The sequence below is a fragment of the Palaemon carinicauda genome, chromosome 33 (assembly GCF_036898095.1).
Source record: "Palaemon carinicauda isolate YSFRI2023 chromosome 33, ASM3689809v2, whole genome shotgun sequence".
Taxonomy (NCBI): domain Eukaryota; kingdom Metazoa; phylum Arthropoda; class Malacostraca; order Decapoda; family Palaemonidae; genus Palaemon; species Palaemon carinicauda.
In genome coordinates, this window is record NC_090757.1 from 81,559,056 (window position 1) to 81,631,144 (window position 72,089).

The 72,089-nt window shown below is 36.6% G+C and overlaps 1 protein-coding gene across 1 annotated transcript; it reads left to right on the forward strand.

Moving 5' to 3' along the window:
- Positions 1-11,502: 11,502 nt before the first annotated feature.
- Positions 11,503-38,165, forward strand: LOC137626285 (uncharacterized). The gene is made up of 5 exons (XM_068357359.1): positions 11,503-11,527; positions 12,214-12,274; positions 18,897-18,943; positions 19,317-19,494; positions 36,905-38,165. The coding sequence occupies exons 1-5, from the start codon at positions 11,503-11,505 to the stop codon at positions 37,728-37,730; spliced, it is 1,137 nt and encodes a 378-aa protein (XP_068213460.1). The 3' UTR covers positions 37,731-38,165.
- Positions 38,166-72,089: the final 33,924 nt, after the last annotated feature.

The following is a 72,089-nucleotide window of genomic DNA, read 5'->3' on the forward strand; positions in this document are numbered from 1 at the left end:
CTCTCTCTCTCTCTCTCTCTCTCTCTCTCTCTCTCTCGTTAAAAATCGTGTATTTGGACGCCAGAAATGTAAATGACAAGCGGAGAAAGGTCAGGTAAATATGCTTTAGAAGTCGGCTACTAAACTAAATACAAGATAGGATTTTTTTTTCTTCCAAGACACAAACTTTCCTACTTCTGCATCCTTGAGATATTGTGGACTCATGTCTCTAAGACAAACTCCTTTAGCCATCCCATGGTGTGTCAAGGAAAACAAAAACAGCCAGTCGGTAAACGTCTCAAAAAGGGAGAGGGTCTCGTTCTAGCTTTTCTGCTTCAATGTCATCGTTTGGCGATGTAATGGTTATGGGTTGTATACTGTACTTGGTTTTCAATGTATTTTTAACGCGGTTTTTAGTTTTCATGCAGTGCTTTAATTTTAAGATTTTATTTGTATGTTGACTTTTTATTGCATTATTACAAAGTCGAAAAGGTATGAATAGATAATCTGTTTGGTAGCAATTTTGCAGATTCCAGAAAATTATACTTTTTTTTTTTATTTTAGATCTATAATCGTTATAAAAATTTATGTTCGCAACTTTGCATTTGTGTTGTTTGTGTTGATTGTGTTGTTTGTGCAATTACTCACAGACGCTTAAGTTAACCATTGAAAGTAAAAATTTATTGAAGACATTTCATATCGCCGGTTTTTATTCACGTTTCTAAAGGTAAATCGTGGTGTGTTTGTGAAACGATGGAATTGTTAAATGTAATTGCAATGGCAATAATGTAATGCTGAATGTACATAGATAGATTTGAACCCGTTAACTCATGCACGGCATTTCTTCAGTTGCTCTTTCCTCTTGGTAAGGGTAGAAGAAACTCTTTAGGTATGGTAAACAGCTCTTCTAGGAGAAGAACACTCCAAAATCAAACCATTGATCTCTAGGCCTTGGTAGTACCATAGCCTCTGTGCGATGGTCTTTCTCTGTCTAGGTGGTAAAGTTTCTTGCTTGAGGATACACTCGGGCACAGTTTCATCTTATTCTCTTTTTATAGTTTACATATGAAAGATTTATTTTAATCTTGTCACTGTTCTTAAATTATTTTATTTAAATGTTTATTGCTTCTCATTTAGTTTATTTATTTTCTTATTTCCTTTAGTCACTGGGCTATGTTTCCGTCTTGGAGCCCTTGGGTTTATAGCATCCTGCTTTTCCAACTAGGGTTGTAGCTTAGCTTGTAATAATGATAATGATAATAATGATCATAGTGTTCGCTTCGTTTTCGTCTTTCTAGGACACAGGATTACCTACTTTTATTAATATGGCTTTATATCTCGTGGAAAGTTTAAGATGTTTTTTTTTTTTTTTTCATTATACTATCATCTTTCTTATTTTGCTCATCATATTAATTTTGAAAAGCTTGCATACGGGAAAATATTTACATAGCATTCTTATTAGGATTAATAACGTTGTTAAATTTGCTATTGTTGTGTTATCTTTCTCTTCTTGCTTGAAATATTGATTGCACCTTAATCGGTATATTTTTTTTCTTCATAACTTGGTATCATTGTTTTTTATTTTTCGCAAATAGGAACAATTCTTCTTCCTGATATAGGTTTTTCACTGCATCGGATGAACTTCTTACTTGACTCTACATAGTTTTCCCGTAACCCATTTCACAAGGAAAGAATACCTTCTATACTGTAGTCTCTGAAGTGAAGTTTATACTGTTAGTGCCCTTCTTGTGATACACTGTTTGCAGTTACTTAGGATTTTTGCAGAAGGATTGACTTAACAGCGTATAATATGCTCAATATAATCATACACTGTAGTTGTGTGTTTATGTAAAATATTTTTTTTTCTTTTCCTTTAATCTCTTAGCTGCACCCCTTTTTAGTCATCTAATAATTTGCCTCAGTTTCTCATACCTCCTCCCTTTTTTCCATAATAGTGATCAGTTTCTCGTTATGCTCCAGTTGTACCTCAGCACATGCTTAGTGGCTCCTGCAGCCTCAGTTCCAGACCGTATCTCCCATGACACTATATTCTGATACTATAGAATCATGAATTATTCAGAATCAATGTACAGTGTATTTCCCGTACGCAGACAATTGCCACTGGGAAAAATTGCCCATCTAGGAAAACTGCCTCTGGAAAAACTAATTAGCTCTGGTTCTGAATCTACTGTTTATCGTTCAACATTTTCTCGTTAATTATCATTTTGTTAAATGTCTTCAAATCATTATTATTATTAACGAAATTATTAATTAGGCCTACCCATTGAATGAGTTTGTAACAACTGACATTCCTACCTTTACTGCCTCTTTATCCTTCAAAATGGTGCGTCGGTTTAATCGACATACAATTTTTCACAAATTTCTTACAACTATTCGGTATTACTGCCCGAGTGAACATGGCAACGATATACACGTTAATGATCAAGAGTTTGTGTGTCATGAACATGATAAATAATGACAATACAGACACTTACTGGGTGTGTAACCAACAAAAACAAATAAACAAAAAACTGAAAGACGAGACGATGACATTGAAGTTTTGAAACGTGGACGAACTTATGTAATTGCCGACGAACCAGAATGAATTATCTTACAGAAGACTTTATATAACAAAATAATTGAACTTGTAAGTTGTGAAAAGGCTTTTCTCAACTGGTTATTGGTAATTTCCCCTATGTCTCTCGTAATATGTGTTTCTGCCTTTATTTACAATAGCTCGTTTTTGGTTGATCTGGTTTTAAATTAAACAAGAATACCACCGCAACATCAAATTCCCTTTGAAACTGCGACATTTGTCTGTACTTGCCTTTGTGTCAAGCCAATATGTTATTAGGTGTTATATGTTTTCTTCAGATGATACGATGCCACAGGAATTTCTCGCTTATTTTGAAACTACGTATATTGCAATTGAGAGAGGAACATAGAATAAGAGGCGAAGTGTTACACCATATCCGATTTGTTTCTGGGGCGTCTATAGCCTCGTTGCAAATTCCTTACCACTCTCATATAATGTTCTTGTTAAATCAGTAGTTAACGCCCACCCAAAAACCTGGACACTAATTAGAGCACTCAAGGATGAGGACGCCTAGCAACAGTTAAGCGAATTCATTTTGAATGAGGCGATTCACCTCTTGATAAAGAAAAGTACAGATATGTGAATACCAGAATAGAGAATATAAATTAGTCCTATACAGTACTTATGTGATGATAGGACGTGGTATTTACGTCATTTTTAATAAAGAAGCCATTTTTAAAATATAACTAATCATGGTGTTATCTTATAAATTGCTCATTCCGTTTTTATGTTGTTTTTTTTTTTTCATTGTTTTTATGTCATCCTTTTTAAATTGAATATGAAAATCGATGGTAGTATTCATGGTCGTAATATTTCTTAATAGGAAATTTTCCTTGTGGCAATATTCATTGCGCCATATTTTCTTCTTACATTTAAGAAATTTTCATCTTTTTAATACTTGATGCCATTGTCGTACCCAAATCTTTATTGTTGTTGCTATAACGTGTTTACTGCGTTTTTAAATAGGAGGTCAAACCATTTGCAATGTGTAGATAGCACAGTACCTTGTTCGTTTAAACGAAGAGGGAGCGGATTTTGTGGTAAACAAAGTGAAAAATATTTGACAAAAGAACTGCGAACGTAATTGAAAACTTGAACGGAATGTGGATATTATTTGTAACTTGGAACGGTGTCATTTATCAAAAGGGCAGAAAATTTGATTTACAATTTTAAACGAGGTGACTTGATTGTAAATACTGAAATTTGATTAATAATTAAAATCTGGAACTCAATTATTGGTTTAACCGTGATGAAAATGAATTTATAATTAAACAGAAATTCTTGTTAGTGACTCGGAAGCCTGTGTGTTTGATTAGAGTTTAATGGCAGCGGACGTAGAATCATAGACCACTCTCGTTGATTATATCTGTTGCATACAGATGCTGCGCCCGATGACAGAACTCCTTTGTTGCACTGTTTATGATGTCTGATTGTGTCTGCCTATACCAATCTAATCTTTTGCTATTATTTGGGGTTTTAATGATAATGTCTAATTAAGCACTGCTTCCCAAACCCTCGTCGAAGGACGTTTATGTCCGTTTAGAGTTGCACTTAACCACTACGATAGTGCTGGTATGCGTTTGCTGATCTTGGTTAGGCCATGGCTCTAATGGTAACATGGGTCCTTATCTGTCTTTATCTAAGGGGAGGAAAGGGAAGAATTTTTTTTTTTTTTTTTTTTTTTGCTTACCTATGTTTTCTAGCGACGGGGAAAATGGAAGGGAGGCTATCACCACCTTATTGTTCGTTCACATGGTAACGTAACTTTTTTCTTCCAAAAGGTCAGAGAAAAGTTTGAACAACTGTACTTGATTATTCTTTTGTTTAGGTTTATAATAGGTTTTATGTCGTGATTTTGTGTTGCCTTAGGATTGGAGTTGCATAGTTATAACCGAACAATACATTATTTTTATAAATAGATGTAAAGTGTTCATATATCAAGAGTGTTGTGTGTGTGTTTTTACAGTCAGCCCCCACTTCGCAAAGGTTAGGTAACAGAAACAGACAGGCGCAAAAAGCTTGATTTCCCGTATATTTGTTGCCCTAAGGTGGGATAATTCCTAACCTAACCTAACAACTCACTGCAACTTGCATACACTCGGATAATTAACACACTGTATAATATTGTTTTTACCTGTTTTCTATCACAACACAAGTAGTTTGTAATCAAATCAGTAAGTGTACATTACATGTGCACACGTGCACACTACTGGACACGTCAAGGCTACAGTACAGTACAACAGTAGTCGTTGCCCTGAGCAGAACTATACTATTATCCAGTAATCATCATACACTTAAATTATAACAATAAAACACTGTTTATTCCTATCTAGTAATACTCGCTGGTACTGTAGTGTGTATTACTGTAATATATGTATAGTACTATTACTACAGTAAAGATTACCTATAGTCTTAAGTCTTCATTGTTTTCGTTCGAACGACTTGACTCACCGAACACACGTTGCCTGCATATACGATAAACAATACTGTACATTACTGTAATCCTGTATTGTACAATTTGGATACTATTTAACAGTAGCTAAGTGTACAGTTTTTATTCAACGATCATTAACCATTTTCATACGAAGTCCTACGTAGTCTGGAACCATGACGCACGCAAATTCTATGTATCAGCGTTGTCTTGCGCAATACTGCAGTAAGTCATATTTCTACAGTATAGAGAGGTCACTAGTGTAATTTCGTTGGATTTTTTTTTTTTTGGGGGGGGGGGGTTTTGTAAACTATACATTTTTCGAATGCTTACAAATCAAGGAATCTCGTAAACAATGTTGCCAAAATTAATTAGGTCACCTTGGCGGTCATCTTGGATGTTGAAAATGGCCGACTTCTAAAATGCAATTTCCACTTGTGAGACTTCAGCACAGCTAAGTTTGGCTATTTTTTTCCTTAATTTGCTTAGTCATTATATAAATGTAGTCTTTAGATATGATTTAAAACATGAAGTAAGAGAAATTACCATTTTGGGGCATTTTATTAAGGAACCTTATGGTAATAAAAGTGTTACAAAACCAAAAACTACTTGTTCAATGTTGGCATTATTTTTCATAACCTACATACAATGTCAAACTAGAAACACATCTGCACCATACATTCAACAAATGCAATTTTCCCATGCAATTACTACACGCAACAATTGCAATTTCAAGTAGCAGCAGAAGTATGCATGGTAATACATTTAAGCATTGAGTGATCAGAGAAAGAATTAAAGAAAAGCAGCTAAAACTTCCACAATTCATCTGTATTATTGTCTTTAGCCAATATCATATATCATGGTCTCTCAATCATCATCTGTATCATCATCATTGTCACTCTCCGAGTCAATGAGATTTGATGAAACATCCCATGAATCTTGGTCATTTTGGCAGTCACTTGTGCACTGACACATTTCAGTGCAAGGAAGGTTCACTGCGGAACAAGAGCACCTTTTAGTTGAGCAGTTTGTCTTGCAAAGACATCTTACCATTTCCAGAATGGCTTCTAGCGCCGGCAGAAGTTCTGTTGCAAGCGGTTGCAGTTTTCCATCCTTGGTCCTAAAATATCTGTTACCCAAAGGCTCTGGTAGGCTCTATTGGGCAACAGAAGCTCAACCCCACACTCTGGCTTGTATCTTTGCTCGCAGTATATGTTGTTTAAATATACCAATAGTAGGTGGCAGCTTTTCACTGTCTGCCATATTCTTACAGAAAAGGTACCACCGAAGATCTGGGATGTTCGTGATGTCTGACTTCTTCGGCTTGTAAGCATGACAGACAAATTTCTCCAGTTAGAAATCTGTTCCTCTGTGACTTCATCTGGTTCAGAGAGCTGTTATAGAGCTTTCCAGATCTCCTCCGGTTCCTCAAGGAAAATGTTCAGCCATGTCTCTTTACCGATTCCAGAAAACCTGCTGGTGTTATCAGTACCAGTAAATGCATGAAATGCTGGAAGAGCTTTAGCACCGGATGCACCCAAAAATATCCACATAGAACCAATCTGGTTTACTCCAGATTTCATGGTAATTGATGTGCTTTTCAGGAGAATATCATAATGTACTATCAGAGGGACAAGAACATCTGTGTCAGGTGAAAAAACCCTGAGGTCCATGTTGGGTGAGCTGCGGCGTGACGCAAGGACTGCTTGATGGATGAGCAGTGTGTGTGCTTCTTCATGATTGTTGTCTTCACACTCCATCCTTATGTTGGCTTTAGTCCTTCTTATAAAGAAATGCAAACACAATAAACTGTAAGTGTTTTGTGGAAAATTGTTAAATATATTAGATATTGTATGCTAAAAATAACAAGCTTTATTATAAGTTCATTTACCTGCTGCGAACACAATTACCATCTTCAGGGAGCTCTCAGCATATTCGTTGATCTTGTCAGCTAGGTACTCCGTAAGGTGTTTCTTCGTCATGACGTATTAAAGGAACTTGTTCATTGTAATGATCTTGATATTTGTTTCATCTTTGTTCTGGTACTCAACAGGAACTTGACCCAGGTTTTTTCTTTCTCTGGTTCGTTGTTTCAGAGACTCAGACTTGTAGGTGTCAAATACTATGATTATTTCATCGTAGTCGCATGTAAGACCCATCACTCTGTCATAGTACCACCACTCTATCGTAGGAGCACCTGGTAAGATCTACGGTTTCCATAGTTGGTGGTTTCTTTGTAAGGTTATGGAGAAGCACCATGCCATCCACAAGAGCAATCCTGTGATGATGCTTCTGGCCAGTGCCTGCTCCTGTTCCGCTTTTGCTGCTTTTAGGTTCTCTGTTTCAGTATTCTCCTCTACAAGATTCTCAAGTCGGTGTATTAGCTTTGATTTTTCAGTATATGGAAGAATTTCTCCATCGCGGGCAAAAAGTGCTCTTGGCACCTGAGTGAACTCATAGGTACCAATTGCTTTCTTTTGACCAATGTCTCGTGATCTTGACAGGACAAGCAGGTGTCCGTACAGGTCTTTGGTTTCTTTGACCTCTATACTTGTGTTTTGAAGTTTGATGATTGACTTTTTGTTATTCGAGGTGAAGATCTTTAACTTCCCTTTCTTCATAATGGCCCACAGACGGACATCACCATTTATTCTATCTGCAATGAAGTCCTCGTACAGCTTCTGCCCAATTGAGTCTGCATATAGGATGTCATGAACATGTTCCTGTGATACACATCCAACAGTAGTTATGTTGTATAGTTGATTGCCTTCACCTCTGACTTGGTTCCCATGACTCAGTATTGTAGCCTTGATGCTATCAACAGTTTCGTGGTCCCTTTGTATGCTGCTTTGGGTTACCCCAGGATGTTCAGTTCTGATGGTGTCTGTTGTGTTGAACTGGTGTTTGAGCTCGATTGAGAAGCAAGACAGTTCTGCAGCAGCCATGAAGAATCTCTGCCTTGCATTAGCATTGTTTGAGATTCCAGTCAACCCAGAGTGAACCTTCATTTGTTTGTTGATGTGGTCACAGGTATGGTCAGCACCTACAGAGACAAATGGAATTGCACTCCTGGTGACAGACACATTGCCACTGGCAAGTTCTGACCGGATGTTGGGGTGGTTTGTCTTGAGATTTTTCATGTCCGCAATATAGCGTGGCCAAAGTCTCTTGTACTTGTTGCAGTCAAAGGCAAAGAATAACTTGCTCAGTGACTCTGCAGCTTCCAGGTGCAACCCCCGATCAGCATTTCGAGAAGCCGCAATGAAGTGAAGGATGGCCTCTACTCTGCAGAGGTAATTGACGATGAAGGCGAACATGCCATTTTTCCACTTGATTTTCTTCCATGTCTCGAAAGCTTGTTCAAAGGATTCTTTGGCCATGATATCCTGCAGTGAACTATTTGCTTGTTTGACAGATTCTTCTTTGACTGATTTGTCCTTCTGGCAACATGCTGATGTGACCTGTTCTGTTGCCTGGTCAAACGTAGCCTTGAGCTATGGGTATTCGTTGAAGAATTCCTCAAGGATTAATTCATAGAAGGCAATGTAGGTGTAGATATGAGCTGTCAGGCAGCGTTTGTAGTGTGAGCAACTCGGAATCTGCCTTGTTGTTTCAGTACCATATAGGCCAGGCTCGATCCAAGCATCATCAATCCCTGAATTTTCAATTGAAGATCCCAAAGCTCTCAAAGCAGCCATGAAAGCATGAAGCTCTCCCAATCTTGGTACTGTTGATTTCTTCAGATCTAGTCAAGCATCCAACAGTTGTGCCACTTTTTCATAGAGGGCCATGTTAAAGGTGATGACAGTCCGGTGATCATCTCCTACTGTATATTTCCTGATTGCATTTGCTTGTTTCAGTAGAGTGACGAGCGTGGGCCTTTCATTAGCCACTTCAGGCATGAAGGGTTAGAGCTCCAATTTGCATCACTGGCAGGCTGTTTGATGTCAGAGAATTGTATTTGGCCCAACAAGGAATTTTACAAGGTCCTCCTGCTAACCTTGATAATACACAGGCAATGATCCAGGACATCTGCTTCCTTTGCTGTACAGTGTTGATTCCTTCCTGGTTTACCACAAACTCTTTCTCTCTCTTGTTTTGCACTGGCTTGGTCTTTTCGCAGTGTTCAATTTGTACATGGTATGGCTGAACTGTTTGACTACTAGTATGCTTAATACTGAGGGATGGAGCAACTGCCTCTCCAAGTGCATCATGTTTTTGATACACCGCCACTATGGCACCATGTATAGTTCACATGCCCTCTGGGGTGGCCTCAGAGAAGTCAGTGTTGTCTGCTGCTAAGAACACAAATGAACCTTTCTTGAGGAAGGAATGTCCATGACAGCATTGGCCATGGCAGTCTCCAGTTGTAGTGTGCGTCCATGAGACACGCACAATCCTTGCCTGTTGAGCAGCTCCAACAACTCCTTACTCCTGGTGTTACTGTGAAGTGAAAGCTCTAGTCCGACCACTTGGGGATTCTATTTTGTTTGGTGCTGCCTAAAGGTGCCTGATCTTGAAGGCTTGTCTGGAGCTGCCTGTATGTCTTCAACCCAAACATCATGTTTTGCCTCATAGTTAGTGCTAACCAGTCTGTGATCCCTGTTCTTGCTTCAGTTGCTAGGTGTTCCACAGGCCCAGTCAGAACCCATCTCATCAGGCTGTACAATTCAGCTGGGACACATGTTGTATCACTTGATACCGGGATGTCATCATTATCTGTGACACTTTGTTGAAGTAGACAATAATACTCTGGCAAATTATCTCTGCTGCCTTGAAGACTGTTTTCATATTGTCCATGTTGCCAGCGTCTATTATCATTGAATTAACATTGTCTTCTTGACAGGCTGTTGGGTTGTATAGCGCTGCTGATTTCCTACAATCTTTTATTGCAGTACTGATGTCACAGCTGGGAATTCAGTCAGAATATATTCTTTTAACCATTTTCGACTGAAGGTGGGGCAATGCTGTGCCATGACATCCCCAAGCATGTTCTTGTAGGCTGTCTCTACGCCTCCCTTTGAGAGTACAGCCTTTTGTCGTGTCTTCACTTCAACCAAGTTTGTTATTTTAACCATGCTTGCTGCTTGAAGTGGGTGGACGTATGGACCACTTCGGTTTGACACTTCTCTTAAGGAATGAATCACGTTGCTTCTCCAGCATCCTTTGTGGTATTGAACATCAATTGCATGTGCATCTGTAGGAGAGATAGAATATTCAGTCTTGTTAACAGGGTTGGATTCTCAGACTTCTCAGTAGACCTTTGTTGTTTCCCTGTCTCTGACGTACAAACGCTGAAGAGCTGCTCTCCTGTGTCTTCTTGGCAGAAAAGGCACAAATTTCTCTAGTGGAGCTGTCTTGGATCTTGTGAACTTGGCCGGCCACTCAGATGGCTGTTCAATCTCTTCACTCTTTTTCTCCAACGCTGCTTGGTGGCTGAAGCTGCACTCAGCTTGTTCATTGCGTTCCCTGTCCCTCTCGATCCGAATCCTGTTTGTTGCCTCCTAATAACATCTTCGGTGCCATATTGCACCCTGCTCACACACTGTATCTCTGGTAACTTCTTTGAGTCTTCGGTGTATTTCGACACACATCATCATTGCGAGTGTCTCTTTCTCTGACTGCTTTCAAGAATGTCACATAAGACCTAGTTGTGGTTTTAGTACCAAATGCCCACTTTTTTTTTTTTTTTTTTTTTTTTGTCACCACGTTGACAAAGAATACACAGTCTCCAGTTGATTAGATCCCCCATCCTTTACTTCTTCACATGGCTTGCTCAGAAGAGGCCAAGTGCTCATTGTAACTCAAGTTATACCTGTAAAGAAAAACAAAATCAAACTTGTATTTTTGGTCATATTTCATCATAATCAGTACAGTTAAAACAAAACTAACAAGTAAATATGAGAAAAATAAGATTTTGAAGTCGCCATTTTGGAAATCCTAAATGACCTCGAAATTTCTGGCAACATTGGTTTTTGCATTCTTTGTAATGTTAGCTTTCTAAAAATGTATATTTTATAAAATCCCCCCAAAAATCCAACGAACCTATATCTCAGAACATATCAAACCTCACTAGTATATTACCCCGTAAATATAAAAAATTCCAGGAGCGCAGTTTGTACTACTGTTTGCAAATAAATCACATTTTTACATGAAAACATGATTATGATAAAAAAAACTACTCAAGTGGGAGATACACACGCCAGGAGAGACGATGCAAGACTGACGAGCAACGTGGCCATTTCTGATGTTGAATAAGCATTACATGATCTTCCGAAAAGTACTTAATCATTTATTAACATATAACAATTATTAAGCGGAAATTTTCAATAAGTCAAGTTGAGAAGACTATGGAAAGAAACCATTTTTTCATATATACTATCAACTGGAAAAACACTATATTTTGTGATGGCGTAGAATAGCTAAACTGTGTCAGATTGTAAAAATGCGCTAAATTTTCTAGAAATGCACCCGATTTAGCAAGAAAAGCATTAAAATGGCAACTCTGGTGACGAGTCAGAGTGAGATGGGAGCAGAGAGGAAAGTGGCATGAAGCTATATTATAGCAGCGCAAGCGAGTGCCGGCTGTTTGAAATCGTTCCGCCACGAGAATATTTCTCTCAGTCATATGATAGTTATTTAATAGGTTATATGGTTCTCTGCGTCGCAATCTTGCGAAATCGCAAGGCAGAAACTCGCGTAATGACGAGGCTGACTGTAAATACCGCTCACACACTCACACATGAGCATATATATATATATATATATATATATATATATATATATATATATATATATATATATATATATATATATATATATATGTGTGTGTGTGTGTGTGTGTGTGTGTGTGTGTGTGTGTGTTTGTGTGTGATCTATGCAAATACTGCTTATATCTTTATATATACGTCTTTTACTGCAAGCTTTTATTTTTGACTGGCATTAAACAGAATACTTCAGGCAAACCATATAGTTGGTTGATTGAGGAACAAAACATTTGATAATATCACATCTTTCACCCCATAGATGTAAAATTATTGGCGAAAAAAATGTATTTGAATTTGCATTGTATTGTTTTTCATTATGAAGAATGGGGGACATTCCATTTCGGTGACTACTGCTGCCCATGAAAGCAAAATGTTTTCGTCTGGAATGAGATTCCTTTTTTTTTTTACCTTTGTAAATAATATTTGTTCTTTCTTTTCAGAGAAGTTGATCGGCGTCCATTGTACCCATGGATTAAACCGCTCTGGTTATTTAGTTTGCAGGTAAGTGACATTTTTGTATTGAATGAAAACTAGAGGAAGGAAAATTGCCGTTGGTTATAACCGAGATCTTTAATACATGTCTCTCTTCCGATATACAGCACTGATATATGAATATATATATATATATATATATATATATATATATATATATATATATATATATATATATATATATATATATATATATATATTTATATATATATATATATATATATATATATATATATATATATATATATATATATATATATATATATATATATATATATATATATATATATATATATATATATATATACTGTATATATTCGAAGATAGTACGTAACTTTATGCAATTTCGTTAGATGGATCACTTTATCACTACATCATAAATGACACTAAAATTTACGACTATAATTGTACAAATAACTTTTGTCATCAATTTAGTAAAAAAGAAAAAAAGGTGTGACCCAATTGAATCTATATAGATATCAACTTATTTGTCCACTGTAGGCCTCGTTAGGTTTGAACATACCATATTATATGGGTGGCTTTCTAAGCCCCATTAATCTCAGTAAATCAATTTCATTGAAGTGATCGGGAGGGTTGGGTGAAATTATGGTAAGTCTTTGGAATGTAAGATTTAGGAACTTAATTGTTGTATCTGTATTCTGTGGCATATAGAAACTGTTTTGATTAGGGAAACTTAGTTGGGTCTTTGGTTTATCAAATTGTATTGTCCCATTTACTATTTTTATATCGTAGTTGAATGTTATATTGAATGGGGAAAGGAATGACACTTAGAGATAGGAAACCCACACATTATTCGATGTTATTATAGGAAGTACAAAATTCCCATAAAAGCACTTTTTTTTTTTTTTTTTTTTTTTTTTTTTTTTTTTTTTTTTTTTTAAGGATCTTGTCCTTGGTACCACAGTCACAAACGCTTTTGTTTTTTGTGAGTACTATCGTTTGTCGCTCGACGAATGTTATGGCGTTGTGGCCATGTTTATTTTGCCTGCATACTGCTTTCTGCTGACCTAGTCCCTCTTTGTTATGAATTGGCGATATCACCAATCGCCGCTGTTGGTATTTTCGTTCGGGAACGAGCGTTACAATTTACCGGGTATTCCCTTTGGCCCCCCCCCCCCTTATTGTGTAATGTTTTGGGTGGGTGTGGAGGATTTCCACCCCTCACATTCCATGCCTTTTTCTTGTTTTTTTTTTTTTTTTTTTTTTTTTTTTCTCTAACCTTTGTGTTTTGTGAGCACCAGTTTTATTACTGCTCTTTCCCTCTTGTCCTAATACTCGCAATGTGCCTCAGCCACAATGTTGCTTGAAGGGCTTATTATTGTTTTTTTTTTTTTCTTCTTCTTAGACTGTATGTACACTCTACGGTTTGTCTTTGAAGATTTTATTTTTTTACTTAGAAATATGTTACACTAGGATGTTGCTATTTAACATTCCACTCTTAATTCGTCTTTCTTACGACTTTGTTCGTACGCCTTGGATGCGCGAAATGTTTACATTCGAATACAACGAATACATCCGTACCTGTTGGAAAGTTTGAACACTAACGTGTCAAGTACGATGAGTTTAAGGAGACTACTCAGAACTGAAACCTGAAACCTGTTACTGGTTCTGGCTGTGAGAATTCTGCAAAAAGTCATGTATTATGAGATGATAAAAGTAATCAGAGGCTACGAGGAACACTAAAGAACGACTTTGGTTTGACTCCAATCAGACATGCATCACAGGAAATAAACTGGTTTCAATTATTATTTAATTTATCCATTTTTATACGATGAGTAACGTTCACAGAATGCTTGTATCTGTAATGTATTTCCATTTCCAATTTCATTATAAGAAAGTACTGAACCCCGTTAGGTGGTAGTGCAGTCAGTGGACTTTACTAGGTGAACTGTAGGCGTTACTGAAAGAGCTTTGAAGTGTTTTGTTTTTTAATTCACATTATTTTGCTACTGCAAGGTATTTCCCCGCCTATGCCCTGACACTGATTGGCCACCTGGCCCAGGTGTTATTAGGGCTAAATTCCATAATTAAAGCATTTGCGGATTATTATTATTATTTTTATTATCCTCATAAATAATTGTCTTATTATTATTATTATTATTATTATTATTATTATTATTATTATTATTATTATGAATGAGAGAGAAGATGTTATTAAGAAAAGGAAAATGAGGTAGAACAAGGACCTTGAAGAGATCTAAAGAGAGAAAGGGCACTAGATATAAAGATAGCTAAACACCGACCTGATCCGAGACGCAAGACGCTCTGACATTTTGCTTGGTTTGATTGACAAATGTTAAGTAGAGAATAAGAATAGTACTACCTTAGAAGCTGCAGAGTATTTTACGATTGAGGTGGTTCTATTTGTTCTTGATCTCTAAGGTAAAATTGATTTCAGTTGTCCCTGTATTGCTGTTGCGTATGTTTTTTGTAGTTTGATATTGTCATAAAATTCTTTACTGGAATTTAAAATGTCCAATAACCCAAGGTCTAAATATGTTTATGATCTTGCTGTTGCCGTTAATTGGAAAGCGACTATTATCTTTGATTAGTAATCTAAAAATATGACGTCGAACTTCACTTGGTTTGCTAGGGAATGTTTCTATCGCTCTGACTTTGAAGCTTACATTTCCTGGGGAGGTTCGACCGTCCTTGTGAAGACAATAATTTCAATTATTATTGTATACATTTCATAGGGTTCATTTACTCATCAATTATTAGTTTTTCTCTTTTTTTTTTTTCAAAAGTTTGTAATTGATGTAGACATTTCCTCCAATTTTATCACACATAGTTTGACGCCCAGTAATCAAGTTTCTGGTTTTATAAGATATATTTTGAGATTACGTAATTGATACGCTACACTTTTCCCGAAAAATATTTATCTTTCACCATTCATTTAAAGAGTAAGTGCATATATATATATATATATATATATATATATATATATATATATATATATATATATATATATATATATATATATATATATATATATATATTACAATTTATGTGTAAAGGACTATTTTCGTTAAAGTCATGTACAGTAGTTCTTAAAACACACTCATCTGTCATTTTTTCTTGTTCCTCTGTCGAGCATCAAATAAAAGAAGATCACTTTTCCACTTTTGTTATATTTAATGTTCATTTGATTCGAAATTTATTAAACCTTTTAGTATATGTCTTTGATTAGCTGTGCAAATCCCTAACTACCAGAATTTTAATATTGGTCGTCCTATCTTAGGGTAACGACTTGCTTCGCACTATAACGGATGCAGAGAGAGAGAGAGAGAGAGAGAGAGAGAGAGAGAGAGAGAGAGTGTGTACTTAGTATGATATGTTTTCGTTTCATTTATAACACTTTCATGCCTATTTTTTTGCGTCGCAAAAGATCGGAGCTGTGTTGTAAATATTGAATCGTTCACATGTCAGATCGACTCGTGTCATATTTTTATGCATATTTTGAGATGGGAGGCGAACGAAAATATCAAATATACTTTCATTTCCATCAAAGATTTAGCTTAGCTAAGGTTTACTATGCTGTTAATGTTGTTGTTGTTGTTGGTTTTTTTTTTTTTTTCGATTGGAAGACATATTGTACGGGAATATTTTTGATAGCGTAAGTTAATGACTGTGGAATTTTCATCTTCGTGAATGCCAATGTCAATCTTAGCAGAGCTCATTCTTGCTTATCAGGAATGAAATTTTATTTTATTTCAATCTTGGAAATTTGTAAAGGTGATAAGAATCATAAATGTAAGACATTTTTGCAACCCATAGAAATTTTTAAGAGGTTAACCTTCCCTGCAAATCATCCAGAAAAGTGAGTGTAAAGTATGAAAATAATAGAAAAATAGGATTTTCAAATAGCCTACAGATCGTTTGATAGCTGATTACGTAAGTAAATGGTGAAACCTATATTTCGTTGCGATGAAATTTCCATTGAAGTGTAATGAGTATCCTTATGAGTTATGAGCAGGTCAGGTTAAAGCTCTATTTTTCATTGCACTCAACGAACAATTCTTGTTTCGAAGTTTTAATTGTGCAAAGACTTCTGGGCCATTATATCTCCCCCATTCTCATGAATTTTCTTGACATCATTGGTGGTGCCACCCATTATACTGAAATTTTTATTTTGCTAAGGCTCTATGATGACGTAAACCATCTTTAAGTTCAAGATAAATGCTTGCAGATCTTCAGTGATATATTGCATAACATATGACGAATTGCATGTATTTTTTTAATGACGTCTAGATAGTTATCGAGTTCTTACGCATGGATATTGTACGAAATGCATATGTAGAAGAGGCGGAAATCTAGTAATCAAATTGTCTAATGGGTTGGGTGGCTTTTGGTGTTTCGGTGGGAAAGGGGTTGATATCATCGCTGCTGATAGGAATTGTAACATCTTATCCTCCCATATCACGCCACCTGGCATATTATTATACCTTTGAATTCCTTTACCTCGTGTTTTGGGGGATACAGGGACGATAAGAATTGGTTGGGGGACTGTGACTGTACTGTCTGGTTAAATGTCCAAAATTGTATTTGGTTCACTTAACGAGTTTTGTATTGTAAGAACAAGGTTAACTGTTTAGAATAAATTTCTTTTGTTTTATAAGACTATTGGATAATTAAAATGTATTTAGATTTTCTTTCAAATATATCATGTTTTATAGTAAAAGATGAAGGCGAAGTTTTGAAAAGACTACCAAACGGTATTTTTTTAGATCCTACTAAATGCCTTTATCCCTTCAAAATTATTATTTTTGTTCCTACCCCAATTTTTTTTTTTTTTTTTTTGGGGGGGGGGCGAGGGTTAGAATCTACAATGTTTGTTTTAGTAGATCGTATAGAAAAATATTTATTTCAATGCCAAATTTTTTTTGTATGTTCTAGCAAAAATTTAAATCCTGTCTTCTTTTTTTTTTATTTGTAGATTTTTTAAAAAAAAAAGTATTTTTTATCAGGCCTGAAGTCATTTTCTAGTATCCCACCAAATATTTTTTGTAAATCTTGAAATATTTTTTTAGGTATATCTTCAATAATCATGGAAGATAGTAGAATAGGTATGCTCTCTCTCTCTCTCTCTCTCTCTCTCTCTCTCTCTCTCTCTCTCTCTCTCTCTCTCTCTCTCTCTCTCTCTCTCTCTCTCTCAGGATATTTAAGGGTCAGTGTGTATAAATGGCAAAATAAAATACAATAGTTTTGAACCGTGTTTTATTTGTTACTGTATGCACTATGTCATGCTTATGATTTTAGTAATAAATGTACTAGTACGATATGTAAATTCTCTATAATTCTGAAATATCTCGCATAGAAGATAGAAGCATTCTTAATTTCAAATATGGCTTCTGCATTTCTTTACTTTGGATGAATAAACCTTTCAGGCATTGGCATCAAAAGTCTTTTTAATTCTCTTAATACGTTATCATTAAGGAATGATTTACTCTAATCAGTAACTGCACAAAGTTATTTTATAAAGACATTCTCACACGGACGGGCAGTCATTTTTGTGGAGTCTATCAGATATTTTTCATTCGTATTTTCCTACTCAATCGTATTAATCGCTTAGGTTAAAAAAAAAGAAAAAGAAAGAAACTGAGATAATATATAATAAAGGAAAATTAAATATAAATGGTTAGATACTGCTTTGAAATAAATAATTACAACACATACTTGCAGAATTGAAAACGTGACAACAAAAATTAATCCTCGGCTAGCTTATTTCTCTTTATAATGGAAAACTCACTCTGAAGGAAACGTGATGACTTGAGGATGAAGAAATATCCTTAATAGGATGGTAGATGCTGTTTGTAGCCAAAGCAGAGAGACAGGGGCCAAGAAGGTCGTTCAGCTTCGCCTTACAAGTTGGGAAATTTTCCGGTGTATGTAGTGACGTCGCAATTGAATAAAAAAAATATTATACATTTTTAGCTCAGATAAAGTGAAATAAAGATTTTTCGGAAATGGGAATGAGTATGTTTTCCATAGAGGTTTTTATACTTGATTGTTAATTGTTGACATCTCTGAACCTTTCGGCACTTAATTTTATGTATTCTTTCAAAGAAAGATATCAGTTATTGGGTATGCTGTCGTTAAGTGTTTCATTAGGATGTAACAAAATTAATAATGATGAAATTTGTTCACTAAACTAGTTGACCTGATATACGATATTTTTTCATTTTTGTCTTTCCCAGACCACCTGGGCAGAATATAGCTTTGGGGAATGAACAAACGTAACTTCTTCGACACCTCTTCATTTTCGTGTCTTGAACACACACTTAGCTCATTTTTTACCCCCACCGTCAGCAGCCTTGGGCGTCTAATTCCTTATTCAAATTGGTGTGCAATAAATCACCCACCTCTCAGTTATTGCGTTTAAGACGTGTTGGCCAGGTGTTTCAGATCTGTCTTTGCGTACTGTGGGCCAGCGGTGCTCTCTTACTTTTCATTATTATAGAATCATACTTATACTTATTATTCCATTATCAACAACGTTTGGCACTAGTTTGGTTTTATCATTTTGCACGTTGATATTAAATGGAGGGAACATGGTTTTATTTATTTTAATTATTGTACATCCTAAGTCGTATTTTTAAATTTATTTCAGGTACATGATAGAACATTTGGGCGTGCCGCCGGACCAGGCTATATCAGGTAAAATTTGCCATGTTTCTGTGTGTGTGTGTATATATATATATATATATATATATATATATATATATATATATATATATATATATATATATATATATATATATATATATATATATATATATATATATATATATATATATATATATAATTTTACACTTTTATGAATATGAATTAAAGGAAAAGGGTTTTAGGGTATTTTGTTACCATTTAGGATTTTTTAAAATTGTACTTTGTGAAAATTTATGAACTTCTAATATATTTGTTAATTCCTTACTTGCTAAAACTACTAGTTTCTACTGCCTTAACTAAGTTTATATGGGAATATATGCGTGGTAATTCATATTAAGGTTTTGAGTGTGATTGCCTTTAACAGACTTCAACAGTGCAAGGGGCCATGAACAGGAGAGGGAGGAATATCTGAATAATCTCCGCCAGTTAAAGTGGCAGCAGGACCCGGCAGTTTCCTCTGACAGTGAGAAAGAAGAGGCGACGGAAGTCAAAACCCCGACTGATAATCAGCGCCGCGGCAAAAGGAATTATGATGCCTTTCGGTAAGTGGCCTCTTTTCATTTCACTAGAATAGTAGATATATATATATATATATATATATATATATATATATATATATATATATATATATATATATATACACACATCCTCTTCCACCAAATCTCTTTTCTCTATATCATCCTTCACCTTATCTTGCCATCCAATTCTTTGCTTTCCACTAGATCTTTTCCCCCTTAACAGGTTCCTCCCAAGACCTCCCCACAACCTTCCCACCATCCTCAACACGTAACCACACTATCTCAGGGGTGACACTACTTACACCTCTGTAATCTTTACTACGTCAGCAAGTCTTCTTATTTCATCATTTTCCAATCTTTCAAGCAGTGATATTTCCATAATCCACCTCAGCATTCTCATCAATGTTTTCTCAAGCTTTGTTTCCTGCGTTCGTCTTAGAGCCCACGTTTACGATCCATACAGTAACACTGATCTTATTGCTGTGCAATAGATTTTGACTTTAAGGTTGATCGGCCTTCTCTTATCCCTTATCACTCTCGCTACCTCCCTTTACTTCTCCCAAGCTGCTGTTATCCTATTCCCAAATTCAGCCTCGCATCCTCCTTTCTGATTTATAGTAGATCCCAAGTATGTAAATTGACCTTCTATTGTGCTTTCATGCATGGCTCTCCTGTCCCTACGGTCATTACTGCTCACCATAATCCCAGTGTTATCCATATTTACCATCAAGCCACCCCTCTCCAAAGTCTCCTATCACTTTTCAACCCTTCTCTGTAAGTTTTCCTCATTTTAAACAGTTCAAAAAAGTATCTGCATATACAACTCCCTTTCTGATCTTTTCACTTTACACAAATGACCAGCACAAATAAACTCGGCCATAATGTTGATTCCTGGTGTGATCCAACACTAACATTCAAAGGTGTCAGTTTCTCCAACTACTGTTATTACTTGTCCTTGTTTTCTAGTATATTATGGGTGTGTGTATATATATATATATATATATATATATATATATATATATATATATATATATATATATATATATATATATATATATATATATTTCATATAAGCCATATATATTAATACATTAAAGTCTGGATTCTCTTAACGACCTCGGGTCAGAGCCCCAGGCGGAATCGCCCAAAGACTATGATATCAGACCAGCGGGGATTTGAACCCTCGTCCAGGATATCTGTATGCCAGTGACCATACCACTCAGCCACGAGTGGTATGGTCACTGGCATACAGATATCCTGGACGAGGGTTCAAATCCCCGCCGGTCTGATATCATTGTCTTTAGGCGATTCCGCCTGAGGCTCTGACCCGAGGTCGTTAAGAGAATCCAGACTTTAATGTATTAATATATATGGCTTATTTGAAATATGAAAGAAACACGTTTAAATGTACAAAAAATTATCATATATATATATATATATATATATATATATATATATATATATATATATATATATATATATATATATGTATGTATGTATTTGATTGAGGAAGAGGAAGTCAAGAGAAAATGGATAGATTTTTTACAATGAATAAATACTGAGAATAAGTGTGAAAAACTGGTAAATGTTCCTCCAGTAGAAGGATAAGTAGCAACCATCAGAGAGAGCGAAGTTCAGAGTGCTGATATAAATATGCAGGAAAGAATAAGTTACAATAGAAATTATTAATTCATGGGGAAATCTAGGCAAAGAGTGGGTGCACACACTATTTGAAAATGTCAGGGCTGTAGAGGAAATGGCAGGGGCATGGGAAGATAGTGGGATGATTACATTTTATAAGCAAAAGGGTGATATGCTAAGTTGTGGTAACTGTTTTTGGAGCCTGTAATCAAGATACTTGAAAGAATAAGAAAGAAGGTTGAATGAGTTAATAGAAGTACAGTCCATACGCAACAGTTTGGGTTTATGAAGGAAAATTTTTATAGTACGACAAGTGCAAGAGAAGTATATAGAAGGAAACAGGAAAGTTTACAAGTGTTATTTGGGTCTCTTGAAAATGATGATAGAACATTTCCTTGGGATATTGGCCTCTGTCAGGTCATTCTTATTCCTGGTCATTATATACACTCTGACATCTGAATTACGGGACATGGAATAAGTGTGGAAATGATATTTGAGGTTGATTTAGTCAAATTTTTGGCGTGAAAAAGGTTCTTAGAAAGGAATGTATTAAGAAGGACATGGAGAAGATATTCAAGTGGAAGGTAGAACAGCAATAAAACGCAAGTATGAGTTTTCCTACTTGGAATCAATAATACTAGAGGAGGGTGGTACTGAAAACTAAGTGAGATAGAGAGTGAAAGAAGCATGGCAAAAATTGAGAGAGGTAATCGAAGTTATTGTAGACAAGAAAATGCCACCAAGGCTCAAAATGATTTATAAGACCGTTATTATGCCCCTTCTATTATACAGGGAAGAAACTTGGGCACTTACGAGAAGATGGGGGTTTTAGAGACAAACAGGATGGATTGCTGGAATTTCAATACTGGAAAGGAGGGCGAGTCGAGATATAAGAAGAAGGTCTGTGATACTATGGCCATGTAATGAGAAGAGTGGAGGTAGATCTAATCAAGATATGAAAACATACCAGTGATGGGGAAAATGGATGGAGGTGGTGAGAAGGTGGGACTGGGCGAAGAACATGCTAGGAACAGAAATTTATGGAAAAGGTTGACTCGAGCGGCCGACCCTGTATTCAGTGGGATTAACGTCTATATATATATATATATATATATATATATATATATATATATATATATATATATATATATATGTGTGTGTGTGTGTGTGTGTGTGTGTGTGTGTCTGCAAGCGCATACAGTAAAACCAAGTATCTACTGTCATTACATTCAGAAGAATTCCGTGAATAATAGCCGATGTGATTACTTGATTATGTAAAATGCAGGATAAAGTTAATGTCTATGATCGATGTCAACATCAACAATTTTTCTGACTGCTCGCTTCTGACTATGTCGTTTTCTTAGAAAGTTTAAGTTTTGATAAATAGCGCTGAGCATATTTTAGGTTCGCTTGTTATGAAGCCTACAAAGAGCTTTCATTAAAAAAAAAAAACTGTAAATATTTCATTAACAAACAAGTACGTTATGGAAAATTATATCTTCAACTCATATATACTGTGTTAGGTAGTAGGTTGGCAAGGGTACCGCCACTCGTTGAGATACTATCGCTAGAGAGTTTTGGGGTCCTTTGACTGGTCAGACAGTGCTACTTTGGATCCTTCTCTCTGGTTACGGTTCATTTCCTTTTTGCGTGCACATACACCAAATAGTCTGGCCTATTCTTTACAGATTCTCCTCTGTCCTCATGTACCTGACAACACTGAGATTACCAAACAGTTCTTCTTCACCCAAGGGGTTAACTACTGCACTGTAATTGTTCAGAGGCCACTTACCTCTCGATAAGGGTAGAAAAGATTCTTTAGCTATGGTAAGCAGATCTTCTAGGAGGACACTCCAAAATCAAACCATTGTTCTCTAATCTTGGGTAGTGCCATAGTCTCTGTACCATGATCTTTCACTGTCTTTGGTTAGAGTTATCTTGCTTGAGGGTACACTCGGGCACACTATTCTATCATATTTCTCTTCCTTTTGTTTTGTTAAAGTTTTTCTTAGTTTATATAGGAAATATTTATTTCAATGTTATTACTGTTCTTGAAATATTTTTATTTTTCCATGTTTTCTTTCCTCACTTGGCTATTATCCCTGTTGGGATAGCATCCTGCTTTTCCAACTATGGTTGTATATATAGATAGATAGATATATATGTGTATATATATATATATATATATATATATATATATATATATATATATATATATATATATAGATTATATATATATATATATATATATATATATATATATATATATATATATGTGTGTGTGTGTGTGTGTGTGTGTTTGTACACAGACATACACATACATGGATACAGTAATATCGCTCCTAAAGTGGGCTTGACTTCCGTCAGTTCCGAGTTTGCATAAATCGTCATTAAATAGTAAATAGTGAGATGAAATCCATATTACGATGAGTATCCTGATTACGCCATTGTAGTTGTACCCCACTCGTGGGTCTATTCGTCGCACATTAAATAGAAATGCCATAAAATATTCAGTTTATTAGTTTAATGTATACTTAATTCAACCATGAGAATAGTAACCTTGTAAATAGTGCACAGTAAATGTTATAAATATGTATAAAGGAAGACATATTCTAAATGTAACACCTTTGTTTTGATCCTTCTCAAAGGCATACAGTACAGTACTGTGAATACAGGTATGGGCATGTACACTTAGAATCAAAAGAACGCTGACACTCATAGGAGATATTCGTCGGATGTGTCTAGTGTTCCCACGACGAAACGTAAGGTGTTGCTCTTCTTGCTATTTCTAAGAAAGGCGGATAGTCTTCTCCAACCTTAGCGAATCAAAGACAGCAAAGGGCTGTCTTTGTTGCGAAAGCATTAAAATTTTACAAATCGAGTTGCCATATTTTATCCAGTGTTATCATTTGACGTCTCGATTATCCACTACAAGTACTGAATACACCAACACACACACATACATACACACACATATATATATATATATATATATATATATATATATATATATATATATATATATATATATATATATATATATATATATATATATATATCATGAATCCGCAAAATCATGTAGAGCTTATTGGAGTGACGTAGCTAAACAATTCCGTCCGTTAACAGTTACATTAGGTTATTTCGACATTAGTCTTGTTCAGGTCACTGATGAAAGAAAAAGTAGTTTCAATTATGGTTCAATGTCGTAAAGTATTAATAAAAAACATCGTTCATGAGTTATACCGGCCTAAAGGATATTGTGTGTGTGTGTGAGAGAGAGAGAGAGAGAGAGAGAGAGAGAGAGAGAGAGAGAGAGAGAGAGAGAGAGAGAGAGAGATCAACTTGTTGGAGATTACTGTAGGTAATGAAGTAAACTGCTTGCATATAAACTCCTTTTAAGACATTTGTGCATATAAAAATTTTGATTGCATTATGCTTCCAAAAGCCCATTGTTATTTTTCAAATGCTTGATTGACTGCTAAACACTTTTTTCAGCATTTAGATATTCATAGATTGCAAAATTTCGTAATATGTAAGGATACTTTCTATGTTTGTTGCCAAGAATGGTTAGCATTGGCATGTGAACTAGAATTTTAAACGTATAAAGTAAACGTTTTGCTATGTTACTAATTCAATCCTTATCGGAAGAGCTTTAATTCACTTGATAATTATCGATCCCTCATAGCAAAATTGGAGATAATTATCCCAGAGTAGATGACGGGCTTATTTTGTTAGATTTAAATGATTATTCAAATATTGGGTGATTTAAGAAAAAAAAAAAAAAAAAAAACTGTAATTAGTGAGTCGTCGCCTTTTGGATGATTGGAGGATTTTCTTTCTTAAGGATCCGTATACAAACATTTGTCAGGCTCTATATACTTAGATCATTATATTTTGTAGTCCTCCATATACCCTAAGTGCTCTGTAGGAAAATTTACCTGTTTGCTTGAAATCAACCAAGATATTTTCGTTAACTGATGAAGGAATGGGATATATATCTTATGTATAACAAATTCTGAGTGACACCACATATTCGTGGAAGCATGCTTCGCAATAGTTTTTTTTTTTTTTTTTTTTGTGGTTTAATGGAGATTGTATAAACGAAGATTGAGGGAAAAGAAATACAATGCTCCAAACGCCCTATTTCTGAATCCAGCTGGTGAATATCTTGTCTTGGCTTCACGCAAATATCAAATTGTTCCAGGTTAGCGGAAGGTATTCATTTTAAAAGAATGAGAATGTTAATAAATATATGATTAAAGAATAAAATAAAGGAACACAAATGTTAAAGTATAAATACCTAAAGGATGAAAGAAAGGAACACAAATATTAAAGAATAAATACTTAAAGACTGAATGAAAGGAACGCAAATGTTAAAGAATAAAGACCTAACACGACATGTCAGGGGACAGAGGAAGAAACTCTAAATAAAATCTAAAAAGAGAGAGAAAATATTTAGTAATCCAAGGGTATCGCTCCTCAGATACGTGATATAGTGATTAAAAGGTCAATAAACATTTATTTTCGCGATATTTAAATATTTGGTTTTTCCCTTTCCCTGCTAACTGCATGAGCTGTAGAAATTATGGTTTAGCTACCACCTTGTTAGGCTGAGAAGCTGGTGTGGCTATTGCTCGAACACTCCGAACTAGAGCTTCAAGGATATTTTTCACTCATTAAGCGCCCATCTACCACATAGCTGTGCTAATTCGGGCACTTGAAATGTGTGACTAGGGACTTTATCGTACAGAGTTGAGACTATTTGAATCAAAATTATAAGAACGAATGGATAAGAGGTTAATTTGATCTCAAGATAAAACTACTAGAAATTATTCAATCATTGATAACTTAGTCAGGGTATTAGCATGGGGAATAATTTTGTGCTTAAACCATATGCACCTTTATTTTTTTTCTGGCAAATTAGAGGAGAATACATTTTGGGAAAATAAGTATATCATAGTTTCATGACAAAATTTCAGAAAATTACATCGTTCTGAGACTAAATAGCTTTTTTTATATCATTTGTTTATAAAAACAAATTTCTTAAAGCTTTTGCCAGAAACTTATTTTCGATACGAAATATGCTGTAGTCATATTTGTGTGATAGGCCTTGGCGAGCAGAAGAGGTATGGAGAATTACTGAAAATTTTAATACTGCAGATGCTTTTAGGTGTTATTCTGACACACATTTTTCTAAAAGTTGGACACTACGGCATACACGACTCATAGTGCGGAGTAGGTGACCAGGGGAGATGCACACCACAGGCACAGAGCAATAATGGAGATACATGGGGATACATCACTATGCAATACATTGCTGTATATGGGATTGCATCGCAGTGGTCAAGTTGTGAAATATCAATTTTTGCAGTAGCGATCTTTGTGTAGCAATATACATGCGATATGGATCGCTGCATACGTGATCCACTGGATTCCCGTATAGAAATAGGCACCGCCAATTAATTATCCTTAAAAACTTATTTCGAATGAAAGACGGAAAAGAATACTTTTTAATTTAAAGTTTATATTCATCATTCGTATTTCTTTGTTTTCTTTTATCTGTTTTTTCATATATTTTCAATCCCCCTTTTTACCCAAAATTACCCCTTTTTATCGACTTAGTTTTTGTACTATTATTTATTTCTAATGGACATGTGCTTGACATCTCTCTCTCTCTCTCTCTCTCTCTCTCTCTCTCTCTCTCTCTCTCTCTCTCTCTCTCTCTCTCTCTCTCTCTCTCTCTCTCTCATATGAATAAGGTCTTTAAATGAAGGAATTAGAGTAGACGGCTATCTTAGCGTATGGCCAGTGTGTATACACACACACACACACACACACACACTCAATTCTGGTAGATTCAGATATATAATTCTCAAATGGGATCAAGAAAGTTTTTTTTATAATATGATATATATATATATATATATATATATATATATATATATATATATATATATATATATATATATATATATATATATACTCTAGATTTTAACCATAATTAGTTAGTGTTGAGTTCTGATACAAAGCACAACTGGGGATGGCGTACTGCCGATCTCACTTTATTTACCAGCGCAGAATGCATGCGCAGCGATGCATATTGACACATCTATAGGGAGGTATACCGCATATATATTTTTGATAGGCGATTAGGTTAGGCAATACCGGCAGAGCAGAACATGGGCAATGCTTTGCATTTCTCCTTGCACATATGGCACAGCAAGTGCCCGGCCATTGCTGCACCCTATGAGATAAAATGGAGCAACCTGGGATGGCGTTGACACTCACCTAGGTCTGTGGGATTTAGCCCGAAATACACCCCGGATGAATGGGGATGTGTCGCAATATGCTCAAAATTTAGCTAAAATCCACATTTCACCGCATTGCCATGGCCGTATCTCCCAAGTGTGTCCTCAGCTATAATAAATTCTGATTGTGTTCAAGGTGCTATGTAGTCATCAGTATTTATTGTATCCATCACTGATTATCTATTATGCACAGTTGATACAAATTTCGGAACTTATCAACCTTTTGACAACAGCAGCTACTTTATTCTAATGCTACTATCTTTTACTAATCAACTAATAATGAATACAGCCAGAAATATTTGCTAGAACCTTAATGGTTATCAAATAACATCTAGGCAATGATACAATATCTTACAGGCAGTATCAAGAATCCTCATTTAACTTCTCTCCACAACCCCCAAAACAAAAAAGATTTCCTTATTACAGCAATGTCGCACTGGTCGGTGCAGGGGGGTGAAGAGGAAACTCTCGCCAGTTCCTACCCTGGAAAGTGTCTAACTTCTATAAAAATGATGTGTGTATATATATATATATATATATATATATATATATATATATATATATATATATATATATATATATATATATACCGTACTTACCGTGTCATGAGACGCACCTTTTTTCATGAAAAAAGCCTCCTAAAATCACCCTGCGTCTTAACACTTAAGAAAAAGTTGTATTGGGGAGTTTGACACCCCTCAAACGCCAAACTATTGGCACACAAGCACTCAAACTCACGAGAGATAGAATATAAACCTACAATTATCATGTAATAAATGCATTTATTTTCATATTGCACTTCATGTAATGAAGTACAGTACCAAATTATTTGTTTGTTTTGGTAATCAGCTGATGACTCTCCAACCCCCTTCTACAAGCAAACATGCCAACTAGTGGTCTCGTAGTAGACGACGCTATTATATATGTGTTTATACAGCATATATCCATTTTCTCATATTTTGTTGATATTTTATATATATATATATATATATATATATATATATATATATATATATATATATATATATATATATATATATATATATTTTGTGTGAGTGTTTTGTATTTGTAGTGGATAGTAGAGACATCAAATGATATACAGAATTGAAATATGGCAACTCGATTTATAATGTTTAATGCTTTCACTAACAGAGACAGCCCTTTACTCTCTTTGATTTGCTAAGGTTGGAGAAAGCTCCGCCCATTTCTTAGAAGTAGTAAGAAGAGCAATCTCTTATCTGTTTTGTCTTGGGAAAACTAGAGACATCTGACGAACGATTTCCCTTGAGTGTCGGTGTTCTTATGATTCTAATTTTACCTTATTCTTTCTGAAGCACTGATGGCTTTATAACTTTGCTAAGTCGGATGATTAGTTTGTGAATAGTTATCAACAGTATGATATGCTTATTCTGTGACTGCTAAAGATAGAATAAAAGCAAGCTACTATTTCTCACTAACAATTCAACACAATTATTACAATATGATGAAAAAATACTGCATGAGTTTTCAAAACCATGCCTCTTGTTTTGGTAAGGAGGCCTACCGCCTAATATTTACCTGTGATCGTTACTTATTTGTGTGTTCTTTTGTGCTGTGCATAGATGTTAAAGCAATCCTTTTGAAATCTTGGTAAGCACATACTACACAAGTATTTTTTTTTTCTTTTTCGCTTTGTAATTCAAATAACCACATACAAAATTAAAAATAAACAGCGGAAGGAAAATGTTTGGATGGTAATAAAGGTCTAATGAATTTTTCCACCCATAAGGCGATATATCTAGCATATCAAACTTTGCCAAAGCACGCAGTTGGCCTTCAATAAATAAGATATTTGTATCTGGAAACAAATCTTAACTTGGTATATTAAGAGAATGTGGGATTTTTGGTTGTGGATCCATAAAATAACTGTTTTAGAGTTGATTTTGAAAATATCTGGTTTTAAAGACTGAACGGCATTACTATGCAAGTTAATAAATATTAATGCTTTTGAAATGTGACAATGACTAAAATGCCAAATACCTGCGGCATGCAGTATAAAGTCTGCTCTTGAAGAAGGAATTGTTTACTTTTTTAAGCGATTTGGTAATTAGTAGGTGTTTGTGGTGTGTGCATGGATGATGAATATTACCTATTATGCAGAATCGGGCCAACTGGGATCTTTGCAATGTAGCAAGAAATCCTTGTGTTTGCACTAACCATAAAAAAATTATGACATTTAATTCTAGCATAATTAAGTAACCGAACATGTTAGGATATGCATACATACCCTTTGGTCACGATTTGGTCAGATTTTGCTGCAGTTTTGTTTTTGATGTGTTTAAAACAAAACTTCCCAAAACTATATGAACAACTTTCTAGTCCATCTCTTGCATTTGACAGTACAGTTGTAATCTGTCATTTATTTTGGTTTTACCGAATGTGATATAGAATTTTAAATTAGGCTTGATACCTTAGTTTTTGTAAACTATTGAGATATACTGATGATTCAATAAATTCAGTGAAACGTTTATTAAAAGTCCGTGGTTGTCATTGCAGTAGCCAGCCTGAATGTAAAGAAGGGGGATTATATAATCCTTGGGCCCATACAAAGGGCCCAGTAATGTTGGGTAGTAATGCCCATGTTTGCCACGACAAAGCGGGTGCTTGTCCAAAGTCAGGCTTCAAAGGCGTTTACAACTCCGGTGCACTTGGTAAATATTTATTTACTGGCAACTATAACATATCCTTTGTTTGCATGTGTAATTTCTTGAAAGCCAAACAATAATATACAGTAGCAGTAGAACAGTCAGGGTGGTTAAAAATCTGATAAAGTAATTAAATATAATCGAAAGTTCTACATATAGACAAAGATGTATGATTTTAATATTTTTGAGAAATTTTGTGGTAACCTTGAAATTATTGAGAAAATTACACTTCACTGTAAACAATTAGAAGAGATTTTAAGGCTTAGAATTTTCTCAAAAATATTAATTGTCATTCTCGGTTCATGTTCTAGATATATTTTAGATTGATTGATTGATTTGAGGTTTTCTGGCATCCTGACATATAAGGTCATTGACGCCGAAGATATATTTTAGATGCTTGCCTAATCCCAAATCTTATTTTTTTTTCTTTTAGTAAATCGACATATATATCCACTCTAGAATAAATTAAAGAATTCAGTTAATTTAAAAGTAATAGCAATCCCTTCCATTTTAGTGTTTTATTCAACCTAAAAAAATTCAGTCTCAATGAAGATTATTTATCGAGTAGAATAATATTGGGGGACCTTTCCAACCATTGTAAGCTTGATTTGCTGTGAAATTTTTTTCCTGATTGTCCATTTCACCTATGAATTATTTCTCTAGACACCTCACCTGAAGTTTACACGGCTTTCTCTTCCATGTCTATCATAAAACTCAAATTGCCTGTTGTATAGTGTTGATAACAGCATGGGTAGTCATTTCAGTTAACTTGCCTCCTGCATGTTTTGTCGAAGCTCTAGGGTATTCCAATTTGAAGTTAATTTTTAAGGTGTTTGTTAGCTTTAGCTTAATTAGGGATGCCTTTTTGTATGTTTGAAATGGGATTTTTGTTAATTGTTCCAGGTCTCATAATAATATGACTTAGATCGTAGTTGTTCAGAATGAGCGCGTATGGAGGAAATTGTTAGGCTTTTATCTATACGAATTTCTTTGGAAAACTCTAAATGTAAGAGAAAAGTTTATTTCAAATAGGAATCATCCATAGAGCACTTGAATAGTAGATTTGGGTTGTGAAAGGGATGTTACTACTCATGCAGTTATTGGGTCCTCTGAAGTTCATAGCAAGTATTAACTATCATTTTTTGTTATCTATGGAATGTTTGCTCTGTTCATGAAATGAAAGACTAGTAACACTCCTGGCAGGATCAGTGTCCTAAGCTTAACCTGTCCTATTCTAAACCCTAACTCCTTGTGTTTTGCCTAGTGGTTCTTGTGTACCATTTGGTAAGGGTTCTGATGATACACAGTGCATAATAAAGTCGACTGCCGCTCCACGAGCATATTTCTCTCTAATTGCCCCAGATTCTCATAATGTAAACCTCTCACCTTTCTACTATGCAGTATACTAATTATGACCATTGGATTGGTACAGTTAGAAACTACTCCAATTTGAGATGTAATCCATATTTTTGTGTGCTGTGACGTTACAAGTATATTTCATGAAATTTCGTGCTCAATTGCATTTCAAAGGATGAGTTTTCGGTAAAGGAGTTCTTCCGGGTTAAAGTAATTGGAAAGGATTAAATTTACTAAATTTCATACTTATTTTCAATTCATCTTGGGTTTTTACCTTTTACATCATACCTTTGCATTTTTTAAATATTTGTAACTATTAATTTTTTTTCCTTATATGCTCATTCATTATACTATTGTCAAGGAAAAAAGATGATAGAAGTACTTCCACATCAGTTATCTGATGAATTTCTGTTCTAAATATATTGATAATTTGTACAAATGATGGAAATAATTCAACTTTAATTTATACAATCAATAGTAATAATTTCATCAGGTTAACTAAAATGATTTTGGCATTTCTCCATCATATTGTATGTGTGGCGTTCTCCCCCTTGTTAATGTTAAGGAGTTTGAAGTGGTCCTTAGACGGTTTTATTGTTTAGATAGGGTAAAGGTTTGGTTACTCGTAAGTTAAGCCTTATATATTATATTTAGTGAAGGTGAATCAGGATGACTTAATGTAAACTGATTCTTGTTACTAGTTAGAAATTGGGAAATTTCAACTGTTCAATTGAGTTATTGTATGAACATGCCTTTGTGTCTCGAGGAATCGTTTTATGGTCTCTTATTGGATAAAATCCACATTCATTTTGTTTTTCTTCAAGAAGCCAGCTTTGAGATTTTAAATGCAGTTGGATTAAATATGAAAACTCGTGATGGAAGTTATCAAATTAGTGTCTGCCCAGTGTAGAGTTTTGACAGGGAAAGAGAAAAGAAGAGATTGATTCACAGATTAAGTTTTCCTACAGGGAGTTAGCCGTCTGTAGATGCAATGATTAGTGGGCTCTTGTCTCAAATTTTAATTGATGCTTTTACAGCTTCCCTTTTCAGATGTTCTTGTTACCTAATGTTTTGTATTGTCAGATGTCAAGAGGACATCTGTTTAGACCTGAAACAGACATTCAAATAAGATGTCAAGCAGTAATTATTTTCTAACCTTTGATGTTATGGGTAATACTTCTCAACTCACATTATATGGTGGATGTCTTCAATTTTATTTCATCAATTCAGTGTAATATATGCTATCAAATACTTTCATGAATTTTGTCTACCAGAACAGTAGGATTCTAAGTTAGTGAACCAGTATTGGAACTTTTGCGTTCTTATCATTTCCTTCCATTTGTTGAGCCAAGGGCACATAATTAGTATGAGTGTGCAAAAATAATGTAACATTTTTATTAAGTATTTCTTTTCAGACGCTTGGTTTGGGGGCTTCTGAAACCATTTTTTTCATGGGTTCAGAATCGGTGGGATATGTTTGATTCCTTGAACCACTCTTCTTTGTTCTCCAACTGTTTCATTAAAAATAAGGCTCTGGGACCTTTACCTCTTCACCAATACATTCCAGGCAGTATGGGAGCTTACTGTAGATTATCTTCCCCTGTTGAGGGTTTGAACTGAAACGAAAGTCTAGCTTATAATAACCTGTCTGGAGCTGTTACAGTATTTGGCGGGGTTTTCAGGTTGAGGCGTTACTGGTGATGGGAAAGTGTGTGGTTTCTTACATACCTATCAATAGGCCTTTGCTGGCATCAGGTGAATGGGACTACCAGGTTCGAATATTAATTCCTCGTCACTCATGAAAAATACAAGGTATCTGATTGTAGCCCCTTTTCAAATGTAGACATGTTTGTAGCCTCCAGCAACAAGAAAGTGAATGTTTTTAGTTTTCCAATCTGGATTCCCCTAGTGTGGAAGGTAGATGTCTTGGAGGACTGGTCAAACACGGAACATTATGCATTTCCCTCATTCTCTATGATCCAAGCAGTGATAAACAAGTCTAGGATGTCATCCAAGAGTGGAGTGACACTGGTGTCTCGGTTTTGGCCTCAGAGAGGGTTGGTTATAAATCTACGGTCCCTGTTGTTGGGTTGTCTGAGAGGTTTGTCTTTCAGGGACAGTCTACTCATACAATTTTTTTATGAGCCATTCACCCAAGCCCTAAAATGTTATATCTAACCACATGTAGACTATCCATCCTATTGTCAGAGAGTAAAGATTAACTAGGACCTCTACAATATCGTAGGTTCCAAAAGGCAGTCTATCAGTACTCCGTTTCAGAGACAGTGGCATGTATATTTTGATGGTGTAGGTCCCGTAAGGTTTTGGTAACTTGAACAATTTGGACAGTTCTTTGTATTTGTGTATCCTGTTGTATGAGAAGAAACTTTCTTTACATTATTAAGGGTTATAGGTCCATGCTTCAAACTATTATCGAACATTTTGGTTTGGATTTATCCTCTTTGGGTATTATCACAGATGTATTCAGGTCTTTTGCCATTGAGAAACGTACAGTTATCAGATCTCATTGGAATTGGGTGTAGTGTTGCATTGTTTAAAGAGCCCAAGTTTTGAGCCTTTGGAAGGTCTGTCCCTCAAGGATTTTATGGGCAAGATGTTCCCAAGAATATGGGTTTAGGTGTTAACAAATGATTTTGTTTCAAAACAAAGTCTTCTAAATTTTGCCATATTGCCGCATTGAGAAAGATGGGAAGTACACCGTATGCTAGGTTATTTTGTCTGATAAGGGAGGTTCAGTTTTATTTAAACAAGGCTGATAGCATTAAAGAAGTTTTCCTAATTTGTTTTGTGTTGTCAGGATGCATGACATAATGTAGCCAAGAATGCTTTTTTCTTTATTAAAAGTATATTGACGGATGTTCACATTCAGTTGTATTCCAGTTAGTTGAGGACTTAGCAGGTTCAAGTTCATGATATGAAGAGTCTGGCTACATCGCTTAATTTCTGTAGGAATCTTTCTTTGGAATAGGTTTTGGTAGCAGCTCAGTGGTATACTAATTCTGTTTTCACCAAACACTATTTACAATTTGCTGATCATTGGGTCATAGGATAGCTGCATGTGATGTTCAAGCGTACCGTATAGAGTTGGGTATTTGTATTTTTTAGTAATTTGTATTTATTAGGATGCCGTAGAATTTTTATTGGTTTATAGGTCAACATGGAAATATATCTTTTTGTTTTTCTAAATGTGGAATTGTACGGTGTTATGACATTTCTCTTTAGCTTTCAGCTGGAACTTTTAAATTTGCGGTATTTGGTTTGGTTTTTCTCATTCTTACTTAACCTCCTTCAGTGTGTGTTATTCAGCTATGTGAATTTCAGGTGGTGGTTCATAGAAATAAAAATTATTTAATAATGAAATTTATAAACCCTATACTCCCCTGAGATGGACATAATTCCCTCCCGCCTCTCCACTGATTAGTAATGTAAAGCGATTGTTGAATTTGATTTGATTTCTTGTCCCTGTCATTGCCAGGCATCGCCATATGTTATGAACAGTATTTACAAGGGGGTTTTATGCTATTGAAGTGAGGGAAAACGGGAAATTTGATTTTCATGATTACACTAGGGAGGCTTCGAGGAGGAAGCCATGTAATATCAGGTAAGTATAAAAATTATCAATTTTAATATCAAAATTCCATTATTGTGTGTATCTTTACAATAATTCTTTTAACTTTCCTTTATTATGTTATGGGCAAGATGGTTTTTTTTTTTTTTTTCTGTTGGGTACATTAATCTTTTGTAGCTTTCGTCAATGATTTTCATGTTAAATAAATGTATCTTTTTAGCAATGTACTCTTAGTTGGTATAATGGTACTGTAGTAATGTAGTTTATATTAAACAGTAGTAATCATTTACATAGAACCATAGCAATTAGGCTATGCTGTTCATATATGAGTTCACTTTACACTCATGGCAGTTACCTAGTAAGATAGGTTTTATTTACAATGTGTGTAATATATCGATGTTAAAGTTTGAGTAAAATACCGTCCAATAACTTTTTAAGCACCGAATAGGTCCATTTTAAGAATAGCTAAAAATAGTATGATGGATTTTTTTTTCTAGATACTGCCCTCTTCCTTTGCCAAATTAATCTTGTATAGTCCTTACTTATAATTATATAAATAATAGTATCAGTATTTTCATCTAATTTTCAAATAAAAATAATAATAATTATTCGTAAATAAAGGATATGTGGTGTAATATTTTTATATGACTTTCAATTGTTTGTTTGTTTTATCTAGTTACCACCTATCAGTACTAAGTAATTGTAGTTTTGTGGTACATAAAGATATTGTATCATTAATCGTAAAGAATTTTCAATGGTAGTGTTCTTGTCAAGCTGTTCCTTGAATAGAGAAATTGTGCATTGGTTACTTAAATGTCAGTGTAAAATCCTATAGTAGATTTTTTTATATAGTCCGTGTAGGGTCGGTTAAGGAAGATTGTATTTTCGTTATGAATGCAACAGCCGTAGCTTACCCCGACATATCGCATAGAATGTTATAAGTTGTGTAGATTTAATATGAGGTGAAAGAAGGAAAGGTGTCTGGGATCATTTTAGACTTCTGTAGAGTAGTACCAAGCTCATGCTGGTAATTTTGTCCAAGACAACCAGACCAAACCACCAATCACTATCAGCATATACTTCACTGTGAACTAAATATTGGAATGGAAACATAGTACTTACTTTTAAATTATGTCAGTGACAGATAGTTCTCAGAACACAGGTAACATTACTTTTGATACTGGGAGATATACTACCCAGATAAATCCACCCAAGCTCCCTGCCAAGATAAGTAAAATCTGCAGATCCTTTTTATAAACGAGCATGTAAATTTTCTGGAGATAAATGAGATTTGATTGGAAAATTAAATATTTAAAGTGAGCATGATATGGAGAGATACCTGATCAAGACCTTGTGCCACAACACCATTAACCGACAGTAGCCAGAGGAGATTAGTCACATTTAAAAGTCACGATGTTATATTCCCAAAATTGGTTGAGTTCTTTTAAAGTAAAAGGTATCAATAGCAGAATTGGTTATATAGTGAATGTATGTTGCAACACATTAGTACGTACTGTAGTTCTAGTTAAGCTGGGCATGGACACAATGGGAGCTGTTCCAATCCCCGGTTACTGATGCAGTCATACATATACAGTATATATATATATATATATATATATATATATATATATATATATATATATATATATATATATATATATATATATATATTAATATTTTCTCTTTAAACTGCAAGAGAATAATTGTATTTTATCGTTAAATATAAATATATAGGAATTTTCATTCATCCATAATGTTGTAGAAACTATTGTATTATGACTTGATAGATGTTTTACTTGTTTGAAGTAGACATATTAAACTTTGCATTATAGAATTTCCATTACTTCTTTTTCCAGCGATGAAGATGACGACGATGAATCTTGGCCCTCTGGACCAACAAGGAAGTGGCCAAGAACTCCCCACACACAGCGCAGGAATTATGACCAACCCAACGGAAACAACAGGACCCCAAATCAAAACTTCAACCAGAGGTCTTCAGAAAACCCGAAGCACAAAGTCAAAACCTCCCCATATGGAGGCCAGCGATACTATGACTCCTATTATCAGGGAAGGACAGCACCACAATATGACTTCAACTTTTACCAACAACAAGGATCGGGGTTGGGGCCATACAGAAATTCACCTAGGTGGTCAAAGAATGTCCACTGGGAAAACAACAATACACAGGGTAGGCCGAGGCAGTATCAGGGGCCAAGGCAATATGCGACGCCCCACAGGAGGGAGAGGGAGAGGGAAACATTAGATGACAGTGGTTTTATAAAGTTCCGCGGTAATACTTCAGGACCTAGACGAAATCCATTCAGTAGTCCAGGAGACGCTAATACATTAAGCCCTACTCCTTATAGACATAGAAAAAATCCCTTCAGTCCAGAAACCTCTAATAACATATTCAGCCCAGAAGACTCCAAAACTTTCAGCATTAGAACTTCTAAATATCAAGGCAGTCCAAGAACCTCTAGTAATCCATTCAGTCCAGAAGACCCCAAAACTTACAGCCCAGGAACATCTCAATATCACAAATATCGATTTAGTCCAGGCCGGGGAACACGTAAATATCACAATTATCGACACAGTCCTGGAACCTCCAGTAATGTACTCAGTCCAGAAGACTCCAAAACCTTCAGCCTTGGTACACCCAAATATAGTCAATACCGTAAATGATTCTACATGCAGTATAAAGATACTGTAGAAAGTTGCATCACTTTTTTTCCTTTTTTCTTCTTATTTGTTAAACTGTATCAAGAATGTTTGGATGAATACTAATTTTTCTTTAGATTGATACATACAACCCAGTATGCTGAATATTTACTGCCTTTTCATGTTTTCTGGTATTGGGAATTTTATACATTTTAAAGGGAGCTTTTAGAAAAATTCTGTGCAATATGACACATCAATAGGGAACCACCTTCAGAGCGTATTGCTGTGATCCTTCTTCCCATACAACTTTCCTTTAGTTATGACATGTTTTTGGAACCGTATTAGAAAATTATAGACTGTTTTGATAAAGTTCCGACCCTGTAAAGTATTAGCAGATTTTTTCTATTTTTTTTTTTTTTTTTTTGCTTTTATGAATATTTTATACATTGACATGTAAACTGTAATGAGCTTTATAATAAAATGTTGAAAAAATATAAGCATTTATAAAAACTTTTTTTTCAATCCTATAATTTTTTTTTATGATAGCCGGAAATACAGCTCCAAATAATTCTTATACTGTAGTTGTCATTTCAAAAAGCCTTATTTCAACATTAATACTGAAGAAGGTATTATTGTATTTGTTGGTATAGAAGGGCATAGAAAGACCATAAACAGTCGTGTGTAGAAGGATATGTCTGAAGCCTTTGTCCTGCAATGCACTAGCAAGGATATATCAGTATATATATGTATATATATATATATATATATATATATATATATACATATATATATATATATATAATATATATATATATATATATATATATATATATGTATATATATATATATATATATATATATATATATATATATATATATATATGTATGTGTGTGTAATTTGTGGAATATGGAAATCAAAGATATCTCTCTGTATTAACAAAACTCCTGGGAGGTTTCTGGAAGACTGAAACTATACAGTAGCTATACTCCTTTTTTTTTTTTTTTTTTTTTTTTTTTATTAAGTTGGCATATTTGTACTCTTAGCCACGCCTTTTGCAGCTGTTATTATTATTATTATTATTAGCCAAACAACAACCCTACTTGGAAAAGCAAGATGCTATAAGGCCAAGGGCTCCAACAGGGAAAAATAGCCGAGTGAGGAAAAGAAATAAGGAAATAAATAAATGATGAGAATAAATTAACAATATATCATTCTAAAAACAGTAACAGCGTCAAAACAGATATGTCCTATATAAACTATTAACAACGTCAAAAACAGATATGTCATATATAAACTATTAAAAGAGTCATGTCAGCCTGGTCAACATAAAAACATTGGCTCCAACTTTGAACTTTTGAAGTTCTACTGATTCAATTACCCGATTAGGAAGATCATTCCACAACTTGGTAACAGCTGGAACAAAATTTCTAGAATACTGTGTAGTATTGAGCCTCATGATGGAAAGGGCCTGGCTATTAGAATTAACTGCCTGCCTAGTAATACGAACAGGATAGAATTGTCCAGGGAGATCTGAATGTAAAGGGTGGTCAGAGTTATGAAAAATCTTATGAAACATGCATAATGGACTAATTGAACGACGGTGCCAAAGATAAATATCTAGATCAGGATTAAGAAATTTAATAGACCATAAGTTTCTGTCCAACAAATTAAGATGAAATCAGCAGCTGAACACCAGACAGGAGAACCATACTCAAAACAGGGTAGAATGAAAGAATTAAAACACTTCTTCAGAATAGATTGCTCACCAAAAATCTTGTAAGACTTTCTCAATAAGCCAATTTTTTGTGCAATTGAAGGAGACACAGACCTGATGTGTTTCTCAAACGTAGATTTCCTGTCGAGAATCACACCTAAAATTGTAAAAGAGTCATACAAATTTAAAGAAACATTATCAATACTGATATCCGGACATTGAGGAGCCACCATCCTTCACCTACTTACAATCATACTTTGAGTTTTGTTAGGATTCAACTTCATACCCCATGATTTGCACCATGCACTAATTTTACCTAAATCTCTATTAAGGAATTCACCAACCCCAGATATACATTCAGGGGATGGAATTGATGCAAAGAGAGTAGCATCATCTGCATATGCAACAAGCTTGTTTTTTAGGCCAAACCACATATAAGTGTATTTAGTAGGAAAAATAACAGTCCAAGAACACTACCCTGTAGAACACTGGATATCACATTCCTATACTCACTATGATGCCCATCAACAACTCTTTGAGATATATTACTTGAAGAATCAATAATAATGCTAAGAAACGACCCACCCACTCCCAACTGTTTGAGTTTGAAAACTAGGGCCTCATGATTAACACGGTCAAAGGCAGCACTAAAATCAAGGCCAATCATACGAACTTCCTGACCACAATCAAGGGATTTCTGTACAGCATTGGAGACTGTAAGAAGGGCATCACATGTTCCAAGGCCTTTACGAAAACCAAATGCAAACTAGGGAATAGATGATTACCTTCAGCAAACCTATTAAGACGTTTTGCCAGAAGACGTTCAAAAACTTTAGATAATATGGGAGTTATGGAAATTGGGCGGTAATCAGTGGAACTTGAGCTACCACAAACACATTTACATAGAGGAGTAACATTACCAATTCTCCAACAAGTCTTGGATGAAATTAGTTTATCCGAATCCATTAGTTTTGTTTTGACACATTTTCAAATTTATAAATAAAATATAAAACCATACGATGTCAGTATATGCAGCCGGCCAAAAAATCAATACTCTATGGACTTAATTGATATATTAAAGATTACTTCATAGATAAGTAACCAAGTTTATTAGATAATAAACTACTCCCACCGAAGTTGTAGACAAGGAAAAAGTTTGAGATGCATGAATTTTAATGTTTTTATTCTACCAATGTTTAGTGGGTAATATATCAGTGGTATTATGAAGATATTTAAATGACTTACCTAGATGGTTGCTGGCTCTGTTTTCTGGGAGGAACAGCAACACACAAAGAGGAAAACGTTTGATGAGCTCTACCCTGATTGATCCCATACCGTACTACTAGAGGAAAAATATTTCTTAAAAATAAGGTTTTAGACTTATTGGACACAATCATGAAAATGAAGCTTAAGATATGGCCTTTGTAAAGTATGATTCTGAGAAACACAAAGTGATATAGAAGTAGTTTTTCTGGGAAAGAAAAATCATTTGTTCCTACTAAGGGCAAGAGCTGAATATTACTCTAAATATTAATCATAGACACTTTATTAATAACGCATGTTATTTGATACTTATGGTCACTATATATATATATATATATATATATATATATATATATATATATATATATATATATATATATATATATATATATATTGTCCATGAAATAGTTTCACAAAAAACACTTGAAAACATTTGTAACTTCCTGTGCTTTACATGTCTCTATTTTACTTGCGGTACTTACTTTCATTAAAAAGTATAGGCCTACACACAATTAATTTTTAGTTTGCTTTCTCAATTATAAAAATCCATTTTGTAGGTAGTATGTTGGCCAGGGCACCAGCCATCCGTTGGGATACTACCTCTAGAGAGTTATTGGGTCCTTTGACTGGCCAGACAATACTACATAGGATCCTTCTCTCTAGTTACGGTTCACTTTCCCTTTGCCTACACACACACCGAATGTCTGGCCTATTCTTTAAAGAATCTCCTCTCTCCTCATACACCTGACAACACTGAGGTTACCAAACAATTCTTCTTCACCCAAGGGGTTAACTACTACACTGAAATTGTCCAGGGGCTACTTTCCTCTTGCTAAGGGTAGAAGAGACTCTTTAGTTATGGTAAGCAGCTCTTCTAGGAGTAGGACACTCCAAAATCAAACCATTGTTCTCTAGTCTTGGGTAGTGCTATAGCTTCTGTACCATGGTCTTCCACTGTCTTGGGTTAGAGTTCTATTGCTTGAGGGTACACTCGATCACACTATTCTATCTCATTACTCTTCCTCTTGTTTTTTTAAGTTTTCATAGTTTATATATTAAATATTTATTTAAATGTTACAATTCTTAAAATATTTTATTTTTCATTGTTTCCTTTCCTCATTGGGCTATTTTCCCTGTTGGGGCCCCTGGGTTTATAGCATCTTGCTTTTCCATCTAGGGTTGTAGCTTAGCAAGTAATAATAATGATAATACTGGAAAAATTCATGTACAGTATGGTCCCGAATTATGCCCGTCCGAATTGTGCGATTTCCCATTTATGTGGTCGCCAGTTTTAAAAAATAAATTTTCTGTATCTGCGGAGCTGTTCAAAGTCTGCGAGTCAAACACCATTAAAGTATCAAATCTATTCTCTTTTCAAGTATATTGGTAGCCCTAGGTAAGGAACCTGATAATAAATGTAATCAAACTATATTTACCTTATATTTTATTAACACAATTTCACAATAAGTAGCCTATTTAAGGAAAAATTCCATATCAACACTGAAATCAATTCCCAGCTGACAAAATGTAAACAGTTGTGGTTACCTTCTCGGCAACCGTTATCTTTTTCTAACCTTTCGACAACTTAATGGTAGTGTTAATGGTGGTATATTAAACCATTCTCTTTGTTTAGTACAGTACATATAAAAGCTTTAGTTTTTCCATGGGTGTTCAAGGTTTTCACATGTAGGCTGGGTTCGTTTATCGGCCGTGAATAGCCTAACTTTCGGTGACGAGTTGACAATATTTTCTGTCATATATTTCAAACAGCATAGAGTCGCATTACAAAAATTTGTTTTTGTTTAGTACATGGTATATAAAAACCTTGCACCCTATCTACCACTCTCTTCATACCTCTCTCTCTCTCTCTCTCTCTCTCTCTCTCTCTCTCTCTCTCTCTCTCTCTCTCTCTCTCTCTCTTGTGTGTGTGCTGCTGTACAATACTTACATATAGATTAAGAAACCAATAGCTGTTTCCTTGAAAAGTGTCAATTAAATACGACACCAAAATTATACTGTGCGTAAATCCATTTCAATCGTAGCTTAAAAGACGGCATCCGATTTCACCAGCAAACCACTATTTTTAAGGAAACATCATTGCAGTCTAGAAAATGTTTACTATTTAAGTAGTTACTTGTGCTTTAAGAAAACACTTATGTACTTTAGTTTTAAATTTCGAGTGTATTTTAACAATCGAGTGTTGCTGACTTTTTATTTTACTTTTGCCTGTGTTCAAATCAGCTGATGTCTGGCTGCCGCTCTCAAGAAATGCCCTTACGAATACAGTAACAAAGCATTGTTTTATAACATTTCTTAGCTTATTCAAAACATCTATACAGTTAATATTACATAAGCACCAATGTGTTATAACCTATCATATTTCTAATTTAGGACATTTAAAACTCTCTCTCTCTCTCTCTCTCTCTCTCTCTCTCTCTCTCTCTCTCTCTCTCTCTCTCTCTCTCTCCCTCTAACAAATGAAATCTTTGTTTCTTCACCAAGTTTCTGTTAAATACTCACTGATAAAGCCGGCAATATTTTAATTTCTCGATCAACCAAGCACTATAGCAGTCATTTAGGGCACAATAAAATCAGCCTTCTAAGTATGTGCTATAGTACTAAAACGCTACATCAGAGGGTAGGCATTGCTAATAAAAATCAATAACATTCAAATTATCCGTACTTTCTCCAATCTCCCACCATCTGTCACATCGAACGTTATAGCGGTAACGCAATTGTTCTATGACTGAAAACTTTCCTCAATTTTTTTTTTTTTTTTTTTTTTTTTTTATTTCGGCATATGGTTCCATAATTAAGGCTGAAACAAGTTGATACGAAATCAAACTGACTTATAATTGAAGTTAGGGATATGAAATGGACAACTAACTATCTTTCGTAACAGTTTAGAATTATTGTAGATTATCATACTGTCAATAGCGACAGTTTGCTATTGTTGAATAAACGCAAACACAACTTATGGATACGGTAAGTAAAATATATGTAATAATATAATATTTACTAAAAGCTTTTAATATCATTAGTTATCACCTTGATCATTTGTTTTAATGCGTTCGTTTGTTCATTATGATCGACAATATGAGTATGCTGTAGATACTATAACCCTCTACTAATAAAGTTCCTTTATCACTCAGTAAAGTTCTTATTTGACAAGTTCGTAGCTTGGAATGTTGATATAATTCTTTCTGGGCTAGATTTCAATGTTATCATTGAGATCTTGTCCCCAGGGGCCATAGTTTTGAGTCTAGGTGGTCGTTCAACAATTACTTAGTTATTATAATATACATATACATATAATACATTTGTGCAGCATATATATATATATATATATATATATATATATATATATATATATATATATATATATATATATATATATATACATATATATATATATATATATAAATATATATATATATATATATATATATATATATATATATATATATATATATATATATCACAAATTTTTATTCGGCCTAGCTATACAAACCTGAATCCTTTAGGTAGGGAATATGTTTTCAGTGCAAGTTAGACAGCCATTGAATCATTTCAATGAGCATTGAAGCGATATGACCCTTTCAGCTCAAGACTAATATGGGTGGTTGAGGAGGGAATTAAAATCTAAAGGACTTAGGTTTGTATAGCTAAGAAAAAATACAAATTACTTCATCTTTTATTTAGGGAGACACATTGCTTGGTAGGACGGTACTTCCCCTTGAACCGAACTGATGCGTTCATTTTCATCTCTGGAAATGTCAATGTACTGTACTTGGTCCAGTACGGGAGCGAAGGAGATGACTCCAGCAACCTCCTATCTGTCTATCATTGGGATAAATAGGCTGATATGGCCCGACCTGTTCAAAAGATTCGTATTTGGTCAAAGGAGGGATCACTCTCCCCTAAGGGGATGGCAGTGCGGAATAATATACCTGGGGTATGATGACTATAGGGTTGGTATATATTCCACCATCCTCCCTCTTGTCCAGGAGAAATGGAAGAAAACTTCTCAAGGTTCTAAAGAATAACCTCAGAAGTGTAGTTTACCAGCATCCAGTTAGGTCTTGTGATTAACGCTTTGACAGTTACGTCCACAGGATAGGGCCAGAAAGAATGGAGAAGGGCCAGTCATTCTGCCTCCATTCTATGTTACCATGGATAAGATGCTTACTGCTCCATAACGAATCTAGGCTATCCACAGCACTATTATTATTACTATTATTATTATTATTATTATTATTATTATTATTATTATTATTATTATTATTATTATTATTATTATTATTACTAGCTAAGCTACAACTGTAGTTAGAAAAGCAAGATGCTATAAGTCCATGGCTCAAACAGGGGATATAGCATAGTGATGAAAGAAAATAAGGTAATGGAATAGTGCCTACGTGTACCATCAAGCAAGAGAACTCTAATTCACAAAAGGGGAAGAATGGTACAGAGGCTATGGCACTACCCAAGATTAGAAAACAATGGTTTGGTTTTGGAGTGCCCTTCAGGAAGAGCTGTGTAACATAGCTAAAGAGTCTCTTCTACCCTTACCAAGTGGAAAATAGCCACTTAACAAGTCCAGTTAACCCCATATGTGAAGAAGAATTTTTCAGTTTTTGTAATGATATCAGGTGTATGAGGAAAGAGAAGAATATGTAAAGAATAGGCTAGAGGTAGATTATTTGATGTATATGTAGGCAAAGGAAAAATTAACCATAACCAGTATAGTACTATCTGGACGGCCAAAGAACCCAATAACACATCAGGCTCAAAAGCATCAAGGGATTGCGGGTACTTCTGTAGAATAAAGGTCATGGAGGTGTTCTGGTACATACACAATTCAACCTTCCACACCCAGACAATTGTAATATTCCTCTTGAAGGCAAGGTTGGAGCCTAGCTCCTGACTTTGCGAGTTCCAGTCCTACCTGGAACCTAGACTCTCTCATCAGTTGAAGCGTATGCTTTATGAATTAACTCCTGAAGTCAGAAAGATATCATGTTCTAGACATTTCTTTCTTGGCTCTGCCCATGCTAAGGAAGAGTCGCCAATACGCAGGTCTGAGGTGTCATGTCTTCTTCAGATAACACTGCAGAGCCCTCATGGGGCACAAAAGCCTTTTCTCTCCATGCCATCTTCTAAGGAGCTCCTACACCTCACTGAGTGGGACACCAAGGTAGAGAGACCATATGGCTTGCTAACATTTTTCCGATTATAAGGCAGCAGAGACACTCTTGAGAGTCAAAGGCTCATGAGAGGTATTGAGAACAGCCAAACTGTATGAAGGAACACCTGTGTAAGATCATACTCAAGTCTGAGTGGTGGCCTTGAAGGTAGATACTGAGAGGATCCTCTCCCTACCAGGAAGAAGAGAAACTCCGCAACCTGGTCTAGTGAAGATCCAACTTGAGAAGAATCCCTTCTATAATATCAATTATTGAAGATGGCCCACTTTCTAAGGGAGTTTCCTTGGGATCATGACACGGCAGAACAGGAAACCATTCGCCTGAGTGGTCAAAATGGAGCCCAAAACAACCTGTCCTACCCGGATTCCAAGGTAGCCAGGGGGGCCCAAAATCCAGCCGTGGGGTAAAGGTGCAGATCCATGACACGGAGCCATGGCGCTGACCCCATCATGCCAAAATTCAAGGCCAACAACAGATATCACAACTACCAGGGTAGCTGAGGATCCAGGCCATGGGGGGTGCCCAAGGATCGGTGCCATGACTGCCATGCCCCTGAGCATCGGCTGTATATCCTTCTAGGCTACCAAGTAACCTTGGACCCCAGCACCAGCCCCCTGTATCGTCCCAATACTAGATAACCTGAAAACCCAGGTAACTGGGAGAGCCAAACCCCAGCCCCAGGGTTCTAGGCTTGACACTGGCCACTGCCCGTGCCTCGACCCAGGGTCACATCTCCCAGGCCATAACACCTGTCCCACTTGGCTACTAAACTAGAGCAGGAGCCGAGCTGGAAATGTGGGGCCACAACAAATGCCCTGCTTGGCTATTGAGGTAGCCGGGGAGCCGGAGATGAAGCTCTAATTCATGAAATGGGGTCACGGCCCCGTACATCTGCTCTTGGGCCCCGTAACACTAGTCCTGCTTGGCTACCAGGGTAGGCAGGGACCTGAGACCAGTCCAGTGGGAGAATTTCGAGGCTGTGACACGAGGTCATGGCAGCGGCCCCATTTATCGGCCCCAGGGGACCGAAGACACAGGGCCGTCCGCCCCTCCAAAGAGTGGTGGTGTCGTAAGGAGCCCTTTTCTACAATTAAGGCTGACTGGACTCCCTTGACCCTTTCCTCTACTTCTTTATCTTAGAAGAACTGAATTGAGTCAGAGGCCAAAAAGGTGGAAGAACATTGTCACTACTTACTCTATACAATCCTCCACTCAGGTTCTGCTAGGAGAGGAGTCACAGTCTAAAAAGTCCAGACAACAATGCTTTGCCAAGTGAAGAAACTACAGGGTTTGCTCCAACAGGAACCACAACGATGGGGAACACTGTCATGGGGAGGGGTAGTCACATTTACAGGGCAGTGTAAGCCCCAGGCAGAAGGGTTAGGGTGAAGGACAGGGGTGACCGGGTTAGGGAAGATGCATTGGGAAGTTTGTCCCCTTGACACTGGGAAAACATGTCCTTTCTGGCCTGGAAGGGAGAACTAGTTATTGCAGACATCACAGAAGACACTGACCATGGGGACATGCTGACCCCGCATTTCACTAGATTATTTAAGATAAATATATATATAAATGATATTGTGGTTGACATTTACATTGATTAAAATCACCACTGTTAGTGATACAAATTCATCTTAAATAACGACATGTTGCAAACTCACAATTCAGCTATCATGGTGGAGATGAGTTCATTTCAAGTCTAAGAACTGACTCCTAAATTTGACAGGAATATGCAGTGTAACTTGTAATAAACTTATATCTCTCTTGATAGCTAAGTTGGTAGAGTCCTTGCAGGCATGGTTTCGGCTGAGTGGCACGAGTCCGAATCTCTACCTAGCCAGAAGCTAATACCAAAAATGAATTCTAGTGGATATATATTCCCAAGGTAGAATTTGGTATTAAATGCCATTGTGATTGATATTTACACTGATTAAAATCACGATTGTCAGTGATATATATATATATATATATATATATATATATATATATATATAGATATATATATATATATATATATATATATATATATACACACATATATATATATATATATATATATATATACATATATATATATAAATATATATATATATATATATATATATATATATATATTACATTTATATATATATATATACTGTATATATATATATATATATATATATATATATATATATATGTATATATATATATATATATATATATATATATATATATATATATATATATATATATATATATATATATATGTGTGTGTGTGTGTGTGTGTGTGTGTGTGTGTGTGTATATATATATTTGTGTAGGAGTACCTGATATAATATCAGGCATATATAAGTAAGGAACAGTATCTTATTGAATGTAAGGCCTATGTGAAGCTCTGTATCAAATCAATTTAAATCAATTGGTTTGATAAATTTTGTCTGAATTTGTGGTTTAAGATAAGAAATAGGAACTCATTCATGTTCTCTATTTATTCGCCGCTTGCACAATGGTCATTCGTGTACTAAACCTCGGTAAGATAAACCCAAAGATGAGCGTTTTTTTGGGGGGTTGGGGTAACCTAAGGAAATTCTGCCTGTTCTATTGTTATTTCATTGAAATAAAATTTCACTTTAAGGTATGAAATGCATGTATGTCAATATTATTTAATCAATAACGAATGCGAAAACATTATTTTTTACATATTTTTTATCTTTCATATGCAGCCAATATTAGTGTTATCATGATGCTTTCATGCGAAATTATTACAAACGAAAAATATCTTGATAGCCACCCCCCCCCCACACAAAAAAAGTTACTCAATTGTTTGATATAAGAGACCACTTAAGGCCAGAATAAAATTGGAAGTGACACGACACAAGGCACGAAACTCAATACATCTCACACCACATGTCACTCTATAACATGGGCATGGGCACATGCTCACTTTTGTCACTTGAAACGATGGATTCCTTGGCTAATGTTGCATTATTTTTTATTGAGAAAGCAATTAAAACAAAAGCTTTTGCTGCCATAAGCATTTTTGACCACTCTCGGCCGGAATCACATAGGAAGTGACGCGAAACGAAGCACGGAAACACAATACATCTCACACCACATGTTACCCTATAACATAGGCAAGGCCACATGCTCACATTTTTCAGTTGACACGATGGATTATGTGGCTAATATTGCATTATTTTTTATTGAGTAAGAAAATAAAATAAAAGCTGTTGCTGCTATGATTATTTTCGACCACTTTAGGCGTGAATCACATGGGAAATGACGCGAAACGAGGCACGTAAACATAATACATCTCACACCACAACTCACCCTATGACATAGGCGTGGGCACGTGGACACGTTTGTCACTTGACACTATGGATTCCTTGGCTAAAGTTACATTATTTTTATTGAGTAAGCAAATAAAAATAAAAGCTGTTGCTGCCATGAGCATTTTGTATCTAGGAATAAAAAAGGGAGAAATTAATAAAGAAAAAAAAATGCTAACTGATGGAATATAAAGATGAAAAAAAAAAAAAAAACTAATAATGAAAACATATACAAGACTTAGGTGGGACTGAAGTCAATATATGCAATCTGGGGGTTATAATTTACGAAAACCAATATCAGCAGAGAAAAAATAATCTTGATCTTCAGTTGAGTTTGAAATTTGTTTTAAATTTCATTAGCAACAGCAGGAACAGTAACAAAGAAAAAAAAACATACAAAACAACATCAACAAAACCATTACTAACACCAAAATAACACTTACAACAGCAGGTTGAACAAAATTGATTTTTTAAAATCTTAATAGAATTTTATTTGAAAATACAACATTCATAACAGAACATTGAAAACTATATATATATTCTTTTTAAATCAAAATCAAATTCCATTCTTATTTATAGAAATGAAATACATACGATAGCAGATTGAAAACAATAAATTTGTTAAAGTATATTATTACGGCTGGATTAGTACGTAAACTCCCGAGCTCCAAACTCACCTTTTTATTTTTACATAAATCTGTTACATTTGCATAATACCCGAGATCTGAGAATATATGTAATTCCCAGACGGCAATATATATGAACACTGAATATACAAAAGTCTCTTACGCTACTCTCAAAACAAAACTGGGTGAATATTTTATAAGAACTATTAAAAAATAACCCATTACTTCGGTTCTTAGTCAGGGATTATGAGCAAAATGCTGCTAGGAAATATTGTTGATCGAAATAATACACTCTTTATAAAAATAAATATATTCCATAAAAAGCTACAACAATAATACAAAAGAATTAACACCAAAAATAAATCACTTGAAATATTAAATCTGGACTAAACCTTAAACTAAGACAAGAAAATGTTTCTCTATGAAAAGTATACAATCACTTGTTTCACTGGACAATTATTTTAATGAAATATTTAATCTTGATAATGACTGAAAAGAGTTAACACTTTAACACTACTGATTAAACACTAAATGAAATTTACATAAATGTAACTATTAAGCAAAATAAATACACTTCACTGTTTAACCTAAATCTCATAGGGCCAGTCACAAAAATCTATATTAAAATGTACTTATGTCAACACAATACACTTTATTGAACATTCAATAAATTCCACCAACGTTTAAACAACACTATACGCAATATACATAGGACATAGTCTGGAAGCGAAGGGGGCATGGCTCTGGCGGCGTAATGTTGCAAACGTAGTAAATTGAAAAAGGAATACTAGTCTTGCTTGCGAGGCAGCTCCTCTCTCTTAGCTAACTCCGCCCACCAACCATTGTAACTTTTAAAAAAAAGATTAACTCTAATTTGAGAATTTTCATGCACTTTCTTACCACAGGGAAACATAAACATAATGTAATCCCCCATGTTATTACCCCTTGTGTGTGATACAGCATACCTAAACGAAAATACATGAGACTTCGTAACAAATTAAGTAAAATAAAAAGTTAATTCTTAAAAATAACGTAAATTTACATATACGAAACAAAATGAAAATGCAATTACAAAAATTACGAAAGTCTTATGTAATTTACATACATTACTTAAACTTACATGAGTGGAACTCACCTTATGAGCCGGCTATAAATCTCTTAAATACACAAATAGAATACAAGAATAGAATATTTATTCTTATGCTAGACCGACTTCAAAAGAATATGCAAATTGAAATTTTATTCTTATTTAAAAAAGAAAAAAAAAGAGCAACAGGTTAATCACAATGTATATTTATTAAATCATAATGAAATATTATTATTCAAGTAAAAGGAAACTGCTGCTGAAGAACAGTTTTGTCCAACACGTGACACAAAAAGTGAACAGGTTCACTTTTGGTCGATACGAGATCACACGCGTTTTCCGTTGCTGACGCGTCGTTATGTCCTATGTGACGAAGTCAGTAAATATCTTTGTTACCACTGGAGTTTTCATGCATGACACCTTTTGGCCCCCATTTCACGCATGATGCGTCACTTCCTATATGATTCTGGTATTGGGAGTAAAAAAGAAACTTGGGTAAACATCCTGGATCATGGTAACAACTTGGTAAATCATCGTTTTATAAACTCTACCCTCCTAACACGGCTGCCGTGGGTGAAAATTATTATACCGCAAAATAGACTATTATATGATTACTAGATCATGTGTAAAGATGATTGGCTTTTGGACATGGGGAATATTATATTTCATGGTTATATAGACTAAGTGAAGCAGCAATCTTAAGTTTTAAAATGGTTACCAAAATGCACAACTGTACATATAGTACGGCATATCTTCTAGTATACGCTAAATAATGTTTTAAATTTTCCCTGGGATTTTACGCATTATATACATGCTAGTTACCAGTAAAGAGCTTTCTGTTTCAAATGAATGGGTCACAACATGAACAGTTTTCTACTGAAGAGCAGAAGATGGTCTGAAACAGATTTTGAGAAATATATATGCCAACAAGATACACACTGTAAGGAAATCAGTACTAAAAATAGGCTACAGCACATGTTTCAAACAGTAATAATTAGAAAAGACGATATGTACAAAAGGGTTCTGCATGAAAACACTTCACAGTTTGTTTACCACATAAGCAATGATTGTTACATGAAGTATACTATAAAGAAAAGACTAGACAGAATTACAGAGCAAAAATTATCATCACATACTTGAGCTGGTAATACCAGCACAGCAACTCACGATGATAATAGAAAGAGGTGTACCAGATCAAAGACTAAACTACGCGAGTTCTATAACACTTTTGACTTTTACTCAGTAGTAGGCTATGTGTTGTATGTGGTCATATGAAATGCAAAGATATGTGTAAAAGGTTTTGCATTCCAGAATGTTGTAGAGCATAATTCCTCTGAAAGTCACTGTCTATTATCAAGTGTACACATGAACATGTGATTTACAAGACATCCAATTTGTGGTTGGGGCAGACTTTTTCTGTCACAAAAACTGCATCAGATTATACATGCATAAGGTTGAGAGGAACACCGAATCTATCAGTCTTCAGCGAGACCCTTCACTGAAGTTGAAGGTTTTCCATAAATTGATTGCTTCTGTAGATGTTCATTTAGTCAAAGGTGTTGGATATGCTATTAGTGATCTCGGGAATCTTGCTAACCTGCCTGGTAGTGACTTAGATTGCACATTTCCTAACCGGGAAGTTAGAATCTTTCTTTAGTCATCACTTATATGATAGACTAATTATATTTTTCCACTGGCAAGCCAGACAAATCTACAAGGTTTTTTTTTCTGAAGAATTTATCCAGTAGCCAATTCAGTTCAGTCAATCCAAACTTGGACTATCAGGATGTGACTTCTTGGGCTGCTTTCAATTCCTTTGTTACAGAAGAGGATTTTCTGGAGAAAATAGTTTGATTCCCCCCATTACTTCCTAACCCCATATTCCCCCCATTACTTCCTAACCCCATAATTGAGTAGCTAATTATTACAATAAAGAACTTTCAGCTTAATCAAACAAGGATGGCAGCTATTTTTGATGAAGGTGTGTACCACATTGTAAGAGATATAATGCTGCAGTGGTCTATGGAATTCTCAAATCTGGTCTTGTTCATAGGAGCATTACACATGATGAAATTTCTGCTTGGGTGCATGCAAAAGTATTTGCGTGGAGGAGGAGTACAGACCATCTAGACTGATTGTGGCATATTCTGAGTGGATGTACGAAAACAGTTTTGAATAGATCCATCTATGTGAGGTTACTAAATGGAATATATCTGCTAGCAGCAGTGATGTTAAGTCATTAGTTGATGAGTTCTTCATAATATATGGAACAAAAAGCTATCAAGAAGAACTGACAATTCTTTAGAAACTGAAAGCCAGTGTGGTACAAAAGAACGCAAAATGTAGCAAGGAGTATCTAAAGAATTTCCTATTGGCTTCTGATAAACTACAAGCAGACTTTGAGGAGTTCAAAAATGAGAAGAAAAGACAAATCATATACCTGCTGAAAGATCTCAGGAGAACAGATCTTTAGGTTCAATGTATATGGAGAACATGAGGAAACTTTTAGAAATTGATAAAGATGTTCTTAACTTTTCTGGCTTGGATGTTTGTCATAAAGAGAGCACAGTTTCAGTTCAAGGGTGGTTCTAAAATATTCCTAGAACAAACCATCAATAGGTTACAGACCTATAGTTTTGGTAAGCAGTTTCAGAGAGAAGCACTTCGTAACACAATGGGAGAAATGGGCAGAAATGTCAAATTATCCCGGAAACAGCAAGTTACTTGCCACAACTTAATCTTGTCCTTAAAGAGGCATATCTATGAGTGATTCCACATACATTACAAGTAACCACATCTGGAACCAAAAGGATCTATTTACTGTTTACCAAAACAAATGTGCTTATCGTAGCACATCACCACTGGCATATGTTGCATCAGCATGGACTTTCCGAGCTCTGGATAAGAGCTGGTACAGTTTACTCTACTAGGCACATTCCTGTTTACAGTCTCACAGAGAAGATCAGGCCCCTGTGTGATCTATTGTCTGCAGTACATACACTAAACACGCACTACCTGCTGTGATGCAAAGAGCAAGCTTGGTATGAAAGTTGCACCTCAGACAGCTGACCTATTTGGCTTCCTACAAAGAGATGGGCTGAATCCCAATAACTTAGGTCTTGATGTTACAATGGCAAAAATAAAAGCTTATCTGGTTAAGGTTTTAAAACTACAATTTATATGCAAAACAACAGATGAATTCAGAAACCAGTTATATCATCAAAGTAAGGCTGTGACAGTCGATCAGTTGCCACCAACATCGATCTCCAATATGGTCCATATACAAAGAAGCTTTCGTGCAGCAACTTGTAGGCGAACTGTCTCACTTGAACTTTTCTTGTTCCAAACTTGTATGGTCTCAGAAAAATGGATGGCTTCCTGTTGCCTGATAGCTGAATTTACATGCTTGCAGATGACAATACCATATGCTGCAACTGCCAAAACTCTGCATTCAAGAAATGCAATTGAAGACGTCAACTAGCGCCATGCTGTGTCTTTTGTAAATATCAGTGTTGCCAATATCCAAAGTACAAATTCCAATTAACTGTTAAAAGGCTAGATTAAAGATAGGCATAGCTTGACCCATGAGATGGTACATAAATGACTGTTACCGTACAAACCTTTAGATTTTCAAGATGTAAAATCTTTATTGTCATGAACACAATAATATACACGATTAGTATTTCAATTCATTCGTTAGCAGATTGTAAAATTAAACACTGATTTGTGTCATATGTTCACTTGTTGGTCCCATAAGTGACTCAAAAGCCTTGCACTTATTTTTTTTCTGTCACATACATTTTTTTTTTTTTTTGCTGCCATTTTGAAAATCCAAGATGGCTGCTGCACTTGGATTACTTAATCATGAAATATAATATTCCCTGAAGCCAAAAACTTATGGATAGACACCAAGATTATCTTTATGCACGTGTTAGTCATAATAGAATGGTCTATTATGGTCTTACATCAAACATTTGATTAACCTTGGGGTCCTACAAGTATACACAGGACACCCCTCAGCAAGAGGACTAGTAAGTAATGATCCTTTAAAGCGCAATATATCATGAGCTTTTAGAATGCAGGAAAATTGCTCTTTTGTTGGATGAAATGTCTGATGCGCATTGTGTTTTTACCGTTGTACGTTACTTTAATAAGTGGTGACATTTCTGAAAAGTTCAGAGAATATAGAATTCGGAGAGCATAGAAAATAAATTTTAAATTAGAAAGAATAATGAAACAAGAGGTTCCTGTAGCGTTGAACATATTTGATTTATTCTTTTCACCGGAAATATTTTATACAATTTATCTATTTACTGATCATTTGAATTATGAACTAAAACATGTTTATAATTTTTATGCAACTACTATTAACATCACATTATCCAAATCTCGAGATTTTAGCGAAACAGCTATTCACAATAGTGTATTAGTGTATAGGCAGCAATTTTAGAATTTTATAGCATATCAGATCTATCTCAAGAACATGTTTTTCCACTTTATAACAGCATGTTTGAACACTTAAAGTGCAATTTATATATGAAAAACTTACATTTCTCGAACTTTTGGATTTGAACAAATCATAGCACTGAATATCTTCAATTTTTGAAAAAAAATACGTTCTTTTTAGACTCTGGTCGGCTCAAATCAGAATGATCAGTAGTATTTTCATATAGGCCTATATATATTTCTTCTTATTTACCAAGATGATGTTCACAAGTTTCTGTAGCTTGTAGTTTCTGTACAAAATGAGACAAATTAGATATTTGCTGAGGCATAGGTTTAGCTTTAAGGAGCCCGGCTGGTATGACAGTATATGGGGGTATAGGACGAAAAACACAAAATCCTGACAAAAATCCACTGAGTTTCGTATGGTAATGGAGAATGCATATACTGTAAGAAATATTTTATTAAAATCCCTCTTAATTTCATAATTACAGGGTAATTAGTAAAAGTAACCCAATAAGCCCAAAATACTGATCCTTACAAGAAAATGCAGTATTTCATCTGTTATCGTAAATTTTAATATTTATTACATTTTAATGTGAAACAAATTCAGAGCAATAGCATTTTATGATTATACCCTTCAGTGCTAGCACAAACCTCTGACATTCACTCAATTTCATGTCTGTTTTCTTGGTTTCGGCATGAATTTCCTCATGCCAAAGAGGAAAGGATAATTTCAACATCTGGGTAATATAAGGAAGAAGAAATTTTGCTCTAATAAGAATTCAGAAGTGGGCAATATCGGCGACATTAGTGGAGTTAGTGAAGGAGAGAGAGAGAGGGTATTATGGATGAAGGAGCAATTGTCTAGCCTGACACAGGAGCCTAAAGAAGCAAGATTTTGAGCAAAGGGATCTTCATTTCTGATTAAATTATGATAAATAAATTTTGGGGGGTTTATCGATATCCAAAAAGGACCATAAAACTCATAATAATCAAACTTTATTGATATTGTCTTTGTAAAAATACAAAGAAAAACTTTGAAGGCCCTTATCTCAAAACTATACTTATTGGCCTACAAATTCTACCTTCTCCCTTAGTCTTAACATACCAAAGAGGAAAAGTCAATTTTAACATCTTGCTAACATAAGGAAGAAGAAAAGTTGCTCTAATAAGAGTTCAGAAGTGGGTAATAACGGCGTTATTAGCGGAGTTAGTGAAGGAGGTAGATAACGAAGGAAGGACCGTCTTGCCTAAAGAAGCAAGATATTGAGCAAAGGGATCTTAATTTATGATTAAATTATGATAGATAACATTGTTTTGGTTTATTGATATCCAAAAAGGAACATGAAATCGTAGTAAAGATGATTTATTAGTATTTTCCTTGTAAAAATATAAGGAAAAACATTGAATGCCTGTATCTTCCTTAGTTTGAAAGATATAGCATTGAAATTTGGTATATAATTTGGAAAGACCTTGTAAACAGTCAAATAGAGCCATTTTTTCCAATTTTTGTTTCATATTTTTTCTCTGATTTGCAGGGCTTGGATATGAAAAAATTCATATCTAGCAAAAAAAAAAAAAAAAATAAAATAAAAATGACAGGAAAAAAAAAATGATCGGAGGTTTACATCATGTCTATATATGTCTATATAGGGTAGTAAACCCAGGTGATAATATTGATTATCAAGGGAGGAGATAGAATTTGAAAATCACAATTTTCAGAGGAAAAAATCGTATGCAGTTTGGAAATGACTTAAGGCACCTTATTAGGTGGTATGAATATCAAAGTCTTGTCCTTTAAAAATGGCATTAGCCGGACGGCCTCGGGAATTATTCTTGTGCTACAGTTTTGGTATTCACACAGTTTGATTGCGTTTATAACATAAACTATTTCCCCAATTGTTACTCGAATTGCACAAATAGTTTTATTTTAATGATTTTTTCTTGTTTTATTTTAATTTGGAAAATCTTTCTTCTCCCACATTTTTTTGAAAAAAAAGATATCACTAATCATTTGAGTTTAAAATGTATAGAATACAAACAATAGCTTTACAGAGCACTGAAATGTATTTTCTTATTTGTTTTAAATTTTTAAAAAGAATTTAAAAATCTAAATCTTAAAGTAATGGCCTACATGAACTAAGAAAAAAGAAAAACCAGGATGAAATTCAAAAGTTATTGCTTGAAATACACCACAATCAGGCATTATAAAGGTTTTTGAATCTTTAGAATATCTTCAAAACTAAGTAGATAGAATTTGAAATGCAAAAAGAAAAAAAAAATAATGTTTTGAGAAAAACTCATTTAAAGATTTTTTTTTTTCTTTTGATAATAGAGCTCTTAGGTTTTCGCTACAAGGCTCCTGGGCGGCTATCTTTCTAAAGATGTATTATCCCCTCTTATGATTCTCTAAAATTAATGATAAAAGCTTATTGGGAGGTTGCATAGGTGCCAATTACTCATTGTTGCCAGGTTCAGTTGCTTTAGAAGGCACCTGGTTTGAAATGGTCACCATCTTTTCGTAACTTTTTCATTCTTTGCCTTTTGATCAGACAATCTCTTTCATCTTTGTTTTGGATAATTTGATACACATATCCTGCAGAGTCCTTAATGAATTGTATCAATGAGCTAGCAATTTAGTCATTATTGTGCTCAGGGGCTGCAACATTTAATGCACGAAACAAAAAGGTTGTCTGCTAATCGGAACACGTGCTCTCACACACTGTTATTGTTGCCCAACGTATCGTACGGATACCGATAAAATATGAATATAAACATAAGTATTGACGAGTTTTCTCATGAAGTTATGATTTCAGTCGTCGCTATGACCGAGATAAGGAAATTCTTGGTATATATGCGTGGACGAAATTACCTTTTTAGTCTATAAGGAAGCTTTTAAAGGACATAATCTTTCGTTTGGCAATAGACTAGATCATTTACAGTGTAAAAATTATGAAAACAGAAAATGGCTGTGACCAAATGTGCCTATTTTCTAGGCCGCCAGTACCCTTAACAGTGCTTAATAAAATTTGTCTGGTAAACGATCTTTTAAAACCCTTTCAAAGATAAAAGATGTTACTGAATTTTTCTTTGTGGTCAATTTAAGGCTTTTGAAGAAAGAAATGGATAATCGATTTATTTTTATTGTACTGCATAAAATCAAAGAGCGGGATTTTGGCTAAAATAAATCTTCATATATGTTAAAAATCATAATAGATTTATGGATCTGAAAATATAGAAAACTATTTCATTATATATATTTTTAAACATTGAAATTTCTATTAAGTTGCCCTTTACATCGAAGTGCGTTTCCAATGTTCATGTCCTAAAGGCAGCCGTAAGAGTCAATATCAGAAACTTCTCTCACCTGTTAAAATGTTAAGGAATAATGTAGACGAGCTTCTTAATTCCACTCTTTTGAAGAATAAACATTGTTTTGAGATGATAGAAGTCACATGTTATGTAAACATATTCTTTTATATCGTTTTATAGATACAAATACCAAGATGGAATAAGATATGGCGAGTTACCGGGCATGGTGCTGGGAGCTCGGCTGTACTCTGTGACGTCACCCGGAGAGTTCCGAGAGTTTATTTGACCGCTGTCCTGTACAAACAGCCTTATTATTCGAGCCTCTTTTTGGATTCCGAACGTTGCATTTATGAAAGTAGACTAATATTAATGTATTTATGACTATTTTTCCAAAATACATATTATGATAGGGAATATAATAGCAATGGAAATAAAAATTCAAGTATGACAAAAGCTTTATTCCGAACATTTCATCAAAAATCTTAATGCAATCATCTCTCTCTCCCTCTCTCTCTCTCTCTCTCTCTCTCTCTCTCTCTCTCTCTCTCTCTCTCTCTCTCTCTCTCTCTCTCTCTCTCTTATTTCAATGAAATAAATTTTCTATATTACTGAACAATTTTTTCTATATTTCTTCACTATTTTGCTATAGAATTTTTCCTTCTTAGTTTAATAGTTTTATTCTAAAATTTAGCCTACTTCTAATAATAAAAAGCTCATCACCTCCTCAGGAACATCAATATTGGCGGCTTTGAATATATCATTAAGATATGAAATGACTTCGACTCCTGGTTTTAGAGCATGACCATGGAAAATTTTTCTTGTAGATTTTCTCCAAAATGACTACATGACCTCTATAATACCTTTCTCTTTACAGGTGATATGCAGTTATCGCCTGTTTCATCTACATTAGCTGAGCATAATGATGTATACCTATTTCTAAATTTAATTGCCACGAACCCTCCCATCAAAGAACTTAAGGACTCATTTCCTTACAGTGTTTGAGGTTTTATCTCTTGAATCTCTTACTTGATTTTTCTGTCTCGGTCTCATTGTTAACAGGCAGAAGGTGCTTCATGAGACACGCGGAGATATATAACTCGAAATCTAGATCATTGGGAGCAACATTCAACCTTTGAGATGGAGCACTTATATTTGTGCACTCTGTAGTGAAACAAGATGTACAGTAGCTTCATCATTATTTATCTTCTTCTTGCCATAAAGGTTTGTTCCTTTGATTTGATAGTAGAGACCGGCATTTGATACTAGAAGAAACTGTATTCTCAATATCTCTGTCAATTTTAAGCCAATAAACAGTTTGCCGTGCCCTTCTTTTAGTGCTGTCTATTCCCTGATGTAACTCATTTGGGGAGATTTACATCAGGGAGCGAAATAAAAAGAAGAATAACCCTCGGTTGGCAAGCGTTTGGAAGAGCCAGTACAGTGTTAAAGAATAAGAAGATTCCTATCATCTTAAAAAGGAAAGTCTAAGATCAGTGTATCCTCCCCACTGTCACCTATGGCGCCGAAACTTGGAATCTAACAAAAAAACTTTCCCTTAAATTACGAACAATGCAGAGGGCACATGAGAGAATTATGCTAAATCTAACATGGAAGGATAGAAAAACAGCTAAATGGATACGTCAAAAAACTAAAGTAATGGATATCCTTGAAACCATTAGCAAGCTCAAATGGAACTGGGCAGGGCACATTGCCAGGATGACAGACAACCGATGGACATCACGAACAAACTTCTGGACACCCCGAGGATACACAAGAAACCGAGGAAGACAAAAAACCCGCTGGCGAGACGACTTAGCCCAACATAAGCAACAGTGGCACAGAATAGCTTGCGATAGAAGTCTGTGGAGAAACCTGGGGAAGGCTTACATCCAACAAAGGACTTTTGAAGGCTGAAATGATGATGATGATGATGATTCCCTGATGACCATCATGAAGACATTCAAGGGTTTCACGTCGAAGTCTCTTCAGTATAAGAAGTCTTGCTCCATAAACAATTAGGTCATCATCTACACCAACCATATCACGTATATTCCAGAAAGGCCTGAGTTCTACTTCTGAATTATGGCAGTGTTCAAGAAAACCTTTCATTATAATCTCCCAAAGAGAAATGTATTCTGCATTCTATTCAGCAGCAACACATACCTTTTCCAGTGTTTTATCCTTCAGAGGTGTTAGAAGTACGCTATCTTCATGCATGTCGAGGGCATTTACAATTGCAACATGCAATGCAAAGGATCAGTTGGTCCATCATCATTCAAACAGTTTTCTTCTGTAGGATCCTGAACTGGTGTACGTGATAAAGCATCCGGAATACAATGAGTACTGCCTTTCTTCCAGTGAACAGTAAAACTGAAATTACTTAGCTTCTCTCTCATGCGTTGAAGTCGGGTTTTCAATTTCACCATGTGACTTACTGTTAAGAATTGGTATCAATGTTCCTTGATCTATCACAACACCAAAATGAGGTAACCCAGTCAAGTAAGTATGACATTTCTTTATTGAACATAATACGGCTGTCATTTCCAGGTCTATCACAGAATATCTTGTTTCAGCATCTGAAGGGAATCATGAGCCACATTGCGTTAGTTTCCAGTCCGTTTCATGCTTTTAAAGCAAAGAAAATCCCAGCCCATGCAGACGTGACACATCTGTCTGGATTATGGTTGGCAAAGTTGCATCAAAATGTGCAAGTACAGGGGGTGCGGTAAGTGCTTCCTTTACTCTCCTGAAAGACAAATCATGTTGTGCAGTCCAACACCATTCATTATGCTGCTTCAGTAAATCTCTGAGTGGGTGTGCTTCACGTGCAATCACTGATTAACAAGTCCCATGTAGCCATGACTTAAGTTTTTATCTCCACAAAAATAACAACACGTTTTGCAAAGCAAATTTTCTGAGCATCAAGGGTTATCCCATATTCATCACATCTTTGGAAGATAGAAATAATATGGGCTAGGGGATCCTTATAAGAATAATCATACGCAAGAATATCATCAACTAATTTACCATTACAGTTCGTGGTATATCACCAAGAGCTTGGTCTCCTCTTTGATTATATTCATCTCCTGAAGAAATAAGTCCCATTACTGTTCTCTTGAATTTATAGTAACCCCATGGGGTGATGAAACATGTGAGATCCTGGTCTTCTTCTGCAATTTTGATTAGGAAATATCCCATTTTCGCATCTAGCGTAGAGAAACACATTGCTCCGGTGCTATTCGAGATCTATTAGAGATCTAGCTAAAATTAGTGCATGGTGCAAATTATGGGGCATGAAGTTGAATCCTAACAAAATCCAAAGTGTGATTGTAAGTAGATCAAGGACAGGGGCTCCTCAACATCCGGATCTCAGTATTGATAATGTTTCTTTAACTTTGTATGGCTTTTAATATTTTAGGTGTGATTCTCGACAGCAAATTTACTTTTGAGAAAAACATTAGGTCTGTGTCTTCTTTAATTGCACAAAAAATTGGCTTATTGAAAAAGTCTTTCAAGATGTTCAGTGATCAATCTATTCTGAGGAAGTGTTTTAATTCTTTCATTCTACCTTGTTTCAAGTATTATTCTCTTGTCTGGTCTTTAGCTGCTGATCCTCATCTTAATTTGCTGGACAGAAAATTACAGTCTATTAAATTTCTTATTCCTGATCTAGATATTAATCTTTGGCACTGTCGTTCAATTAGTTCATTATGCATGTTTCATAAGATTTTTCATAATTCTAACTATCCTTTACATTCAGAGCTTCCTGGACAATTTCATCCTGCTCGTAATACTAGGCAGGCAGTTAATTCTAATTGCCAGGCCTTATCCATCATGAGGCTCAATACTACACAGTATTCTAGAAGTTTTATTTCAGCTGTTACCAAGTTGTGGAATGATCTTCCTAATCGGGTAGTTGAATCAATAGAACTTCAAAAGTTCAAAGTTGCAGCAAATGTTTTTATGTTGAACAGGCTGACACAAGTCTTTTTATAGTTTATATATGACATATCTGTTTTGACGTTGTTGTTGTTTTTAGAATGATTTATTGTTAATTTGTTCTCATCATTTATTTGTTTCCTTATTTCCTTTCCTCACAGGGATACTTTTCCCTGTTGGAGCCCCTGGGCTTTTAGCATCTTGCTTTTCCAGCTAGGGTAGTAGCTTGGCTAATGATAATAATAATAATAATAATGAACTAAGAAACCTCCACAACGAGGCTATAATATTGACAATCGAAAGCCACAGTAGTGTTAAAATATATTATTGTACAATGGTAAAAAATATACAAGGAGAGACTTTCGGATACTGCTCCATATCCCTCTTCAGTCCTACTAACGGTCAAACAATGGAGGGAGCGTTACAACAGTGAATATATATATATATATATATATATATATATATATATATATATATATATATATATATATATATATATATACATATATATATATATATATATATATATATATATATGTATATATATATATATATATATATGTATATATATATATATATATATATATATATATATATATATATATATATATATATATAATAACAACTGGTTCAAGGCGGATGGATCTAAGTGTTGGTCAGGTAATCCCTGTTCGGCTGTTTCTGTTGGCGAGACGGCTGGAACGGCGAAGTGGTCGTTCAGGTGATTCCAGCTGAGCAGACACTCCATCGGTGCCATGACTTGAAACCGTAGTAACCTCAGTCATCTGGGATAAAAGAGAGGTGGGAGCAACATCAGGGGTCTCACAATCACCAGACATATGAGTCCTAAAATCGTGGACAAAGTGGTCAATTATTAAAGAATTGGTAAAACTATCTTCATCAGTGAAGGTTTTGTTCCCTTCAAAAGCACACCCCTTTCTAATAACACCTCCTTCCACTAGGCGACAAACACCAACATCCCCACTCTTAAAAATGACAGAGGCACCATTCCAATTGATGTTGTGTCCTTGAACGAATGAATGTGAAACAAGAGCATTATTCATTGCATGGAGTTCATAGGCCCTACGTTGTTCAGAAAGTCTTACATCCAAACCCCGCCCACAATTATCAATGAGCCGTGATAGTGTACAGGAGTTAATTTTGATTATAGGTATAAATCTTGAATTTTAGATCTTTACAGCAGAATGGGATAAGGCAACTGTGGACCCTCACATTTTCTCAATGCTAGGATTTGAATCTTTGTTCATGCATAAGAACTTGTTAAAAAGGAATTTCCCTGAGGGTCTGGGATCTCGTTGCAGAGTGAATTTGACATCAAAGGATTTTTTTTTGGGGGGGGGGGGGCTTTTTTGAAATACACAAATCTTGAGAGTTTGTGTTGAAATTATCATAAAATGAGCAAGCACTGCAGACCTATTAATCAGCTATTATGGTGGCGATGGGTTTATTTCAATTATAGGTACAAATCTAGAGTTCGATAAGATTAATTTCACCAGAGTCGAAATCAATTCTATTCTCTCTTTACAGCAGAGCTGAGAAACTCAAATGCTTATTATCATTTCTACTTTGAGGTAAGGTTCGAATCCTTTGCCATGCAGATGTAATTCCAAAGGAGTTTCCTTATAGGTCTGAACTCCCATTGCAGAGTGAATTCAATATTTATTGTGACTTATTTGAAATAAATGAAAATAACAAGTATTGTTGATAAAATCATTGTAAAACCTTCAAGTGTTAAATACCTACCAATGGGCCGTAATAGTGAAGATGGGTGGATTTTGATTCTAAATACAAATCCTGAATTTAACATGATTAACACAACACAGTGGAAAAAACTCTTATCTTTCTTTACAGCAGAATGGGATAAGTCAAATATTTGACCTTATTTCTAAAATTCGAATCCTTGGCCGTGTAGAAGTGCCCTACTTATCAAAAAGTAATTTCTCTGGTTCAGTGATCGTGTTGCAGGAATAAATACAGCAGAGTCGGAATCAACTCCAATCTCTCATTTTATCCAAATGGGCTAAGTCATACGTTTTATCATTATTTCTACTCGGTGAAAAGCCTTTAATCCATGGCTGTGCGTAATTGTCAGAATAGTAATAATGATATTCAAGAGCATTTGTAGTTTTTCCAGAAATAAAGATATTCATATATACTGTATATATATATATATATATATATATATATATATATATATATATATATATATATATATATATATATATATATATATATATATATATATGTATTTTTGGGCTCAAGCCATGGCGTCCTGATGGAAGGTTCCTTTTTGGTAGCTTCCTTGGGTAAATAACTACTAAGATATTCCCAGAGAATTTAACCACAGGTTATCACAGAATTCTAACTTCTGGAGCGAGTATCCTAAAGGTTTCCCTTTAAGACATCGTATATCAACAGGGGATGCATGTATTAACGCGCCACATAGCTATCTACACCCCAAACAGAGATAATGCTTCGGTGTGTAAAGGCGGAGAATAGCTGGGAGCCGTTCCATAGCTAATCTCATCCGTGGCTACTTTTGGTACTCGAGACGTAAACAAACGGGCGCCATTGCTTAAATGACGTCACGTCCGTCTTCATCCTTTGTACAGTAGCTTGCCCTACTTAGACGGATTTTCCCTGTGCTATACTTATCGCTTTGCATCTCTATTATGTCGCTACCTTCGGCCTCGCCTTCTTCTGGAAAGTTGAGTACAAGGTTCCAGTATTGTTTAGTTAAGCTCTGACCGTAAAGTAAATATTACTTTCCGAGATATTTGTTGTTTTATGGCAGAGCTGTGCCTCTACCGGACCCGCCATTTTATGGCGTCGTTGTTGTTATGCATGCCTTATTTAGTTAGCCACAACAACGCTTCCGGCCTCATTTACTAATCGATAACATTAGTTTTTTTGGGCTCAAGCCATGGCGTCCTGATGGAAGGTTCCTTTTTGGTAGCTTCCTTGGGTATATAACTACTAAGATATTCCCAGAGAATTTAACCACAGGTTATCACAGAATTCTAACTTCTGGAGCGAGTATCCTAAAGGTTTCCCCTTAAGACATCGTATATCAACAGGGGACGCATGTATTAACGCGCCACATAGCTATCTGCACCTCATACAGAGTTAACACTTCGATATGGAGAGACAGAGAATAGCTGGGGAGCTGTTCCACAGCTAATCCCTTCCGTGGCTACTTTTGGTACTCGAGACGTAAACAAACGGGCGCCACCGCTAGATGACGCCACGTCTGTCCTCATCCTTTGTACAGTAGCTTGCCCTATTTAGACGGATTTTCCCTGTGCTATACTTATCGCTTTGCATCTTTATTATATCGCTACCTTCGGCCTCGCCTTCTTCTGGAAAGTTGAGTACAAGGTTCCAGTATTGTTTAGTTAAGCTCTGACCGTAAAGTAAATATTACTTTCCGAGATATTTGTTGTTTTGTGGCAGAGCTGTGCCTCTACCGGACCCGCCATTTTATGGCGTCGTTGTTGTTCTGCATGCCTTATTTAGTTAGCCACAACAACGCTTCCAGCCTCATTTACTAAGTGATAACATTAGTTTATTTAGTCTTCATAGCTAGGAACTTTTATATCGTGTTTTGACGCTTTTTATCGGTCATCGATTGACCTCATACCAGTTGGCTACTATAGCCCCCAGGCCAGAGTGCCTATATATCAGTGTTCATGCATGATTTTATTAGTGATCCTAGGCTAACTTATGAAGATAGTGGCATTATTTTACAATACTATTGACTGTGATGCAAGTGTTTTCGCCTTCAGGGACCATATAGGGGATAGGTTAGTTAGTGTACCTTCCTAACCTAACCTACATGTAGGACCCCTATATGCTTCCTTCATCCCCCTGCCCTTGGCATTCCCTCTGCGTAGCCTTGCTTCCCTTACCATGTAAAGGGATCAAGCTCCTACCAGAGTATATTATCGCCTCTCAGTCCTCCCTAAGGGAATGAACCCCCCTTAGGGTTGCGCCTGAGAGTGAGGAACGGCTAGCCCTTCCTCTATGGCTAGGACTAAGTCTACGACTGTCCTGCGATAGCGATATGTCTTCTATCCTTCCTAGTTCAGGGCGTTCAGCCCTGCTCTAGGTTAGGTTTTGGAAGGGTAATTCTGTTCCTTGCTGAAACTGTACCCATGCACTGTTTCAGTCAGGCTGCCTTACCTTAGGTTAGGGAGTGTCCTCCCTTCCTTAGTGGCCGCCCTGGTACAGAACCCCTTTCATGGAAGACTCTTCTCTTCTCCCCTCCCCACCTATCGCTTGTATAGCCTAGCCTATACTTAGGTTTGTCTATACCCATCTGTCCCCTGTCCTACAACTCCTCCTTAGGGTGGAGTGATAGGGCTACCTTGAGCTTCTGTGTGCAGTCCGCTCTGGTACATATACCCTTCATAGTGTCCTATGGGGTTAGCCACTGGATGTGTTCTGTATACAGGGGTCTCCCCCTCTTTGGGTGTCCCCTAGCCCTCCCTTGGGCTACCCTAGCTCCCGGTCCTCTGTGGCCCCTGCTTCTGGGTGATAGAGCCAGCCTCTATCATGGGTACACCCTCTCAGGGGGGGATGTCTGGGAGTCCATGGCTGGACTTCTTACATCCCTCCCTCTGTCTCTTTCACTATCCGGGTGCCGGTCCCTTGCCGCCTCCACTGTCGGCGATACCCACCTCCTACCTTGGTGACTCTCCCCATACCCCCATGGCCGCCAGTCCTCCGTGTGCCGGGGGACTGCCGCCTGCCGCCGGCTTCCAGCCGATGGCTCTCCCCCTCCCTCATAGCTTGGCCGTCCGCCCGCCGGCCGGCCCCCGGAGTCCCGGCATCCGCTGCCGGCAGTCCGGTTCTGCTATAACCATCCTTGTTCCTGTCACCAATCCGGCAACCTCCGGCTGCCGGAGCCGCCGCTGTGCCGGCGGCCGCCACCCTGGTATTACTCTTGACTTCTATATTGTCTTCCTTAATGCCAGAAACTCTGCTGGAGCGGCCTCCGGCGTGCCGGAGGTCTGCCGGAGCCTTCCGGAGGCGTCAAGGCGACTTGCACCCCCTTCTACTAGCTATCATCTGATGTTGATAACCCTACATCGCAACCAGATGGTTTGATTACATAATGGATAGGTATTGCCTTACCGTTCCATTAGTAACCGTGCTGTCTTCTTGCATATCACAGATTTCCAGCATGTTGCGTGTATCTTAGCACGGCCGGTTGCCGGAAACCGTTACCCTATGAAATCTTCTACGTTCCATATCCTTGGGTCTGAGTGGCCTCAGTCCCAGTTCTATATCCTTGGCAATCCCTCTAGAAATTCCCACTGCCTACACGGCATGCTATGTGGAATTCTGCCCTGTGTCCTCGGTCACAACAAATTGCCTACGGATAAGGATACGGTAACCGGCCGGGCGGGTTACACGGAGGATGTGTCTATCTCCTTCTTTTCCGCCCACTCTCTGAACGTCACAGTATTTCTACCACTGAATATTAGGTTAAAGATTAATCACTTAATACTTAACCTTAAAATAGAAGTCATCCTTATGACTCCCCCGTACTCATGTCCTCTTTCTCTTACAGGAGGAGTACGTGAAGTACGACCATGGCTTCTGTGGAGTGAAGCGCCCGCACTTTTATGGGCACACGGCGTGTAGGACTCACGCCCCTTGTGCAAACAAAAAAGGTGATCTGAAGTTCTGGGACCCACTGAACTGTACGGTCTACCAGGAACGCCTGGTTGAGGCGTTCAATAACCCTCCCTCAGCGGAGGTTAGGGACGCTTCTCGAGAGAAGCTACGCAAATGGGTGCGTGGCTTCCAGAAGAACGCCACTGGACCGTACCTTGCTACTGAAGACTTGAGGGCCTTACTGTTCCCAAAGGCATCCCCAGACTCTGTGGTCCCCAAGGATCAGATCCCCACCGTCCAGATCACGGTGGAACCCGATGTTGTCATGGCTCAGTCCATGCACGAGTGTCACCTGGATACCGACAACGCGGAATGTATGTCGGAAGTGTCAGACACAACGGAGAGGAACCTCATGGCCGAAGAATTGGACTATGAGTAGGACCAAGTGGATTACGCTGGGTCGGAGCAAGAGGTCGCTCCGCCTTCCACCACCACCCCAACTCCTACACCGACGGAAGTATCACTCCCGTCTACCTCCGCCACCCTGGACCCCATCCCAACCAACGCCCAGGAGATGTTTCGGACGCTCGAAGCCATCATGGACAAGAAACTCCGTGAGACACACGAATACATCAGGACCATGGGAAGTTCCAAGGAGCCGAAAAGGAATTCGGTTAAGGACCTCCCTGCATGCTCGCACGCCAACCCCTGGAGGTATGCCGAGCATATGCCGATCGCAACGGGCAGGATCTTCATCAGTGAGAAGGTCGGCTCGGTTGTCCTGGAAGAAGTGGAATTCTTCCCAAGTTTTGAGGCCTACCCGGACTGTTACGTCCGGCTTCGATCCAAACCTGCCTCTAAAGAAGAGACCGAACCTAAGGAGGTGATAGTGTTCGATCTTCCGAAGGCCCAGGCTATGATGGCCAACACCCTTATAAGTAGGGGTTTTACCTGCTCAAGGCTTCCGGCATTGAGCAAGAAGCACCCTACCTACGTCGCACCTGATGATGCGATCCTCCCATTCGTGGAAAAGGCCTTCGCAGCGGTACACAGGGCAGTGGAAGAAGGGAAACCTTTCCCTGCACTGGAGGAGTGCAGACCCTTCTCCCTGGTCACTCCCCCGATGCTCGACACTGGAAGGAGGTCCAACATACCTTCGTGGTGGGAAAACTAGATCCTGACGTTGCAGGACGTCAGTTTAACGGAGACCTCCCGAAACTTAATAACCACCTCCTTCGTCGGGAACAAGATACGAAAGAAAGACTTGCCGCATCCATGTCCCTCCAGGTCCAGCTTGACGTCATGGCCGGTGACACTAGAGTCCCCGACCACTACATGGTGCTCGCCAAGACGCATCTGGCGACTGTAGTCAAGGACTTACACAGCTTCATGAAGGCTCGGAGAGCCTGTCGTGAATTCGTGTTCTCAAGTGCCACAGTGAGACACGAACCCCGGAGGCTGATTTCCTCCAACATCTGGGGTAAGCACCTCTTTCCCTCTGGTCTAGTGAAAGAGATTGCCGACAAGGCCGCCACGGAGAACAGGAACCTTCTTCACAAGTGGGGCATGTCGAAGAAAAGGAAATCCTCTCAGGACGACGGCCCTCAACCTAAGAGGAGATCCTCCAAGCCGAAACCCCAACAACGTCAACAGAGACGGTAGTTTCCGGGACCCGCTACTCCCCAAATGGCTGCTCAGCCACAACAGACCTTTCAGCTGGTCACCCAACCGGTCTTGCCCCAATCACCGGTTTTCACCCCTGCCTTTGAGCAACAGACGACTACCTTTCGTTCCAAAGGTTGAGGCTCAAGCAGAGGTGCAGGCAAGAGACGCATCTCCCCGTCCCTCCAGAGGCAGAGGAGGAAAGGGAGCTAGCGGCCGAGGTACACCCTCGGGACACCAGAAGCAATGAAGTGCTTCCGGTGGGAGGAAGACTCCGCCAATTCCAGGATCGTCGGACCTTCGATCCCTGGGCACACAGCATCGTCAAGAAGGGTCTAGGCTGGAGTTGGACTCAACCACCCCCAACCTTCCAGCAATTCTTCCAACAATCTCCCCCCCCCTTCTGGAAGAATATGTCCTGGATATCTTGAACAAGAAGGTGATTAGGAGGGTAAAGTCAACCAGGTTCCAAGGGAGACTGTTTTACGTCCCTAAGAAGGACTCAGACAAGCTCAGAGTCATTCTAGACCTATCCCCCCTCAACAAGTTCATAGCGAACAACAAGTTCAAGATGCTGACTCTTCATCAGATAAGGACCCCTCTGCCTCAGGGTTCCTACACGGTCTCCATAGACCTGGCGGATGCCTATTGGTACATTCCAATGAACCACCACGCTTCCTCCTACCTAGGATTTCGACTCCAAAAGGAAAAGCTACGCCTTCAGGGCCATGCCCTTTGGCCTCAAAGTGGCCCCTCGGATCTTCACAAAGCTGGCAGATGCCATTGTTTAACAGCTGCGCCTCCGAGACGTCCAGGTGATGGCCTACCTCGACGACTGGCTAGCTTGGGCTCCATCGCCCGAGGATTGTTTAAAATCCTGCAACAAAGTCACCCAGTTCCTAGAACACCTGGGATTCAAGATAAACGCGAAGAAATCTCGCCTCTCTCCAGCTCAAAGGTTCCAATGTCTAAGAACCCAGTGGAACCTTCAGTCACACCGCCTTTCCATCCCCCAGAAGAAAAGGAAGGAAATAGCAGGGTCTGTCAAGCGACTGCTGAAATCCAAACGGATCTCAAGACGTCAGCAGGAACGAGTTCTAGGCTCTCTACAGTTCGCCTCAGTGACAAACCCAGTGCTACGTGCACAGCTAAAGGATGCCGCGGGAGTCTGGAGACGTTACGCATCCATCGCTCGAAGAGACCTCAAGAGACGGCTCCCAAACAGACTTCGGCTGCTCCTCAAGCCGTAGTCGGAAGCAAAGGCCCTGAAAAGGTCCATTCCTCTTTAACACCCACCTCCATCACTCAACATCCACACAGATGCTTCGCTGGAGAGTTGGGGAGGTCACTCCCACCAAAAATAGGCTCAAGGCACATGGTCTCCCCTATTCAAGACGTTTCACATCAACATCTTGGAGGCCACGGCGGTCCTTCTAACACTGAAGAAACTCTCCCCGCCTCCCTCGATCCATAGTCGTCTATCCCTAGACAACTTGGTGGTAGTTTGATGTCTCAATCGCCAAGGCTCAAGATCGCCCCAGATAATCAGGTGCTTCTTACAATCTTCCGTCTGGCAGAGAAGAAGAAATGGCACCTGTCTGCAGTTCACCTACAAGGATTCCGCAACGTGACAGCGGATGCTCTATCTCGAACAAACCCGATAGAGTCGGAATGGTCTCTAGACGCAAGATCATTCTCCTTCATCTCTCACCAAGTCCCAGAACTTCAGATAGATCTCTTCGTAACGAGCGACAACAATCAAGTTCCTCGGTACGTGGCCCCGTACGAGGACCCCAAGGCAGAAGCAGTGGATGCCATGTCACTGGACTGGAACAGATGGTCCAAGATCTACCTGTTCCCTCCCACCAACCTTCTGCTGAAAGTCCTCTCCAAGCTGAGAACCTTCAAAGGGACAGCGGCCCTAGTGGCTCCCAAGTGGCCCCGGAGCAACTGGTACCCCCTGGTCCTGGAGCTGCAGCCCAAGCTGATCCCTCTCCCGGGCCCAGTTCTCTCCCAACAAGTACAGAAGTCGACTGTCTTCGCTTCATCATCGAAAATCAAGGACCTTCATCTTATGATTTTCTCTCCCTAGCCGCAAAGAAGAGGTTTGGGATCTCGAAGAAAAGTCTAGACTTCCTCGAGGAATACAAGACCGAATCCACAAGACGGCAATACGAA

Coding starts and splice junctions, on each gene's coding strand:
- LOC137626285 (XM_068357359.1), top strand. CDS start 11,503: ATGGCAACTCTGGTGACGAGTCAGA. Junction 12,275..18,896: donor TCTGGTTATTTAGTTTGCAG/GTAAGTGACATT, acceptor AATTTATTTCAG/GTACATGATAGAACATTTGG. Junction 18,944..19,316: donor GCCGGACCAGGCTATATCAG/GTAAAATTTGCC, acceptor TGCCTTTAACAG/ACTTCAACAGTGCAAGGGGC.